Consider the following 60,661-nt stretch of genomic DNA (forward strand, 5'->3'; position numbering starts at 1 on the left):
ACGTGGTAGATAAATCCACAGTAACTGAATTTAAACATGCCTGGGATAAACATATATCCATCCTAAGATAAAATACAGAAAATAGTATAAGGGCAGACTAGATGGACCATGGGGTCTTTTTCTGCCGTCAGACTTCTATGTTTCTATGTTTCTAAAAAGAATAGAACAGAACAGAACAGAATAGAATAGAAATTCATAATAGAATAGAATAGGAATTCAGAATAGCATAGAAAATAGAGAGGAGAGAGGAGAGGAGAATGGAATGGAATGGAATAGAAGAATAGGATAGGATAGGATAGGATAGGATAGAATAGAATAGGAATTCAGAATAGCCGTAGAGAATGGAGAGCAGAGGAGAATGGAATGGAATGGTATAGAATGGAATAGAATAGAATAGAATAGAAATTCAGAATAGGATAGAATAGAGAACAGGGAATAGGGAATAGAATAAGGAATAGAATATAATTCTTTATTGGCCACCCAAGGAATTTGTCTTTGGTGCATAGGCTCTCAGTGTACATAAAAGAAAATAGACATTTGTCAAAAATCATGAGGTACAAACACTTGATGATTGTCATAAGGTACAAGTAAGAGATTAGAATTGCCCCCACCCTCCTCGCCTTTCGTAAGCTCCTTAAAACCCACCTCTGCCGTCAGGCATGGGGGAACTGAGATATTTTTTCCCCCTAGGCCTTTACAATTTGTGCATGCTATGTTTGTTTGTATGTATGTTTGGTTTTATAAATAAGGGTTTTTTAATTGTTTTAGTTTTAGTATTGGATTTACATGATGTTTTGTACTAGTGTTGTTAGCCGCCCCGAGTCTACGGAGAGGGGTGGCATACAAATCCAATGAATGAATGAATGAATGAATGAATGAATGAATGAATGAATGAATGAATGAATGAATGAATGAATAAATAAATAAATAAATAAATAAGCAATCGAAAAACTTACTAAGGTCGTACAATAAGCCATTTCACCCCTCCACAATAAAAACCCAGCCATCTAATCTCTTGGAAACCCTGTAACAGTAATTAAAGATGAGAAAAGAACAGCAGCCTGGATTTAATAAAAATCAAGCCGTGTGGTTTTTGGCAGAGATGTGACTTCTATTCTGATCATTCTTGTGGTTTTCTCCTATTTATTTTTATTTATTTATTTGTTTTGTCCAATACACAATACATATTGAAGAGGATAGACATGAAGTATTATATATAAAGAAAAGATATAAAAGTAGAGGAGAAGATATATGAAAGGAAGAAAATATATATGATAAGGGAGAGAAAGGAAAGACAATTGGACAGGGGACGAAAGGCACACTGGTGCACTTATGTACGCCCCTTACTGACCTCTTAGGAACCTGGAGAGGTCAATCGTGGAGAGTCTAAGGGAGAAATGTTGGGGGTTAGGGGTTGACACAATTGAGTCCGGTAATGAGTTCCACGCTTCGATAACTCGATTGCTAAAGTCATATTTTTTACAGTCAAGCTTGGAGCGATTAATATTAAGTTTGAATTTGTTGCGTGCTCTTGTGTTGTTGCAGTTGAAGCTGAAGTAGTCATTGACAGGCCGGACGTTGCAGCATATGATTTTGTGGGCAATACTTAGATCGTGTTCTGGCATCGTAGTTCTAAGCTTTCTAGACCTAGACTTGATAGTCTGCTTTCGTAGGGTCTTCTGTTTCGAGTGGAGGAGTGAAGGGCTCTTCTGGTGAAGTATCTTTGGACATTTTCAAGGGTGTTGATGTCCGAGATGTAGTATGGGTTCCAGACAAATGAACTGTATTCAAGGATGGGTCTGGCAAAAGTTTTGTAGGCTCTGGTGAGTAGAAGGTAGCAGGATAATTTGTTTCTGAATCCAAATTGTTTGTTAAAGGGTAGGTTATTGGATTCTAAGTAAAGGGTGATTGATTGATTGATTTATAATTTATTCCATGAATTGATTCCATAATTAAAGATAAGAAAAGAACAGCAGCCTGGATTTCATTAAAATCAAGTTGTGTGGTTTTTGGCAGAGATGTGACTTCTATTTTGATCATTCCTTGTGGTTTTCTCCTAGATTGGGTTATTATTATTATTTATTGGATTTGTATGCCGCCCCTCTCCGCAGACTCGGGGCGGTTAACAACAGCAGTAAAACAGTACAACAAAATCCAATACTAAAAAACAGTTAAAAACCCATTATATAAAAAACCAATCATACATACAAACATACCATACATAAAATTGTAAAGGCCTAGGGGGAAAGTGTATATTAGTTCCCCCATGCCTGGCAGCAGAGGTGGGTTTTAAGCAGCTTACAAAAGGCAGGGAGGGTGGGGGCAATTCTAATCTCTGGGGGGAGTTGGTTCCAGAGGGTCGGGGCCGCCACAGAGAAGGCTCTTCCTCTGGGTCCCGCCAAGCGACATTGTTTGGTTGACGGGACCCGGAGGAGACCCACTCTGTGGGATCTAACTGGTCGCTGGGATTCGTGCAGCAGAAGACGGTCCCTGAGGGTTCCCTGTTTCCAACCCCTGTCTATTACGATAGTCATGTAGAACTTACGTGCTCCAGATGTGGGCACGCTGATCTTTTTTCAGGATGTTTAACAATCCTCAAGGGTCGAATAAATTCATCCAGTTGTAATTTACCAACAAAGAGTGGGACAGCCTGCCGAGCATCTGTAACAGCTTTATTGTTGTGTGATTTTAATGTGTACATCTCTGGAGTCATAGAAACATGAGTCATGCCTGATGTTGACTGGAATATCCCCAGTGCCCTTACATGCAAAAGTAAGAATATAGTAGAGGCCTTTACAGGAGCAGCTCTGGCACAGCTGGTTAAGACACCAACTAGAGGGGAGAATATTCTAGATTTAGTTTTTACGAATGGGAATTGGGTTTCAGATGTCAAGGTGGGAGAAAATTTAGGTTGCAGTGACCATCTATGTTTGTGGTTTGATGTAAAAACTCATTGTGAGCAATCCTATAATGCAACCAAAGTATTGGATTTCAGAAAAACAAATTTTAATGCAATGGGAGAATATTTAGATAATGAATTAAAGGGGAGGGATAAAATGGCAAGAGCGAGCATCCAGTGGACTGTATTAAAAAAGGCCATCTTAAAAGCCACTGGACTGTATGTAAGACAAATAACTAAAGGTAAAAGGAAGAAGAAACCGCTATGGTTTAGCAATGATGTAAGGGCTATAGTCAATGAAAAAAAGGCTGCCTATAGGAGGTATAAAGAGTCTGGAAGTATAGCTGATAGGGAGGTATATAAAATGAGACAGAAGGAGGCGAAACAGATAATATATGCTGCTAAAGCCTCAAAAGAGGAAGAAATTGCCAAATCTGTAAAGAAGGGGGATAAAACCTTCTTCAGATATATTAATGATAAGAAGAAGAAAAACTGCGGCATCACGAAGCTTAGTACCGGGAATAATACATGCATTAATGGGAATAAGGAGATCGCTGACCATTTCAATAGCTACTTCTGTTCAGTTTTCTCAAAAGACACCTTACAAAATAATACTATAGAGGGATATAGCATTGCTACCAGCTGTACGGATTCAGCTCCAGTGATCTTAGAAGCCGATGTCTTAGAAGAACTTGAACGATTAAAGATAAATAAGGCAATGGGTCCAGATGGCATCCACCCCAGAGTTCTTAAAGAACTCAGATCTGTCATTGCTACCCCCCTGACTGATTTGTTTAACCAATCCTTGTTAACAGGAGAAGTTCCTGAGGATTGGAGAATGGCCAGTGTTGTGCCTATTCACAAGAAGGGCAGTAGAGAAGAAGCTGGTAACTACAGGCCAGTTAGCTTGACATCAGTTGTAGTTAAAATGATGGAGACTCTACTCAAAAAGAGGATAAATCAGCACCTAAAAAACAATAACTTATTAGACCCAAATCAGCATGGCTTTACTGAAGGCAAATCATGTCAGACTAATCTCATTGATTTCTTTGACTATGTCACAAAGGTGTTGGATGAAGGTGGTGCCGTGGATATTGCCTACCTGGACTTCAGCAAAGCCTTTGATACGGTTCCACATAAAGAGCTGATAGATAAATTAGTGAAGATTGGACTTAATCCCTGGATAGTTCAATGGATTTGCAGCTGGCTGAAGCGTAGACATCAGAGAGTTATTGTTAATGGCGAGTATTCTGAGCAGAGTCAGGTTACAAGCGGTGTGCCACAAGGATCTGTTCTGGGTCCTATTCTTTTTAATATATTTGTGAGTGACATAGGGGAAGGTTTGGTAGGGAAGGTTTGCCTATTTGCCGATGACTCTAAAGTGTGCAATAGGGTTGATATTCCTGGAGGCGTCTGTAATATGGTAAATGATTTAGCTTTACTAGATAAATGGTCTAAGCAATGGAAACTGCAGTTTAATGTTTCCAAATGTAAAATAATGCACTTGGGGAAAAGGAATCCTCAATCTGAGTATTGTATTGGCAGTTCAGTGTTGGCAAATACTTCAAAAGAAAAGGATTTAGGGGTAGTGATTTCTGACAGTCTCAAAATGGGTGAACAGTGCAGTCAGGCGGTAGGGAAAGCAAGTAGGATGCTTGGCTGCATAGCTAGAGGTATAACAAGCAGGAAGAGGGAGATTATGATCCCACTATATAGAATGATGGTGAGACCACATTTGGAATACTGTGTTCAGTTCTGGAGACCTCACCTACAAAAAGATATTGACAAAATTGAACGGGTCCAAAGACGGGCTACAAGAATGGTGGAAGGTCTTAAGCATAAAACGTATCAGGAAAGACTTAATGAACTCAATCTGTATAGTCTGGAGGACAGAAGGAAAAGGGGGGACATGATCGAAACATTTAAATATATTAAAGGGTTAAATAAGGTCCAGGAGGGAAGTGTTTTTAATAGGAAAGTGAACACAAGAACAAGGGGACACAATCTGAAGTTAGTTGGGGGAAAGATCAAAAGCAACATGAGAAAATATTATTTTACTGAAAGAGTAGTAGATCCTTGGAACAAACTTCCAGCAGATGTGGTAGATAAATCCACAGTAACTGAATTTAAACATGCCTGGGATAAACATATATCCATCCTAAGATAAAATACAGAAAATAGTATAAGGGCAGACTAGATGGACCATGAGGTCTTTTTCTGCCGTCAGACTTCTATGTTTCTATGTTTAGGTTGGGCCACTGCTAGGCTTTGTGGTTACAATCCCTTGTAGTTGCCAACCTGTGGGCTGCGGATCCCTAAGCAACTATGAACAGATTATTAAATAGTGTTTTGTGTATGGGAGTCCAAGAGGGGCCATGGAGCATGGCAGGTAGTATGTCAGCTGCAACCTTAGGCTGGCCTGGTGCTTTGCCATCCTGTAGGAACTCTGGGCAGAGTGGATGGGAGGCAGGTTGCTTGGGGGAAAGAAAAAGTAACTTCTGTATCTCCCCGAGATGCTGCTTCAAGGTCAGACAGCTGGAGGGGGGGGAAAGCAGCTGCATTATCAATTTAGGCTTTAATTGACCAATGTGAATACAAATAGGAATAGGAATAGAATAGAATAAATAGAATAGAATAAATAGAATATATTGCAATAGAAAATAGAATAGAAAATAGAATAGAATAGAATAGAATAGAATAGAAATTGTATTGGCCGAGTGTGATTGGACACACAAGGAATTGGTCTTGGTGTATGCGCTCAGTGTACATAAAACAAAATATAGATATAAAAAGCATCACGCTTGAAGTTGATTGGTCATGGGAGGGTTGCAATGCCAAAAGACCTCAGTGGACATTTGAAAACCATCAGAAGTAACAAAATCTCCACCTGTCAATTGCAAAAGGCCGCTTTACTGGGATCAGCACACATAATTTGTCTCTACATCACACAGTCCTAGGTGCTTGGGAAGCGCCCAACTGGTGATGAAATACGAAATCCAGCATAGTGATCTCGTTTGCTGTGTTGTACTGACATAATAATAATAATAATAATAATAATAATAATAATAATAATAATAATAATAATAAGAAGAAGAAGAACAAGAAGAAGAAGAAGAAGAAGAAGAAGAAGAAGAAGAAGAAGAAGAAGAAGAAGAAGAAGAACAACAACAACAACAACAACAACAACAACAACAATTATTTGGAAAAGAAAAAAGTGTGGATCGTTGATGTTGCCGTACCAGGTTGACAGTCGAACGGATGAGAAACAAGAAAAATGTAGTCGATATCAGGATCTTAAAATTGAACTACAACGACTCTGGCATAAACTAGTACAGGTGGTCCCAGTAGTAATTAATAATACTATTCATAATAATAGTAACACTGGGTGCTGTGCCAAAAGACCTCAGCTGGCATTTGAAAACAATAAATGTTGACAAAATCATGATCTGTCAGTTACAAAAGGCCACCATAGTTGGATCTGCGTGCATCATACGAAAATACATCACAAGTCCAAGATGCTTGGGAAGTGTTCGACTTGTGATATTGTGATACAAAATCCAGCATATAAATCTTGTCTGCTGTGTATTACTGTTTTGTTTTAATAATAATAATAACAGCAACAGCATCAACAGTAACAGCAACAACAACAGAGTTGGAAGGGACCTTGGTGGTCTTCTAGTCCAACCCCCTGCTTAGGCAAGAAACCCTACACTACTTCAGACAGATGGTTATCCAACATCTTCTAAAACACTTTCAGTGTTGGGGCATTCACAACTTCACGAGTCTGCGGAGAGGGGCAGCATACAAATCCAATAAAATCAATCAATCAAATCAATGAATCACCCATTCTGACAGTCAGAAAATTTCTCCTTAGTTCTAAGTTACTTCTTTCCTTGTTTAGTTTCCACCCATTGCTTCTTGTTCTACCCTCAGGTGCTTTGGAGAATAGCTTGACTCCCTTGTCTTTGTGGCAACCCCTGAGATATTAGAAGGCTGCTATCATGTCTCCCTTAATGCTTCATTTCATCAAACTAGCCATGCCCAGTTCCTGCAACCGTTCTTCTTATGTTTTAGCCTCCAGACCCTAATCCTCTTTGTCGCTCTTCTCTGCACTTTTTTTAGAGTCTCAACGTCCTTTTTTCATCGTGGCGACCAAAACTGAATGTAGGCGTGGCCTTAACAAGGCCTTATAAAGTGGTATTAACACTTTGATCTTGATTCTGTTCCTCTGTTAATGCAGCCTAGAACTGTGTTGGCTTTTGGGGCAGCTGCTGCACTATTTAAATGGTTGTCCACTTAAGTAATACAGTGATACCTTGTCTTACGAACTTAATTGGTTCCAGAACGAGGTTCTTAAGGTGAAAAGTTTGTAAGATGAAACAATGTTTCCCATAGGAATCAATGGAAAAGCGATTAATGCTTGCAAGCCCAAAATTCACCCCTTTTGCCAGCCGAATCGCCCGTTTTTGTGCTGCTGGGATTTCCCTGAGGCTCCCCTCCATGGGAAACCCCACCTCCGGACTTCTGTGTTTTTGCTATGCTGCAGGGGAATCCCAGCATCGCAAAAACGAGCACTTCACTGGCAATGGAACTCCGGAGGTGGGGTTTCCCAGCGAAGGGAGCATCAGTGAAGTCGCAGCATCGCAAAAACACCGAAGTCCTCAAAACCCCACCTCCAGAACTCTGTGTTTTTGCGATGCTGTGATTTCACTGAGGCTCCCCTCGCTGGGAAACCCCACCTCCTGACTTCCATTGCCAGCGAAGCGCCCATTATTGCGCTACTGGGATTCCCCTGCTGGGATTCCCCTGCTGGGATTCCCTTGCAGCATCACAAAAACACGGAAGTCCGGAGGTGGGGTTTCCCATGGAGGGGAGCCTCAGGGGAATTCCAGCAGCGCAAAAACAGGTGCTTCGCTGGCAACAGAAGTCCGGAGGCGGGGCATCCCAGTGGCGGCGGCAGGTTTGTAAGGTGAAAATAGTTTGTAAGAAGAGGCAAAAAAATCTTAAACCCCGGGTTTGTATCTCGAAAAGTTTGTATGACGAGGCGTTTGTAAGATGAGGTATCACTGTATAAGTAAAAGTGGCTGGTTTTAAAATTAATGACAATAAAGGGAATAGTCCACCTCCACCTATCCCAAGGGGGTTATGTAGTCCTACCCTAAAATAAATGAAAGCTTCCACGCTCTTTGCCTCCGATGGTCGCAAACCTTTCACAATTATCTTGCGTGAAAATAGATAAACGCTTAATTGCGAAATAAGCAATTACTAAATTTTGTACTGAAACACAGAGAGCCAAGATCAAAACGCGGGGGGAAACCCTCTCAGGATTAGTCAAAAAGATGTGAATAATATCCATGTTATGTTTTCAGTCAAACCACTAGTCATGGGGAAGAGTCAGAAAAGATGTAAAGTACAGTATAAAGTTTAGTCATTAAAAGTAAAGGAGTTACAGATGGCAAAACTCATACATCAAAGAGTCATCATCAATGATTTGGACGAGGGGATAGATGGGGAACTCATCAAATTTGCAGATGACACCCAACTGGTAGGAATAGCCAAACACTCCAGAAAATAGACGCAAAATACAGAAGTTAAGTTAAGTTTTATTAGATTTGTATGCTGCCCCTCTCCGAAGACTCGGGGCGGCTCACAACAACACCAATACATTATACAAAGTACAAATTCAATATAAGTTAAAAGCAATTTAAAACCCATAAATATTTAAAAAACGATCATTACTACACAATAATACCATTCTCATATATTACAGTCAGCTGTGCGCTGAGGATCCCTAAACAATTATGAACAGATTATTAAATAGTGTTTTGTGTATGGGAGTCAAAGAGGGGCCATGGAGCATGGCAGGTGGTATGTCAGCTGCCACCTTACGCTGGCCTTGTGCTTTGCCATCCTGTAGGAACTCTGGGCAGAGTGGATGGGAGGCAAGTATGTATGTATGTATGTATGTATGTATGTATGTATGTATGTATGTATGTATGGATGGATGGATGGATGGATGGATGGATTTATTTATTTATTCATTTATTTATTTATTTATTTATTTATTTATTTATTTATTTATTTATTTATTTATTTATTTTGTCCAATGCACAATAATACACAATGAAGGTTATAGAGGATATAGTAGAGAAGAAATACGAGATATAGGAGAGACTATAGGACAGGGGACGGAAGGCACTCTAGTTCGCTTATGTATGCCACTTTCTGATATCTTAGGAATCTGGAGAGGTCAACCATGGATAGTCTAAGGGTAAAGTGTTGGGGGTCAGGGGATGATACTACAGAGTTTGGTAATGAGTTCCACGCTTCGACAACCCGATTACTAAAATCGTATTTTGTACAGTCAAGTTTGGAGCGGTTAATATTAAGTTTGAATCTGTTGTGTGCTCTTGTGTTGTTGTGGTTGAAGCTTCTGTATCTCCCCGATGTTCTGCCAGCCTGTCTCAACCGCCTGTAATTACAGGGTGATTAGTCCAGGAAGACACACACCACACGATAAAAGGAAAACCCAAAATTTTTATAAACAGAAAAAAAGAAACACCTCTCTTTTTAAATGTCAAAGGGATTTTCTGGTACACACAAGGCACAGGTTAAATGCAGTCCAATTGCTCACCCAATAACTGGGAAATTGAGTCCAATTCTAAAGTCCAGAGAGTCCACACACACAATCCTGAACAGCAACAACCATGATCTTGATGAAACAATGAATCAGATAAACTGCCATGAGGCTAAAACACCAGGCTGCACTTTTATCTGTAGCACTAATTACAGCAGCCCCACCCAACCACAGGTGGCCTCATTTTCTCTTGTAATAATCCTTCAGTTGTTGTCTCCTATGCATCACTCTACGCATGTGTGGATGTGTCATTAATTCTTGTTCAGAATCCAAGGATGATACAGATGACTGTCTGACCAGTGTGGTCGGGCAGTAGGAAAAGCAAGTAGGGTGCTTGGCTGCATAGCTAGAGGTATAACAAGCAGGAAGAGGGAGATTGTGATCCCCTTATATAGAGCGCTGGTGAGACCCCATTTGGAATACTGTGTTCAGTTCTGGAGACCTCACCTACAAAAAGATATTGACAAAATTGAACGGGTCCAAAGACGGGCTACAAGAATGGTGGAAGGTCTTAAGCATAAAACATATCAGGAAAGACTTCATGAACTCACTGTATAGTCTGGAGGACAGAAGGAAAAGGGGGGACATGATCGAAACATTTAAATATGTTAAAGGGTTAAATAAGGTTCAGGAGGGAAGTGTTTTCAATAGGAAAGTGAACACAAGAACAAGGGGACACAATCTGAAGTTAGTTGGGGGAAAGATCAAAAGCAATGTGAGAAAATATTATTTCACTGAAAGAGTAGTAGATCCGTGGAACAAACTTCCAGCAGACGTGGTTGGTAAATCCACAATAACTGAATTTAAACATGCTTGGGATAAACATATATCCATTGTAAGATAAAATACAGGAAATAGTATAAGGGCAGACTAGATGGACCATGAGGTCTTTTTCTGCCGTCAGACTTCTATGTTTCTATGTTTCTATCTCCTCCTGGGCTGCCTGCCAAACTCCCCTCTTCCCTGTCACTCACGCTCCCTTGGTGAGAGGAGACTTCTTAGGCAGATTCTACTGGGAGCAAAACAGGCCTGTGGCATGTGGATTTCCCCCCCACATCCACCTCCACATTCCTTGGGGCAGGAGCTGGGCCAGAGCTAACCACAGCTTCAAGGTCAGCTGGCTGGGGGACGAAAGCAGCTGCACGGCCAGGCGGTAGGGAAAGCGAGTAGAATGCTTGGCTGCATAGCTAGAGGTATATCTCATCCAACAAATGCTCTGTCCTACACATTGGTACAAAGAATCTGAATACTAAATGCACACTTGCACTCCCATGTCCAAAATACTATTTAATAATCTGTTCATAATAGTTTAGGGATCCTGAGCGCACAGGTTGGCAACTCCAAGGGATCGTAACCACAACCACCCTGACTCATTTTCTACGACTCCAGACAGAGTTGTACACATTAAAATCCCACAACAAAGCTGCTCGGCGGGCTGTCCCACTTTTTGTTGGTAAATTACAACTGGATGAATTTATTCGACCCTTGAGGATCGTTAAACATCCTGAAAAAAGATCAGCATGTCCACATCTGGAAGACATTAGTTCTACATGACTATCGTGATAAAAAGGGATTAGAAAGAGGAAACCCAATCTAGGGGGAAACCACAAGGAATGATCAAAATAAAAGTCTCATCTCTGTCAAAAACCACATCGTCTAGTTTGATTAAATCCAGGCCATAGTTCCCTCTAAGCTGAGCAGTGAGCAATCGCTCACTTAAAAATCATCATCAACTCAGAGTTTTCCAAACCTGCCCAGAAGCCGAGAGGGAAAGAGTGAGAGGGAAGGAGAGAGAGAGGAAGAGAGGAAGAGAGAGAAACAGATAGAAAAAAGAGAAGAAGGAAAAGAGAAAGAAAAAGAATGGGAGTAAGGAAGAGAGAAAGAAAATCAAAATCTAGTTTGAAACTAGCTCAACTATTTAAGTGGCATTTTGATATTGACAGAGTTGCCCTATTATGAGCTCACTGTTATAGACAGTACAGTATTTTATTTTGAAATTCTCTGAGGCAAAACAGGGTGGGATTTTTGTTTGTTTGTTTGTTTGTTTGTTTGTTTGTTTCTTTGTTTGTTTGTTTGTTTGTTTGTTTATTTATTTATTTATTTATTTATTTATTTATTTATTTATTTATTTATTTATTTATTTATTTATTTATTTATTTATTTATTTATTTATTTATTTATTTATTTATTTATTTATTTATTTATTTATTTATTTATTTATTTATTTATTTATTTATTTATTTATTATTTCTGTGCCGCCCAGTCCCAAAGGGACTGCCGCTCAGACACTATACTTTTTCGCCCCCCCCCCCCCCCAAAAAAAAATTAGAGGGAACACTGATCCAGGCTGCTGTTTTTTCTCATCTTTAATTACTGTTACAGGCTTTCCAAGAGGTCTGGTGGCTTGGTTTTTATTGTACAGGAGTTAAATGGCTTTTTGTACTACCTTAGTAAGTTTTCTGATTGCTTATGTGTACCCTATGGCTATCATTAAGTGTTGTACCTCATGATTTTTGATAAATGTATCTTTTCTTTTATGTGCATTGAGAGCATATGCACCAATGACAAATTCCTTGGGTGTCCAACTACACTTGGCCAATAAAGAATTCTATTCTGTTCTGGGACTGCCTTCTGCTGCACGAATGCTGCGGAACAAAGCATTCCATGGCCAGTTCTTGGAGAAGATTGAAGGCAAAGTGGATAAGGAAAAGACCTGGTCATGGCTTACAAGTGGAACGCTCAAAAAGAGACAGAAGGACTAATACTGGCTGCACAAGAACAGGCCATTAGAACAAATGCTGTGAAAGCCAGAATTGAAAAATCAACAGACTATCCAAAGTGCAGACTCTGTAAAGAAACAGATGAAACAATCGATCACATACTCAGCTGCTGCAAAAAGATCGCACAGACTGACTACAAGCATAGACACGATGCTGTGGCACAGATGATGAGCAAGCAGAACTACTGTGGGACTTCCGACTTTAGACTGACCGAATTCTGAAGCATAACACACCAGACATCCTGATTGTGGAGAAAAAGAAAGTATGGATCACTGACATCGCAATCCCAGGAGACAGCAGAATTGAGGAGAAGCAGCTAGAGAAATTAGTGAAATACGAAGATCTAAAAATCGAGCTGCAATGACTCTGGCATAAGCCAGTGAAAGTGGTCCCAGTGGTACTTGGCACCCTGGGCGCAGTGCCAAAGGATCTCAGCAGACATTTGAAAACCATCGGAATTGACAAAATCTCCATCTGTCAATTGCAAAAGGCTGCTTTACTGGGATCGGCAAACATAATTCGCCCGACTGCTGATGAAATATGAAATCCAGAATAGTGATCTCGTTTGCTGTGTTGTATTGACATAATAATAATAATAATAATAATAATAATAATAATAATAATAATCATAATAATAATAATAATAACAACAACAACAACAACAACAACAACATGCCTTGGTTGCCAGGTCAATTAAAAGGGAAGAAAAGATAGATAGAATTCTTTAGTGGCCAAGTGTGATTGGACACACAAGGAATTTGTCTTTGGTGCATATGCTCTCAGTGCACATAAAAGAAAAAGAGACGTTTGTCAAGAATCATGAGGCACAACACTTAATGATTGTCATAGGGGTCAAATAAGCAATGAAGAAACTATTAATATTAATAAGAATCTTATGATACAAGCAACAAGTTACAGCCATGCAGTCCTAAGTGGGAGGAAACGGGTGATAGGAATGATGAGAAAAAACTAGTAGTAATAGAAGTGCGGACTTAGTAAAAAGTCTGACAGTGTTGAGGGAATTATTTGTTTAGCAAAGTGATGGCATTTGGGAAAAACTGTTCTTGTGTCTAGTTGTCTTGGTGTGCAGTGCTCTGTAGCGACGTTTTGAGGGTAGGAGTTGAAACAGTTTATGTCCAGGATGCGAAGGGTCAGTAAATATTTTCACCGCCCTCTTTTTGACTCCTGCAGTATTCCAGGTCCTTAATGGAAGACAGATTGGGAGCAATTGTTTTTTCTGCAATTCTGATTCTCCTCTGAAGTCCGTGTCAGTCTTGTGGATTGCAGAACAAAAGTGATGTGCTTAATTATGTAAAACAGTAAAAAAATAAAAGGTTCGAAAGGTCTTTTTTCTGTTCAATAACAACCGGACGTGGGGAATATGACAGTAGCACATGGGGGCAAAAACTCCTCCTTCCCGACATGCTGACTCACAGTGAAATGTCCTCCAGGAACTTCAAATGAAATCCCAAACAAACAAATCGTCATACAATTCCCTTCCATTCTGATTGAACTTCGTCATGGTTTGTCCTACCCATCGGAGGGTGGAGGACGTGTTACGCAACTCTGGTGTTGTTGTTGATACTACAGTTGCTATTAAGCAACCGTCAAGGAAAGAACGGGAGGAAAAGCAAAGGTGAAGATGTTAATACTGTCGATGAGGGTTTCCGTCATCCAGGTCGGGTCTGGGACATTTTGCCCCCACCTCCAGGTCATGGTTGCCCCAAAGGGGCTTTTTCAAGAGGCAACTGGATTTCCTTGTTTTTCTTGGTAGAGAAAAGGCTACAGGAAAGACTGAATGAACTCAATCTGTAGAGTCTGGAGGACAGAAGGAAAAGGGGGGACATGATCGAAACATCTAAATATGTTAAAGGGTTAAATAAGGTCCAGGAGGGAAATGTTTTTAATAGGAAAGTGAACACAAGAACAAGGGGACACAATCTGAAGTTAGTTGGGGGAAAGATCAAAAGCAACGTGAGAAAATATTATTTCACTGAAAGAGTAGTAGATCCTTGGAACAAACTTCCAGCAGACGTGGTTGGTAAATCCACAGTCACTGAATTTAAACATGCCTGGGATAAACATAGATCCATTGTAAGATAAAATACAGGAAATAGTATAAGGGCAGACTAGATGGATCATGAGGTCTTTTTCTGCCGTCAGTCTTCTATGTTTCTATGTTTCTACAGTGGTACCTCATCTTACGAACGCCTCTTCTAACGAACTTTTCGAGATACGAACCCGGTGTTTAAGATTTTTTTTGCCTCTTCTTCCGAACTATTTTCACCTTACGAACCCAAGCCGTTGCTGCTGGGATGAAGGGGTTTCTTTAGTTTTCCTTTTTTGAAGAAAGAAAAGGGAGGGGCGGCTTGGAGGGGGAAAGAGTTTGCATTTAAAAAAGGAGGAGAACAACGTGCTTGCAAAGGCACTGCAAGGGTGTCTTTTGAAGAAAGAAAAGGGGGGGGCGCCCCCCTTGCCTTTCTTCCTTTCCACTCACCCTTTAGCCTAGCCTTGCTTCTTCCACCCGCCCCCTTTAGCTGCTCCTCCCTGCCCTCTGTTCGCCTCCCTTCTAAAGTTTGGGATTTTCCTGAAGGATTTGCAGGCATTATTTGCTTTTACATTGATTCCTATGGGAAACATTGTTTCATCTTACGAACTTCCTCCTGGAACCAATTAAGTTCGTATCATGAGGTACCACTGTATTTGGTAAAGGACTGGGATCAGCTGCTAAAGTTTAGTAATGATGAGATGAAGTCCACGCCTCCTCCCAATCCAACGATAAATGTGGCCCGCCAGTTTGACACCCTCAATCTATAGGGTCAAAACATTTGCTTTTGGGAAGAAAATTAGAAGTTGGTTGGAGGCCATTTTACAGAAAGCAATTGATTCAAAGCTGGAAATTTTCTTAATGGGGATATTTTGAATGAAATATGCAAAAGTGAAAAGATATCTAATTTTACACATAACCACTATGGCCAGGATAGTATGTGCCCCAAACTGGAAATCAGATAATATACCCACATCTTCTATGGTGATAAGAAAGATATTAGAATGTTAGGAGATATTTAAAATGACGATGGAGATACATGGGAAAAAGGACATGGAATTTTATGACATATGGAACAAAATGTATAACTGGTTAAAACAGAATCCAAATTTAAAATCTGGTTATAAAGATAATGATGAATTAAGATAAACCCATAATTTTTTATGCTTTTTCTCTCTATTATGGCAATATAAGATAAGAATAATAAACACCAATAGTATGATAAGAGAATAATCAATTGACAGCTTGAAACATGTAACAAATGTCTTGACAAAGCTGTAAAAGTGATTTATTTATTTATTCATTTGTCCAATACACAAATACATAGGAAGAAAAATAGACATGTGATAATATAAAAGAGGGTGAAAGTGAACGTAGAGGAGAGGATATATGAAAGGAAGAGAATATATAAGATAGGTGAAAGAAAGGAAAGACGATTGGACAGGGGACGAAAGGCACACCAGTGCACTTATGTACGCCCCTTACTGGCCTCTTAGGAACCTGGAGAGGTCAATCGTGGAGAGTCTAAGGGAGAAGTGTTGGGGGTTAGGGGTTGAGTTCCACGCTTCGATAAAGTTTATCATTTAATGTTTCTTATTTAATGTTTTGTTTGTAATGTATGTTAGTGTATGTTTTGTTGGTTAGTAGTTGTGTAGACCGCATTACAGAAGCTGAGTGAACTGGCCATCCTTCCTTTTCGTAGCCTTTTTTCTTCAAATCAAATGCCGATTTTTCTTTTAAAAAGTTGGGGGTTTTAATAAATGATCCAAGTCCACAAATCTATGACCAACCATTTTACACCTACGACATAATAAACCCCGTACAGATTGGCCTTATCAACCCACAGAGAACCTCTTTCGGACTTCCTGTAGAATATGTTCCAACTTCATCTTCGCCAGGGCTGCCTTGATGGTATTCCACGCTTGCTCCTTCCCAGTCAGGTTCTTGAGCTGGAGCAGGTAACTATGAAGGTCTGTCTGGAGCTCCAACACGGTCCTGTTTTTCTTGTTCTTCTTTCTCCCAGGAGGAGTGACCGAATGATACAGACTCTGGAGCTGTTGTAGGGAAGCTTCATCCAGTTGGAATGGTACAAAGTCCAGGGCTGCCTCGTAACAGTCTTCCGTAACTAGAAGAGAAAGAACGGGTGGGAAACACACATTAATAATAATACTAATAATTTATTAGATTTGTATGCCGCCCCTCTCCGAAGACTCATTGAATAAGAAGTGCTGGGAGAGCCAGTTTGGTCAAATGCTTAAGGCGCCACCCAGAAAGCAGATATTTTATTTTATTTTATTTTATTTTATTTTATTTTATTTTATTTTATTTTATTTTATTTTATTTTATTTTATTTTATTTTATTTTATTTTATTTTATTTTATTTTATTTTATTTTATTTTATTTTATTTTATTTTATTTTATTTTATTTTATTTTATTTTATTTTATTTTATTTTATTTTATTTTATTTTATTTTATTTTATTTTATTGATTTGTATGCCGCCCCTCTCCGTAGACTCGGGGCGGCTAATAACAGTAATAAATAAATAAATAAATAAATAAATAAATAAACAAACAAACAAACAAATAAATAAATAAATAAATAAACAGCATGTAAATCCAATACTAAAACAACTAAAAAACCCTTATTGTAAAACCAAACATCCATACATGCAAACATACCATGCATGAATTGTAAAGGCCTAGTGGGAAAGAATATCTCAGTTCCCCCATGCCTGACGGCAGAGGTGGGTTTTAAGGAGCTTACGAAAGGCAAGGAGGGTGGGGGCAATTTTAATCTCTGGGGGGAGTTGGTTCCAGAGGGCTGGGGCAGCCACAGAGAAGGCTCTTCCCCTGGGCCCCACCAAATGACATTGTTTTGTTGACAGGACCCGGAGAAGGCCCACTCTGTGGGACCTATCCGGTCGCTGGGATTCGTGCGGCAGATGGTGAGTTCTAGTCCCGCCTTAGGCATGAAAGGCCAGCTGTGTGATTTAGAGCCAGTCCCACTTTCTCAGCATAACCTACTGCACATTGTTGTTGTGAGGATAATAGGAGGAAGAAGGCATTTTGGATAAGTTCACTGCCTTGAGTTGTTCGTAAAAATAACAATACAGTAGTCCCTCGCTATACCGCGCTTCACCTACTGCAGCTTCACTTCATTGCGGGTTTCTGAGGAAGTCGATCGGCAGATTTAAACAGCCCGCCGAACTCGATCGGCAGGTTTTTTTAAAAAAAAATATATCTAAAATTGTAAATACTGTATTTAAATACTGTATCTAAAATAAATACTGTGTGGGAAGAGTTTATAAACACTTAAAACAATGAAAACTACCAAACAATTACAATATAAATACTTAAATAAGTACTATCAGTCGATAAATTCCCCATCGCGGATTTCACCTATAGCGGCCAGGTCTGGAACATAACACCAGCGATAGGTGAGGGACTACTGGTACAATATTTTTTCTTTGCTATATATCGTTAATCCTCTCACGTAGGCTTCCATTGTGCCCCACATGTTTTGGGTCAATATTTGTTCTTTTGTATTTTCTTTAAAGAAGAAATCCAATTAGAAACATAGAAACATAGAAGTCTGACGGCAGAAAAAGACCTCATGGTCCATCTAGTCTGCCCTTATACTATTTCCTGTATTTTATCTTAGGATGGATAGATGTTTATCCCAGGCATGTTTCAATTCAGTTACTGTGGATTGACCAACCATGTCTGCTGGAAGTTTGTTCCAAGGATCTACTACTCTTTCAGTATAATAATATTTTCTCATGTTGCTTTTGATCTTTCCCCCAACTAACTTCAGATTGTGTCCCCTTGTTCTTGTGTTCACTTTCCTATTAAAAACACTTCCCTCCTGAACCTTATTTAACCCTTTGACATATTTAAATGTTTCGATCATGTCCCCCCTTTTCCTTCTGTCCTCCAGACTAGAAACATAGAAACAATTCTTTTTCCATCATTTGTATATAGTTTTTTTTTCTTTTAGAATACTTCTTTTAAGAAGGCTTTTTTCCCTTCTCATTCCCCTCCATTTTATTTTAACTGGATTACTGGCTGGGAAGGAGAAGAAAGGAGGGGAAAAGCCATTTCCAATTTATTTATTTATTTATTTATTTATTACATTTGTATGCCGCCCCTCTCTGTAGACTCGGGGCGGCTCACAACAATAACAAGAACAATGTAAAAAACAAATCTAATAATTTAAAAAACACTAAAAAACCCATTATTAAAAGCAAACACACACACAAACATTCCATGTATAAACTGTATAGGCCCGGGGGAGATGTGTCAGTTCCCCCATGCCTGATGACAGAGATGGGTGTTAAGAACTTTACGAAAGGCAAGGAGGGTGGGGGCAACTCTGATATCTGGGGGGAATTGGTTCCAAAGGGTCGGGGCCTCCACAGAGAAGGCTCTTCTCCTGGGTCCCGCCAAACGACATTGTTTAGTTGACGGGACCCAGAGAAGGCCAACTCTGTGGGACCTAACCGGTCGCTGGGATTGGTGCTGCAGAAGGCGGTCCCGGAGGTATTCTGGTCCGATGCCATGAAGGGCTTTATAGGTCATAACCAACACTTTGAATTGTGCCCGGAAATTGATCAGCAACCAATGCAGACTGCGGAGTGTTGGTGTGATATGGGCATATCTTGGAAAGCCCATGATTGCTCTCACAGCTGCATTCTGCACGATCTGAAGTTTCCGAACATTTTTCAAAGGTAGCCCCATGTAGAGAGTGTTACAGTAGTCGAGCCTCGAGGTGATGAGGGCATGAGTGACTGTGAGCAGTGAGTCCCGGTCCAGATAGGGCCGCAACTGGTGCACCAGGCGAACCTGGGCAAACGCCCCCCTCGCCACAGCTGAAAGATGGTTCTCTGATGTGAGCTGTGGATCGAGGAGGACGCCCAAGTTGCAAACCGTCTCTGCACTTTCAATTCACAGAGGCCAGAGAAACAGCTCTGAGATCTAGTGAGAGAAGGAGAGAAAGGTGGTGAAAAAGCCATTTCCTATTTCTTGAATTCAAAGAGGTTGGGAAGAAACTACTGGCTGGGAAGGAGGAGGAAGGTGGGAAAGGGACATTTTCATTTGCAGTTTGAATTCAAACACCAATCACAGATTAGGCTGGGGAGGAACTACTGGCTGGGAAGGAGAAGAAAGGAGGGGGAAAGCCATTTCCAATTGCACTTTCAATTCACAGAGGCCAGGGAAACAGCTCCTTGCTGAGACTCTGAGATCTAGTGAGAGAAGGAGAGAAAGGTAGTGAAAAAGCCATTTCCTATTTCTTGAATTCAAAGAGGTTGGGGAGAAACTACTGGCTGGGAAGGAGGAGGAAGGTGGGAAAGGGACATTTTCATTTGCAGTTTGAATTCAAACACAGACCAATCAAAGATTACACTGGGGAGGAACTACTGGCTGGGAAGGAGAAGAAAGGAGGGGAAAAGCCACTACCTTTGAGACCTTCCCTGCCACCTTCTGACAAGCAAAGTCAATTGGGAGGGCTGATTTGCTTAATGACCATGTGATTCACTTAACAACTGCAATGCTTAACCACCATGGCAAAAAAGGGTTGCAGTATTGGGCATGTCTCACTTAAGAACTGCCTACTTAGCAACGGAAACTCTGCTCCCAGTTGTGTTTCTATGTTAAGGATTACCTGTAAGTCTCAGGTGGGGAAGGAGGTCTTACCTGAGCCTTTGTTGGGCTTGCAGGAGGTGCAGTAGGTATCATGGAAAATATTGCCAGGCACGTTGAGCGAAAGGCCTTGCTTGGCACAATCCTTGTGGGTCTGGCAGGTTGCTTTGGTGGAAAAGTCGCTGGAAAAGGTCCCTTCTGGACAATCTCTGCACTCGGTATCTTTTTGTGGGGTGCCTGGAAAAATGGCAGCAGAAGGGAAGGTCTAGCTTTCTATCCTACCACGTTCCATGGCTGCTGTCTTGCGGGAGGATTTTATCAATGCATATCAAAAGAACAAAATGAAATCTTAAAGAGGGAAAAGTGGAAGGAAGGGAAGGGAGAAGAAGGAAAGGGTTGAGGAGGAGAAGGGAGGAGAGAAAAGGGAAGGAGGAGAGGAGTGGAGAAGAGAACAAAGGGAAGAAAGAGCAGAGAGGAGAGGAAAGAGGAGAGTAGAGAGGAGAAAAAAGGGAAAGAGAAGAGGAGAGGAGAGGAGGAGAGTGGGGAGGAGAGGAGAAGAGAGAAAGGGGAAGGAAGAGGGGGAGGAAAGAGGAGTGGAAAGGAGAGGAGAGAAAGGGGAAGGAAGAGAGGAGGGATGAGGAGTGGAAAGGAGAGAAAAAGGAAAGAGCAGTGGAGAGGAGTGTAGAAGAAAAGGGAAGGGGGAGAGGAGTGGAGAGGAGTGTAGAAGAAAAGAAAGGGAAGAAAGAGCAGAGAGGAGAGGAAAGAGAAGAGGAGTAGAGAGGAGAGAAAAGGGAAAGAGGAGAGGAGGGGAGAGGAGGAGAGTGGGGAGGAGAGGAGAAGAGAAAAAAGGGAAGGAAGAGGGGAGGGAAGAGGAGTGGAAAGGAGAGAAAAGGGAAGGAGGAGTGGAGAGGAGAAGAAAGGATGAGAGGAGAGGAAAGGGGGAAAGGATAGAGAAAAGGGAAGGAGGAGAGGAGGGGAGAGGAGAGGAGAAGAGTGGGGAGGGGAGGAGAAGAAAGGGAAGAGGAGTGGAAAGGAGAGAAAAGGGGGAAGAGGAAAGGAGTGGAATGGAGAAGAGAGAAATGGGAAGGAGAAGAGGAGGGGAGGGGAAAGAGGAGTGGAGTGAGTGGAGAGGAAAGGAGAGAGAGAAGAAGAAAAGGGAAGGAGAAGAGGAGGGGAGGGGAAAGAGCAGGGGAGTAAGTGGAGAGGAGAGAGATAGAAAAGAAAAGGGGAGGGAAGAAGAGGAGGGGAGGGGAAAGAGGAGTGGAGTGAGTGGAGAGGAAAGGAGAGAGAGAAGAAGAAAAGGGAAGGAGAAGAGGAGGGGAGGGGAAAGAGCAGGGGAGTAAGTGGAGAGGAGAGAGATAGAAAAGAAAAGGGGAGGGAAGAAGAGGAGGGGAGGGGAAGAGGAGTGGAGTGGAGAGGAAAGGAGAGGAGACAAAAGGGAAGGGGGGTGAGGAAAGAGGAGAAGAGAGAAGGAAGGGTGATGAGGAAGAAGGGGAGAGAGGGAGGGAGGGAAGAAAGAGAGCAAGAGAGAGGGAGAGAGGGAAGGGGAAGTCACACATCTTAAAATTGCTGAGCGTTGTTCCTTCAGACTTAACTCCCCCTCCAAACTATTACTAAGACTGTTCCAGTTCACCCCCCCAACCTCCAACCCCACCGCCCCCCGCCCAAAAGCACAGGTTGCTGTCTGTCTTCCTCCCCTGGTACATACCAGGCTTGACCACCCCGCTTCCTGGCAGGCACGGGAGGTGCTTGATGCAAAACTTGTACTCCTTGTGGTAGCCCGGCTTGCACTCACACGCCCTGTCGTGTGTCATGGTGCACGGCTGCACCTCCATCGCATTCACGTCACAGGGGGAGCTGCAGGACAAGCACCTGTCCAGGTGGTTAAAATGCTCGGTATACGTATCGTCTCCACACGGCTGGCACTCGGTGAAGGTGTCCGCGGTACAAGGTCTGACCATTTTTGTGCCTGCGAGGCACTCGTGACAAAACAGCTTCTCCTGGGTGTCGGGGTCTTCCCATTCAAATTTGGGCCAGGAAGCATGGGTCAGGGTACTCCAAAGGAAGATGCTCCAAATTGTCCACTAGTGACCATAGGGGAAAGGAAACAGGTTAACAGAGATTCCCAGACACATTGTGGTCCTATTATCGCAGCATCATTGAGAGTGTCCTGACATATAGCATTCTTGCTTGGTATGGGAGCAGCTCTGTAGCGAACAAAAAAGCTCTACAGAGAATTATTAAAACTGCCCAGAACATCATTGGGCTCCAGCTACCTGCCCTGGATGACATCTTCACATCTCGCTGTTCTAGGAAGGTGCATACCATTCACAAAGACTCTTCTCATCCTGCTTACAATCTTTTTGAACTGTTGCCTTCTGGAAGAAGATACAGAACAACTAGAACTCGGACCACACGTTTCCTGAATAGTTTTTATCCCAGAGCTATACTCGTACTTAACAACGAACTAAAGGGTCACCATCAGTGAAAAATCAACAAGCAAAGTCCAGAAACCAGCAACCCAGGATTCCTGACGAACTGCGATCAGATACTCTTTCACAACGGCCAAACCCACGTGCTGCTATTTATAGCAGCAGCCCTAATTACTGGAGCCCCACCCAACCACAGGTGGCCTCACTTTCTCTTGTAATAATCCTTTAGTTGTTGTCCCCTGCGCATCACTCTACGCTTGCGTGGATGTGTCATTAATTCTTGTTCAGAATCCAAAGATGATACAGATGATTGATCTCCTCCTGGGCTGTCTGCCAAACTCCCCTCTTCCCTGTCACTCATTCTGCCTTGGTCAGAGGAGGCTTCATCGGCAGATTCCATCGGGAGCAAAACAGGCCTGCGGCATGTGGATGTCTCCCCCACATCCACCTGCACATTCCTTGGGGCAGGAGCTGGGCCAGAGCTAACCACAACATCCCCCAAAACAACCTTGTAGGCTGTACAAGTCCCTTAATCAGTCCTTAAGTACTTAGCTAGTAGCTGTGAAGAAACGTCACAGCCCTCCTTCTTCCCACGAAGTGAAACACACACACACTTTATTCTGCTTTGGTGGCAAAGGTGTGAAAAATCCACAAACAAAGTTCAGACACAGCGAGACATGATCCTGAAGAACTGTGATCAGATAATCTTCCACAACGGCCAAACTAGCACGATGCTATTTATAGCAGCAGCTCTAATTACTGGAGCCCCACCCAAACACAGGTGGCCTCTCTTATCTCCTGTAATATGTCCTCAATTGGTCTCTTCGATGCATAAGTCTGTGCCTGCGTGGGTCTAACACTTCGTCATCCCAATCGACCAAAGATAATGGTGATTGGCCTAGGACATGTTGACGTTTCCCCTGCCTCCATCTCCACATTCCCTGGAGCAGGAGCTGGGCCAGAGCCAACCACAACACTAAGGATTTATGAAGCGCTACTGAGACACATTCTTATTTTAAGAAACATACAATGAGAAAAGCCAGGGTCCTTGAGGGTCTCTGTGCTTGGTCGTTTTCTTGCAGATATTTCGTGACCCAACTGGGAAACATCTTCAGTGCTAGAAGGGAGTGGGGTTTGCAGACAGGTGGAGAAGGATGGCCATGACTGTGCTGTCTGAGTTTCTGTTCTTGCCGACATTTCATTGTCTACCTAACTAACATCATCAGTGTTGGAAGGGAGTGATGCTTGCCGAGAAGTGGTGGTGGTAGTGGAGGAGAAGGAGGGCTATGGGATCCTTGATGCTTTTTTCTTTGTTTTCTTGTGGATGTTTCATTACCCAACTAGGTAATCTCATCAATTATTATTATTATTATTTATTGGATTTGTATGCCGCCCCTCTCCGCAGACTCGGAGAAGGGAATAAGGTTTACATAGAAGTGTCTTCATCTACCGGGGAACATACAACAACAGAATTGGAAAGGACCTTGGAGGTCTTCTAGTCCAACTCCCTGCTCAAGCAAGAAACACCACACTATCTCAGACAGGTGACTGTCTAGTCTCTTTAGTAGTCCCATTAACAGAATTGAAAGGGTCCTTGTAGGTCATCTAGTTCACCCACCCCCATTTTATTTTATTTTATTTTTTTATTTTATTTTATTTTATTTTATTTTATTTTATTTTATTTTATTTTATTTTATTTTATTTTATTTTATTTTATTTTATTTTATTTTATTTTATTTTATTTTATTTTATTTTATTTTATTTTATTTTATTTTATTTTATTTTATTTTATTTTATTTTATTTTATTTTATTTTATTTTATTTTATTTTATTTTATTTTATTTTATTTTATTTTATTTTATTTTATTTTATTTTATTTTTTTATTAGATTTGTATGCCGCCCCTCTCCAAAGACTCGGGGCGGCTAACAACAATAAAGAAAACAATGTAACAAATCTAATATTAAAAAGTAATCTAAAAAAACCCCCAATTTAAGAGACCAATCATACAAACAAGCATACCATGTATAAATTCTATAAGCCTAGGGGGAAGGGGGAAAAAATTCAGCTCCCCCATGCCTGACGACAGAGGTGGGTTTTAAGGAGCTTGCGAAAGGCAACTCTGATATCTGGGGGGAGCTGGTTCCAGAGGGTCGGGGCCGTTGGTGTAACATGGGCATATTTAGGAAAGCCCATGACTGCTCGCGCAGCTGCATTCTGCACGATCTGAAGTTTCCGAACACTTTTCAAAGGTAGCCCCATGTAGAAAGTGTTACAGTAGTCGAGCCTCGAGGTGATGAGGGCATGAGTGACTGTGAGCAGTGACTCCCGATCCAGATAGGGCCGCAACTGTTGCACCAGGCGAACCTGGGCAAATGCCCCCCTCGCCACAGCTGAAAGATGTTTCTCTAATGTGAGCTGTGGATCGAGGAGGACGCCCAAGTTGCGGACCCTCTCCGAGGGGGTTAGTAATTCCCCCCCAGGGTAATGGATGGACAGATGGAATTGTCCTTGGGAGGCAAAACCCACAGCCACTCCGTCTTATCAGGGTTGAGTTTGAGTTTGTTGACACCCATCCAGGCCCCAACAGCCTCCAGGCACCAGCACATCACTTCCACTGCTTCGCTGACTGGACCCCATCCCCAAAGCAGGAGTCCCTACACCATTTCTGATAGAAGACAGTCCAGTCTCTTCCTGAAAGCCTCCAGTGATGAAGCTCCCACAATTTCCAAAGACAACTTCCGTCCCTTTGATTGATTGTTCTCACTGTCAAAATTTCTCATTATTTCTAGATTGAATCTCTCCTTGTTCTGTTTCCATCCATTATTCCTTGTCTGGCTTTGGAAAACAGCTGGACCCCTTCTTCTCTGTTTCTGGGAGTTTTCTTGCTGGTTCCTTTGTTTGAGTTAATAATTCTTTGCTTGGGATCTAGTTTCCTATTTACCTTAAGTATCTAATCACATAATGAAACATCTGCAAAAGCCCCCCGCAAGCTCAAAGAACACCAGGGACCTCACAGCTCAACTATAAATATTGTCTTCTATTCCAATAACGCTGCGTGTTGCCCTCACTCCCACGATTTCAACCGCAGATGGAACCCTAGACACTAAACATCTGCTCATTCATTCTGCATTGGAAATTTTTTTTTTTTACATTTATTACCTGGCACAGATTTGGCATTTTCTTGAAAAGGTGGTCAAATCGATTCACTCCCCAGAATTTCTAGGAGGTTTGTAGGTTGTGCAAACTCTTCCCAGAATGGAAAGTTTCTCTTCTTCCAATTCTAGAGCAGAAAAGCAAGACAAAAAAAGCACAATGATTACTAGGAGACTTTTTTTCTCCAAGCAGGAAAAGATTTGCAAAGGAGGTTTCTGGCTGCATCACCTGCTTACAGGCAAAGGTCCGTAGAAAAATCGACACAACCCACAGAACACAAAACGTCTCGTCCTCTTACCTCCGAGAACGATTGTGGTTGCAACTAAGTTCAGTCTTCCTTTTTGGGAATTCATAAGGAAACTTCACTTACTTACTTACTTACTTACTTACTTACTTACTTACTTACTTACTTACTTACTTATTTATTTATTTATTTAATTGTTAGAGTTGAAAGGGACCATGAAGACCATCAAGTTCAACCCCCTGCCCAAGCAGGAACCCTATAGTACACCAGTCAAGTGGCAGTTCAATCTTCTCTTAAAAATGTCCAGAGTGTTGGAGTTCACAACGTCCGCTGGTAGGTTGTTCCATTGGTTGATCGCTCTGATCGTCAGGAAGTTCCTCCTTATCTCCATGTTGAATCTCTCCTTGGTCAGCTTCCAGCCGTTGTTCCTCGTCTGGCCCTCTGGTGCCCTGAAGAATAAAGTGATCCCCTCCTCTCTGTGACATCCCCTCGTATACTTGTAGACTGCTATCATGTCCGCTCTGGCCCTCCTTTTCTCTAGGCTGTCCATGCCCAGTTCCCTCGGTCTCTCTTCGTAAGTCTTGGTTTCCAATCCCTTAATCATCTTGGTTGCTCTTTTTTGCACCTTCTCCAGAGTTTCAATGTCTCTTTTGAAGTGTGGCAACCAGAACTGAATACAGTACTCCAGGTGTGGTTGGACCAGGGCGTAGTACAGTGGTATTAAGACTTCCCTGGTCTTGGAGTGTATTCCCCTCTTGATGCATCTTAGGATTGTGTTGACTTTTTTAGCTGCTGCTGCACATTGTTGGCTCATGTTTAGTTGATTGTCCACCAAGACTCTGAGATCTCTTTCGCAGTCGCTACTGCTAAGAGGGGTTTCTCCCAGGTTGTATGTGTGTCCAGGGTTTTTTCTGCCTAGGTGAAGGACTTTGCTCTTGTCGATGTTAAACATCATTTTGTTGGTGTGGGCCCACTGTGTTAGTCTGTCCAGGTCTTTCTATAATTTGAGCCTGTCTTCTAGGGTATTGGATACCCCCGCCAGCTTCAATTTGTACATACATTCAATTTGTATGCCACCCAACTCCCCAGGGACTCTCAGCTTCTCTCTCTCACCCCTCCTCCCGGCTCACATAGGGACACTGGCAGTCCTTGACATCATCATCATCATCATTATTATTATTATTATTATTATTATTATTATTATTATTATTATTATGTCAGTACAACATAGCAAACGAGATCACTATACTGGATTTCGTATTTCATCACCACTCGGGCGCTTCCCAAGCACCTAGGACTGCGTGATGTAGCGGCGAATTATGTTTGCCGATCCCAGTAAAGTGGCCTTTTGCAATTGGCAGATGGAGATTTTGTCAATTCCAATGGTTTTCAAATGTCTGCTGAGATCATAAGCCCGAAAAAGTGGTTGAAAATGAGCAAGCAAAACTACTGTGGGACTTCCGACTTCCGACTGACCGAATTCTGAAGCATAACACACCAGACATCCTGATTGTGGAGAAAAAGAAAGTATGGATCACTGACATCGCAATCCCAGGAGACAGCAGAATTGAGGAGAAGCAGCTAGAGAAATTAGTGAAATACGAAGATCTAAAAATCGAGCTGCAACGACTCTGGCATAAGCCCGTGAAAGTGGTCCCAGTGGTACTTGGCATGCTGGGCGCAGGGCCAAAGGATCTCAGCGGACATTTGAAAACCATCGGAATTGACAAAATCTCCATCTGTCAATTGCAAAAGGCCGCTTTACTGGCATCGGCAAACATAATTCGCCGCTGCATCACGCTGTCCTAAGTGCTTGGGAAGCGCCCGACTGGTGATGAAATACGAAATCCAGCATAGTGATCTTGTTTGCTGTCTTGTATTGACATAATAATAATAATAATAATAATAATAATAATAATAATAATAATAATAATAATAATTCCCCAGGAATTTAGAGGCATTTCCCCCCATCTACAGGTCGTCCTTGACTTACCACCCAGAATTGACAGCCCCCAAATTTTATGTTGTTAAGCAAGATTGTTGTTCAATAGGTTTTGCCCCCTTTCACCACCTGTCTTGCCACTGTGGTTAAGTGAATGCAGCAGCTCTTAAGTTAGTAGCCACGGTTGTTAAGTGAATCTGACTTCCCTCACTGCCCCTGCTGGTTGCAAAAGGGGAGGACTTGGGCCCTGGGAGATTGCAATGGTCATAAATATGAGGCAGTTGCCAAGCGTCTGAATTCTGATCACAGGGCCGGGGGATGCTGCAACGTTCATCAGTGTGGAAAACGGTCCCAAGTTGCTTTTTTCCAGTGTCGTTAAGATTTCGAACTGTCACTAAATGAACAGTTGTAAGTGGAGGATTACCTGCGATGCAAAGTCCAAAGGTTTTATGAGCTGCATCTGCAAAATGGCTCAGCCAATGGAGGATTTAAATAAGGTGGAACGGAGCAGAAAGAAAGAAGAGGCTATTCTTTCCACGGATCAACCACTTGGGACTTTTACAGCCCCGTTGAGTGATTAATTGTTGCATTTGCATGCCTGAAAAGGTTTTAGTCTGTCTCAGAAGAACAGCCTGTTTGGAACATAGGAAAGAAGCAAAACCACTCCGTGTTTCCCTCTCCTCCCCCTTTACATCAGTTTAGCTACTCTGTGCACCTGGAGAAATGAACAGAGTGGAGTGGATTGGAAGGGGAGGCCAGGGGAGGAAGGAAGAGAAGAGAACAGAATAGAATAGAATAAGAGGAGGGGAGAGGAGGGAATAAGAAAGAAGGAAGAGGAGAGGAGAAGAGAGGAGAGGAGAAGAGAAGAGAAGAGAGGAGAAGAGAGGAGAAGAGAAGAGAGGAGAGGAGACGAGAGGAGAGGAGAGGAAAAGAGAGGGGAGGAGAAGAGAGGAGAGGAGAAGAGAGGAGAGGAGAAGAGAGGAGAGGAGAAGAGAGGAGAGGAGAAGAGAGGAGTGGAGAAGAGAGGAGAGGAGAAGAGAGGAGAGGAGAAGAGAGGAGAAGAGAGGAGAGGAGAGGAGAAGAGAGGAGAGGAGAGGAGAAGAGAGGAGAAGAGAGGAGAGGAGAAGAGAGGAGAGGAGAAGAGAGGAGAGGAGAGGAGAAGAGAGGAGTGGAGAAGAGAGGAGAGGAGAGGAGAAGAGAGGAGAGGAGAAGAGAGGAGAGGAGAAGAGAGGAGAGGAGAAGAGAGGAGAGGAGAGGAGAAGAGAGGAGAGGAGAGGAGAGGAGAAGAGAGGAGAGGAGAAGAGAGGAGAGGACAGGAGTAGGGAATAGAAGGGGGGGAGTGTCACCAGCAGCCCCCCTCCCAGGCCTGGGAGCAACGAAACTGTGGAAAGCCCCAACCAGCTACCTATCTGTCTGCTAGCGGTCCCCGTATTCATCAATATAGGGGTACACGTGATGGAGGAAATAGGACAGCTATTTATTTATTTATTCGATTTTTATGCCGCCCTTCTCCTTAGACTCAGGGCGGCTTACAACATGTTAGCAATAGCACTTTTCAACAGAGTCGGGGTGGCGCAGCAGGTGGAGTGCGGTACTGCAGGCCACTGAAGCTGACTGTAGACAATGGCCTCATCAACCCACAGAGAACTTCCTTCGGACATTTTCCAGAATGTGTTTCAACTTCATCACCGTCAGGGCTTCCTCAACCATATTCCATGCGTGCACTTCCCCAATATGATCCTTGAGCTGCAACAGGTATTCATGAAGGTCCCTCTGGAGCTCAAACATGGGCATGTTCGTCTCCACCCCAGGAGGACTGAGCAAACGATACAGACAGCGGAGCCTTTTGCGGGGCTTCAGTCGGAATGCTACAAAGTCAAGGGCTGCCTCGTAACAGTCCTTCGTACCTAGAACGGGTGGGAAACACATATTGAGTAAGAGGTGCTGGGAGAGCCAGTTTGATCTAATGCTTAAGGCACCACCCAGAAAGCAGGAGACGATAAGTTCAAGTCCTGCTTTACGCATGAAAGCTGGCCGGGTGACCTTGGACCGATCATCAGGAGGCACGGAGTTCCAGTCCCGCCTTAGGCGTGAAAGGCCAGCTGGGTGATTTAGAGCCAGTCCCACTTTCTCAGCCCAACCTACCACACAGAGTGGTTGTTGTGGGGATAATAGGAGGAGGAAGGTGTATTGGAGAAGTTCACTACATCAAGTCATTTGTAAAAATAACAATACAGTGGTCCCTCTACTTATGAACTTAATTCGTTCCATGACCAGGTTCTTAAGTAGAAAAGTTTGTAAGAAGAAGCAATTTTTCCCATAGGAATCAATGTAAAAGAAAATAATGTGGGCGATTGGGGAAACCACAGGGAGGGTGGAGGCCCCGTTTCCTCCCAGGAGATTCCTAGAGAGGCCCCACGGAGGCTTCTCCCCACCTTTTCCGGCCCTGTTTCCTCCCAGGAGATTCCCAGAGAGGCCCCACAGAGGCGTCTCCCCACCTTTTCCGGCCCTGTTTCCTCCCAGGAGATTCCCAGAGAGGCCCCACAGAGGCGTCTCCCCACCTTTTCTGGCCCTGTTTCCTCCCAGGAGATTCCCAGAGAGGCCCCACAGAGGCGTCTCCCCACCTTTTCTGGCCCTGTTTCCTCCCAGGAGATTCCCAGAGAGGCCCCACGGAGGCTTCTCCCCACCTTTTCTGGTCCTGTTTCCTCCCAGGAGATTCCCAGAGAGGCCCCACAGAGGCGTCTCCCCACCTTTTCTGGCCCTGTTTCCTCCCAGGAGATTCCCAGAGAGGCCCCACGGAGGCTTCTCCCCACCTTTTCTGGTCCTGTTTCCTCCCAGGAGATTCCCAGAGAGGCCCCACAGAGGCGTCTCCCCACCTTTTCTGGCCCTGTTTCCTCCCAGGAGATTCCCAGAGAGGCCCCACAGAGGCGTCTCCCCACCTTTTCTGGCCCTGTTTCCTCCCAGGAGATTCCCAGAGAGGCCCCACGGAGGCTTCTCCCCACCTTTTCTGGTCCTGTTTCCTCCCAGGAGATTCCCAGAGAGGCCCCACAGAGGCGTCTCCCCACCTTTTCTGGCCCTGTTTCCTCCCAGGAGATTCCCAGAGAGGCCCCACGGAGGCTTCTCCCCACCTTTTCTGGTCCTGTTTCCTCCCAGGAGATTCCCAGAGAGGCCCCACAGAGGCGTCTCCCCACCTTTTCTGGCCCTGTTTCCTCCCAGGAGATTCCCAGAGAGGCCCCACAGAGGCGTCTCCCCACCTTTTCTGGCCCTGTTTCCTCCCAGGAGATTCCCAGAGAGGCCCCACAGAGGCGTCTCCCCACCTTTTCTGGCCCTGTTTCCTCCCAGGAGATTCCCAGAGAGGCCCCACAGAGGCTTCCCCCCACCTTTTCTGGCCCTGTTTCCTCCCAGGAGATTCCCAGAGAGGCCCCACAGAGGCTTCCCCCCACCTTTTCTGGCCCTGTTTCTTCCCAGGAGCTTCCCAGAGAGGCCCCACAGAGGCTTCCCCCCACCTTTTCTGGCCCTGTTTCCTCCCAGGAGATTCCCAGAGAGGCCCCACAGAGGCGTCTCCCCACCTTTTCTGGCCCTGTTTCCTCCCAGGAGCTTCCCAGAGAGGCCCGACAGAGAGTTCTCCCCACTTTTTCCGGCCCTGTTTCCTTCCGGGAGATTCCTAGAGAGGCTCCACAGAGGCTTCTCCCTGCCTTTTCCGGTTACAGTTTTGGAAGCTCAGGTGGGAAGTGGTTCTTGAGAAGAGGCAAAAATTCTTGAACACCCGGTTCTTATCTAGAAAAGTTTGTAAGTAGAGGCGTTCTTAGGTAGAGGCACCACTGCCATTTGCTATATATGCAAATGTTAATTCTCCCACATAGGCTTTCATCGTGTCCCACATGTCTTGGGTCAATTCTTTTGTATTTTCTTTAAAGAAGAAAACCAATTCTTTTTCCATCATTTCTATGTAGGTTTTTTTCTTTTAGAATATTTTTTCCTTCTGATTCCCCTCCCTTTTATTTTAACTGGGTTATGGTCGGCCCATGCATTTGGCAAAATCTCTATTTCTTCTAATTCAGTTATTAAATCTTGACCATGATCTATGAGGGTTCGGAAAAAATGTATATTGCCTTCCTTTGGGATTTAATTTTCCTCAAGCATCACATATATCCAATTCTCTTATCATTTCTGAAAAAGTGCTTGGCAATTGTCGTCCAGTGAAGGGCTACGAAAATCTTTACTACCACACTGTGGGCGTGGCTTATGCAGGACACCCTGCATTGTCTTTCAACATCTTTCAGTGCAAATTGGGTGGGAAGGGAAAATCCATTTTGTGTAAAATAATTTAAGTTTTATTTTAAGAAGATCAGTTGTTCTTAAAACTCTCGCTGTTTTTAGCTTCTGTCTTTAACAAGATAAGAATTTCCTATTTTTCCTTTAAGGAAATAGGTGACTGCCACTTTAGGTTCTGTTTTTAATAAAATAAATTTTTACTGTTTAAGTTTTGTGATAAGGAGATAACCATCTGTTGTTCTTCTGGTAGGGACTGTTTACCCAATTCGTATCTGTTTAGGGCATGTTATAAACCATATAGGGTACCATTCATCTCTAGGAGAAAGGAAACAGGATGTAGACCATATCTAGGCAAGGAATTCTCTGTACCTCTGTAATAGGCTGATACTCACCATGCTAGATTAGCTAGCAAGAATTGGGAAGTCTTGTAATAGTGTATAACCTGCTCTTTAGCTTCTGTGCAAGTATCTCTTCTTATGAAGAGAACCACGCTTTGCAAATCATTTTTGGTATACCCAGAGAGAATAAACATTTCTGTTCTCTTTGTCCAAATGTCTCGTGTGAACTTTTAATTAAAAGTTCAGCGCATAGGTGCTCTGGACTGGAGCTCCATTTTCACTACCCCACTACCTGTTGTGGTTAGCTCTGGCCCAGCTCCTGCCCCAAGGACTGTGGATGTGGGGGAGACATCCACATGCTGCAGGCCTGTTTTGCCCCCAGTGGAATCTGCTGATGAAGGCTCCTCTGACCAAGAAGACATGTGGGGCAGACAGCTCAGAAGGAGATCAATTATCTAGCTCCTCCTTGCATTCGGAACAAGAGTTAATGATACAGCCACGCATGCGGAGAGCGATGCATAGGCAACAACAATTGAGAGATTATTATCAAAGAAAATGAGGCCACCTGTGGTTGGGTGGGGCTGTGGTCATTAGTGAGGCTGCTATAAAGAGCAGCCTGTGGGTTTGGCCATTGTGGAGGATTATCTGATCGTTGTGATTTTTCCCCGCTTTGAAACTAAACCAGAGCAAAGTGTGTTTCACTTTGTGGAAGAAGAAGGACTGTGAATTGCCTCACAGCTGCAAGCTATGTATCACAGAACTGATAAGGGACTTGTACCAATTACCAGTTTGTTTGGAGATGAGTGCTCTTTGCTATACCAAAAGAGGGCTTAGTTTAATTGAATTTTCATTATAAAGAACATTGTTTTGAATTTTCAAACGTGTGTGTGTCTGAAATTTGTACCTGTGAATTTTTGGGAGGAGTCTGCCAGAGAGCCCGACAGAACACTACCCCTCCCCCGGTCTGGGCAGTATCTCACTCCTGCAGGTATCTATATCTATTGTATTATTCTTCATCCACTTTATCATTGTTTCTTTAATTTGCTCAAATTCCAGCTCAATGGACAGCAAATAATTATAAAATTTCTTTATCAAATTCTCATCTGAACCAAATAAAATTTTGTCCATTCAGAATGGCCCCTGACCTCTGAAATATCTCACCAATGGACGTGAGATCCACCCCTATCCTTTTCACCTTCCATTCGAGACCTTCCCTGACAACTTCTGACCACCCAAGTCAACGGGGAGGGGGCAGCCAGATTCACTTGATGACCATGTGATTCACTTAACAACTGCAAGGATGTGCTTAGCCACCATGGCAAATAGGGTTGCACTATTGGGCATGTCTCACTTAAGAACTGCCTACTTAGCAACGAAAACTCTGCTCCCAGTTGTGTTTCTACTTTAAGGACTACCTGTATGTCCCAGGTGTGGGAGGGGGTCTTACCTGAGCCTTTCTTAGGCCTGCAGGAGGTGCAATAGGCATCGTGGAATCTGTTGCCATGCACATTGATCCGAAAGCCTCGTCTGGCGCAATTCCGGTGGGTCTTGCAGGTCTCTTCACTGGAAAAGTTGCTTGAAAAGGTCCCTTCTGGACACCTTTCGCACTCGGTATCTCTTTGTGGGGTGCCTGGAAAAACGGCAGCAGAAGGGAAGGTCTAGCTTTCTTTCCTACCAATCTCTATGGCTGCTGTCTTGCGGGAGTGGGAGGAATTTATCAATCCATGTCAAAACAATAAAATAAAACTTTAAAAGGGGAGAAGCGAAAGGAAGGGAAGGGATGATGAGGGGAAGCGGGGAGAGAAAAGGGAAGGAGAGAGGAGAGGAGTGGGGAGGAAAGGGAAGGAAGAGGAAAGAGGGGAGGAGAGGAGAGAAAAGGGAAGGAAGAGAGGAGAGGAGAAAAAGGGAAGGAAGAGAGGAGAGGAGAAAAAAGGGAAGGAAGAGAAGAGAGGAGAGAAAAGGGAAGGAAGAGAAGAGAGGAGAGAAAAGGGAAGGAAGAGAGGAGAGGAGAAAAAAGGGAAGGAAGAGAGGAGGGTAGAGGAAAGGAGAGAAAAGAGCAGAGGAGAGGAGAGAAAAGGGAAGGAAGAGAGGAGAGGAGAGAAAAGGGAAGGAAGAGAGGAGAGGAGAGAAAAGGGAAGGAAGAGAGGAGAGGAGAGAAAAGGGAAGGAAGAGAAGAGAGGAGAGGAGAGAAAAGGGAAGGAAGAGAGGAGGGTAGAGGAAAGGAAAGGAAAGAGCAGAGGAGTGGAGAGAAAAGGGAAGGAAGAGAAGAGAGGAGAAAAAACAGAAGGAAGAGAGAAGAGGAGAGAAAAGGGAAGGAAGAGAGGAGAGGAGAGAAAAGGGAAGGAAGAGAGGAGAGGAGAGAAAAGGGAAGGAAGAGAGGAGAGGAGAGAAAAGGGAAGGAAGAGAGGAGAGGAGAGAAAAGGGAAGGAAGAGAAGAGAAGAGAGGAGAGAAAAGGGAAGGACGAGAGGAGGGTAGAGGAAAGGAGAGGAAAGAGCAGTGGAGTGGAGAGAAAAGGGAAGGAAGAGAAGAGAGGAGAGAAAAGGGAAGGAAGAGAGGAGGGTAGAGGAAAGGAGAGGAAAGAGCAGAGGAGTGGAGAGAAAAGGGAAGGAAGAGAAGATAGGAGAAAAAACAGAAGGAGGAGAGGAGAGAAAAGGGAAGGAAGAGAGGAGAGGAGAGAAAAGGGAAGGAAGAGAAGAGAGGAGAGAAAAGGGAAGGAAGAGAGGAGGGTAGAGGAAAGGAGAGGAAAGAGCAGAGGAGTGGAGAGAAAGGGGAAGGAAGAGAGGAGGGTAGAGGAAAGGAGAGGAAAGAGCAGAGGAGTGGAGAGAAAAGGGAAGGAAGAGAAGAGAGGAGAGAAAAGGGAAGGAAGAGAGGAGAGAAAAGGGAAGGAAGAGAGGAGGGTAGAGGATACAAGAGGAAGGAGCAGAGGAGTGGAGAGAAAATGGAAGGAAGAGAGGAGGGTAGAGGAAAGGAGAGGAAAGAGCAGAGGAGTGGAGAGAAAGGGGAAGGAAGAGAGGAGAGAAAAGGAAAGGAAGAGAGGAGAGGAGAGAAAAGGGAAGGAAGAGAAGAGAGGAGAGAAAAGGGGAGGAAGAGAAGAGAGGAGAGAAAAGGGAAGGAAGAGAGGAGGGTAGAGGAGAGGAGAGGAAAGAGCAGAGGAGTGGAGGGAAAAGGGAAGGAAGAGAGGAGAGGAGAAAAAATGGAAGGAAGAGAGGAGAGGAGAGAAAAGGGAAGGAAGAGAAGAGAGGAGAGAAAAGGGAAGGAAGAGAGGAGGGTAGAGGAAAGGAGAGGAAAGAGCAGAGGAGTGGAGAGAAAAGGGAAGGAAGAGAGGAGAGGAGAGAAAAGGGAAGGAAGAGAAGAGAGGAGAGAAAAGGGAAGGAAGAGAGGAGGGTATAGGAGAGGAGAGGAAAGAGCAGAGGAGTGGAGGGAAAAGAGAAGGAAGAGAAGAGAGGAGAGAAAAGGGAAGGAAGAGAGGAGGGTAGAGGATACGAGAGGAAAGAGCAGAGGAGTGGAGGGAAAAGGGAAGGAAGAGAATAGAGGAGAGAAAGGGGAAGGAAGAGAGGAGAGAAAAGGGAAGGAAGAGAGGAGGGTAAAGGATACGAGAGGAAAGAGCAGAAGAGTGGAGAGAAAAGGGAAGGAAGAGAAGAAGGGAGGGAGAAAAGGGAAGGAAGAGAGGAGAGAAAAGGGAAGGAAGAGAGGAGGGTAGAGGATACGAGAGGAAGGAGCAGAGGAGTGGAGAGAAAAGGGAAGGAAGAGAAGAAGGGAGGGAGAAAAGGGAAGGAAGAGAGGAGAGAAAAGGGAAGGAAGAGAGGAGGGTAGAGGATACGAGAGGAAGGAGCAGAGGAGTGGAGAGAAAAGGGAAGGAAGAGAGGAGGGTATAGGAAAGGAGAGGAAAGAGCAGATGAGTGGAGAGAAAGGGGAAGGAAGAGAGGAGAGAAAAGGGAAGGAAGAGAGGAGAGGAGAGAAAAGGGAAGGAAGAGAAGAGAGTAGAGAAAAGCGAAGGAAAAGAGGAGGGTAGAGGAGAGGAGAGGAAAGAGCAGAGGAGTGGAGGGAAAAGAGAAGGAAGAGAAGAGAGGAGAGAAAAGGGAAGGAAGAGAGGAGGGTAGAGGATACGAGAAGAAAGAGCAGAAGAGTGGAGAGAAAAGGGAAGGAAGAGAAGAAGGGAGGGAGAAAAGGGAAGGAAGAGAGGAGAGAAAATGGAAGGAAGAGAGGAGGGTAGAGGATACGAGAGGAAGGAGCAGAGGAGTGGAGAGAAAAGGGAAGGAAGAGAGGAGGGTAGAGGAAAGGAGAGGAAAGAGCAGAGGAGTGGAGAGAAAGGGGAAGGAAGAGAGGAGAGAAAAGGGAAGGAAGAGAGGAGGGTGGAGGATACGAGAGGAAAGAGCAGAAGAGTGGAGAGAAAAGGGAAGGAAGAGAAGAAATGAGGGAGAAAAGGGAAGGAAGAGAGGAGAGAAAAAGGAAGGAAGAGAGGAGGGTAGAGGATACGAGAGGAAGGAGCAGAGGAGTGGAGAGAAAAGGGAAGGAAGAGAAGAAGGGAGGGAGAAAAGGGAAGGAAGAGAGGAGAGAAAAGGGAAGGAAGAGAGGAGGGTAGAGGATACGAGAGGAAGGAGCAGAGGAGTGGAGAGAAAAGGGAAGGAAGAGAGGAGGGTAGAAGAGAGGAGAGGAAAGAGCAGAGGAGTGGAGAGAAAAGGGAAGGAAGAGAGGAGAGGGGGGAAAGGGAAGGAAGAGAGGAGGGTAGAAGAGAGGAGAGGAAAGAGCAGAGGAGTGGAGAGAAAAGGAAAGGAAGAGAGGAGGGGAGAGGAAGGGAGAGGAAAGAGCAGAGGAGTTGAGAGAAAAGGGAAGGAAGAGAGGAGGGTAAAACCTTAAAAGGGAAGGAGAAGTGGAAGGAAGGGAAGGGAGAGGAAGGGAAGGGATAAGGAGGGGAAGGGAGGGGAGTGGAGAAAAGGGGAAGGGTGGGGAAAGAGTAGATGGGTGGGGTGGGGTGGAGAAAAAAAGGAAGGTGGAGAGAAGGGGACAGGAGAGGGGAGGAAAGAGGAGATGAGTGGAGTGGAGAAGAGAGTGATAGAAAAAGGAAGGAGGAGTGGGCAGGAAAGAAAAGTGGAGGTGAGAGGGGAAGAAAGGAGACAATAGTGAAGGGGAAGGAAAGAGGAGAGGAGCAGAGAGCAGAGTGAGAGAAAAAGGGAAGGAGGAGTGGAGAGGAAAGAAAAGAGGAGAGGGAAGGGAAGGGGAAAGAAGAGGAGAAAATAGTGAAGGGGAGGGAAAGCGGAGAGGAGTGGAGAGGAAAAAAGGGAAGGAGGGGGGAGAGGGGAGGGGGGAGGGGAGAGGAAAGAGGAGAGGGGAGGAGGAAGGTTGATCAGGAAGAAAGGGAAGGAGGGAGGGAGGAAAGAAAGAAAGAGAGAAAGAAAGACGGGAAGGGAGAAATCATAGATTTTATAATTGTTGTGTTTGAGAAACACCAATTTGAAGGGTCGATCCTTCAGGCTTCCCACCCCTCCAAACTACTCTCAAGAGATGTGTCTGTTCCAGTTCACCCAACCCCCCCCCCACCCCTCACCCCCAAAGAAACCAGTTGCTGTCCGTCTTCCTGGTAGATACCTGGCTCCACCACTCCGCTTCCTGGAGGGCACGTGGAGTCCTTGATGCAAAAGAGCGACTCAGAATGGTAGCCTGGCTTGCACCCGCACACCCTGTTGTGTGTCCCGTTGCACGGCACCACCTCCACTTCCAGCATGTTACAACGGGCGCTGCAGTACAAGCACCTGTCCAGGTAGTTCCAATACTGGGTGAACCGATCCTTTGCACACGGCTCGCACACTGTCTGTTTGTCCTGGGTGCAAGGCATGGTCATGCTTTCCCCTGGGGGGCACTTATAGCACAACAGCGTCTCGTGGATGTCGGGGTCATATCGTTTAAAGGTGGGCCGGGAAACATGGGTCAGGGTACTCCCGAGCAAGACGCTCCAAACCATCCACTAGTGAAGGGGGAGAGGAGGGGAAGGAAGACAAGTTAGCAGAGATTCCCAAACACAGCTAGTCACCAACACAGCTAGAGCCCAAAATTCTCACAGTAAAAACAAAGAGAGTTATTAAATCACTCAAAAACTTCAGAAGAGAAGGATTTAGGGGTAGAGATTTCTGGTCACAAGTACAAAAAATGGATGTAAGTAATATGGCAAATGATTTATGTTGTATCCTTGTAAATAGTTTGGTTCCGTGTGGAAACGCTGTCTGAGCTGGAATCAGGAAGTCGCTCCTGATTGGCTCAGACGCGGCTGCTGTCTCTCTGGCGGGAACCGCAAATGTATAAAAGGAGCGGTTTCTCCCAGGTAGAGCAGACGGTATCCGCTGAATGTCACTTACCTCTGAGCTGAATAAAAGGAACCGTCTTATACCTAGCCCTGTCTCTGGGTTTATTTCACTGGCGACGACGGACGGAAGAACCACGCGTGCAAGATGAACAACCTTCAAATCGGCCGGGCTCCTGAGTTCTTCGATCCGGAGAAATCTTCCTGGGACGCCTACATAGCCAAGTTCGAGATTTTCCTCGAGGCCGCGGGAATAAGGGACGCCGATGCCGAACGAAAACGGGCCATCTTCCTGAACTACTGCGGTCCAGAAATCTTCGATCTCGCCCAGACTCTCACCAAGCCGCTTCCAGCCAAATCCGTCGCTTGGGACGTCCTGCAAACCAAGCTCGTGAGCCATTTCAAGCCAACGAAACCAGCCGTCGTTTTCCGGCATCAATTTTCCAGAATGGCTCAGCTCGAATCGGAATCCATCAATCAATTCACAACGCGACTTCGAACGGTGCTTGCAAAATGCAAGTTTGATAACCCGGAAGCTCGCCTCACCGATGCCTTAATCTTCGGCATGAGAAATACCACGGTCAGGAACAAACTCCTCACCGAAGACGAGCCGTCTCTACAGGCAGTAATCAAGCTGGCACAAACCGCGGAGGTCGCCGACGCTGCTGCCAAAGAGCTGAAGGAACATGACAAACGAGAAGTCATCGCCAAGATCGACTCCACGTTTTCCCGCGCCGAGGCCCCAGACGACCTCAGCCCACCAGCTCTCAACGAGGACAGCTGTTTCCTGCTACAACAGGACCAGCCAAGACAACCCAGATACCCTCGCCCCGTCGCCCCCTGCGCCGGCTACCGAGGAAACCATCCACGCCAACGATGCCCCTTCCGGGACGCCATTTGCCGCCGCTGCAACCGACGTGGCCACATCGCCGAAGCCTGCAGAGCATCTGTGCCTGAGGAAACCTTCTCCATTCCTCGTCCTCAGCGTTTCCAGAATCAAACACCTCAACCGCGCGAAAACCGGTCCTTCCGGTTTTCCGGCCGCAAGAACTACTCAACCGCTAACCGTGACTACTCAAGAGGTAACAATCAATTTTCCGTGAATAACACGGCAACAAAAAATGGGGGCAAGATTGTAATTTCACTACTTTTGAACAACAAGCCATGCTCTATGGAACTTGATACGGGGTCTAAATACACCATTATGCCGTGGGAAAAGCTTATAATGTACATGCCTAGCCTCTCTAAATCTGAGCTATTACAAACCTCATTGGTAATTAGAGATTTTCAAGGGGGAATAATTCCTGTTCTAGGCCAAGTGAATGTACCTATCATGTTTAAGAATGTTAAATGTACCCTGCCTATGATTGTTGTTACAGGGGCTAGACACTCTCTCCTGGGGTTGGCTTGGATGGAACCTTTGGGAATTGAAATTTCTGGTATTTGTACTGTTAACTCTGATAGCATGCCTAACTTTTTACAAGAATTCCCAGAAGTGTTTAGCCCCACCTTGGGATCATATAAAGGGCCCCCTATCTCGTTCTCTATTGACCCCAAGGTCCCGCCTGTCCGGCTCAAACCTCGCAGGATACCCCTTCCGCTCCTCCCCAAACTTGACCTACAGCTGGATAAGCTCATAAGCCAAGGCATTTTAGTTCCTGTAGAGCAGCGGCCATGGGAAACACCCATAGTCACGCCTCTGAAACCAGATGGCTCCTTAAGGGTTTGCGCTGACTATAAATCTACGCTCAACAAAGCCCTCCAACATCACCCTTACCCCATTCCTGTGGTACAACAGCTCCTTCACTCCCTGGGGGAAGGGAAAAGGTTCACAAAAATCGATTTAGCGCAAGCTTACCAGCAACTCCCTGTCGATGAACCGACAGCACGCGCACAGACAATTGTCACCCACAGGGGTGCCTTTAAATGTACCAGATTACAGTTTGGAGTAAGCATAGCCCCAGGGATTTTTCAAAGCATAATGGAACGGTTGTTATCAGGGATTAAAGGGGCCATTCCCTACTTTGATGACATCTTAATTGCAGGGGAAAACCAAGAGCAGCTCAACAAAAGAATAAGGGAAGTACTTCAGAGGCTGCAGGACAAAGGGCTAATAATCAAACCTGACAAATGTGTGTGGGGAACCAACAGTGTAGAATTCCTAGGATATAAAATCGATGGGGAAGGTATCCACCCCACCACTGAAAAATTGAGAGCCATTAGGGAAGCCCCAGAACCACAAAATAAGACAGAATTGCAAGCTTTTTTAGGCCTTCTTAACTTTTACTCCGTCTTTTTAAAACAGAAGGCAACAGCAGCAGAGCCTCTACACCGTTTGCTCCAGAAAGAAACCCCTTGGACATGGGGGAGAACTGAACACGAAGCCTTTGTACAAATAAAACAGTTGCTAACTTCTAAAAGTGTGGTAGTCCAGTATAGTACTTCACTACCCATCAGGCTTACGTGCGATGCTTCCCCATATGGCGTGGGAGGGGTCTTGGCACACGTTTTGCCTAATAATACAGAGGTCCCAATTGCCTTCTTTTCCAGAACTATGACCAATACTGAGAGAAATTACAGCCAACTAGATAAGGAGGTTCTAGCATTAGTGGCTGGGGTGAAGAAATTTCATAATTACCTTTTTGGCAGGAGTTTTGAATTGGTTACCGACCACAAGCCTTTACTAGGCCTCTTAGCCCCCAACAAACCGACTCCCCCATTTATGTCTCCAAGGTTAATCAGATGGGCCCTTTTCCTCTCAGGATATCAGTACGAACTCATTCATAAAGGGGGTAAAAACATCAACCACGCAGATGGTCTCAGTAGGTGCCCCATGGCAGAGTTAGTAGAGGACCCTGCCCCGTCTGCTGATGTCCTAATGATAGAACTCGAAGACAACCCACTAACTACTGCAAGGGAGGTGGCTGCACACACGCAGCAAGACCCAATCCTAAAAAAGGTGGTAAACTGTGTACTTAAGGGGTGGCAGAATGACTCTGTGGAACCTGAATTGTGTGATTTCAAAACCAAAAGACTGGAATTGTCATATGTGAGAGGTTGCCTGTTGTGGGGTGATAGAGTAATCATTCCTGAAAGTCTAAAGATCAAAGTACTCAAAATGTTACATGTGGGCCATCCTGGGATTGTCAGGATGAAGGGCCTAGCTAGGGGGCACTTATGGTGGCCAGGTTTGGATACTGATATTGAAAACTGGGTAGCCAAATGTGACCCATGCCTAACCCCCCCAAAACAACTCCAGCAGAGTGGGAACAACCTGCAGGGCCTTGGTCCAGGGTCCATATTGATTTTGCAGGGCCAGTGGGGTCACAATACTTCTTGATAGTAGTTGATGCATTTTCCAAGTGGGTGGAAATCATAGCAATGAACAATATAACTACGAGTGCCACCATTAAAGTTCTGCGCCGTTTGTTTGCCACCCATGGTTGCCCTGATATATTAGTGTCTGACAATGGACCCCAATTGACAGCCAGGCAATTTGAATTGTTCTTAGATAACTTAGGAATCAGACATGCACTCATCTCACCTTACTCGCCCTGGGCTAATGGTTTGGCAGAACGTTACGTTCGGGTGGCAAAGGAGGCATTGCGCAGGTCAGGCCCTGGAGATGTACAACAGAATTTGGACCAATTTTTGTTAACCCAGCATATTACCCCAAACTCTCACACGCACATAAGCCCTGCTGAGATACTAATGGGGAGGAAACTGAGGTCCCCACTGGATAGGTTACACCCAAGGTTTTGTACCCATAATCCTATGTATGTGAACCCTGAGAGACAAATGTATTTGGGTCAAAGTGTTTTTGTAAAGAATTTTGATGGGGGTGTAAATTGGATGAAAGGGACAATTGTACAACAGACTGCTCCAAAAACATACATTGTAAAATTGGAAGATGGTCGAATGTGGAAGCGGCACATTGACCATATAAGAAAGCGCATGGGAAACTCATCAGAGCGAACCGCTGAAACAGACTCTCCCACTTTAACAGACTGTAACGCGCAACCCAATTTAATGGACACGCAAATGGACTTATCGGGTCAGGAAGGATCCTCCAGCGACGCCGAACCATCGTCATCCTCCGAGGTCGGTGTTGTGCCGGCCAGATCAACCCAGCAGGCCGGAGCCCAAACCAGGCCCCAGCCGCACCGGGGAAGCACAAGCGAACCGAACTCCACCGTCGGCAGCGAGGACTCAATTGAACTGCGCAGGTCGGAGCGAGCCTCACGAAGACCCAGCAGATTGAAGGACTTCATCACGTGGCTGTCGTGATTGATGTATCCTGACTAAGGAGGGAGGGGTGTTGTATCCTTGTAAATAGTTTGGTTCCGTGTGGAAACGCTGTCTGAGCTGGAATCAGGAAGTCGCTCCTGATTGGCTCAGACGCGGCTGCTCTCTCTCTGGCGGGAACCGCAAATGTATAAAAGGAGCGGTTTCTCCCAGGTAGAGCAGACGGTATCCGCTGAATGTCACTTACCTCTGAGCTGAATAAAAGGAACCATCTTACACCTAGCCCTGTCTCTGGGTTTATTTCAATTTAGCTTTACTAGATAAGTGGTCAAAGTAATGGAAACTGCAGTTTAATGTTTCCAAATGTAAAATAATGCACTTGGGGAAAAGGAATCATCACTCTGAATATTGTATTGGTAGTTCTGTGTTAGCAAAAACTTCAGAAGAGAAGGATTTAGGGGTCATGATTTCTGACAGTCTCCAAATGGGTGAACAGTGCGGTCAGGCAGTAGGGAAAGCAAGTAGAATGCTTGGCTGCATAGCTAGAGGTATAACAAGCAGGAAGAGGGAGATTGTGATCCCGCTGTATAGAGCACTGGTGAGACCACGTTTGGAATACTGTGCTCAGTTCTGGAGACCTCACCTACAAAAAGGATATTGATAAAGTTAAACGGGTCCAAAGATGGGCTACAAAAATGGTGGAATGTCTTAAGCATTAAACTTATCAGGAAAGACTTCATGAACTCATGTATAGTCTGGAGGACAGAAGGGAAAGGGGGGATATGATCAAAACATTGAGCCGCCCCGAGCCCTCGGAGAGGAGCGGCATACAAATCCAATAAATTATTGTTGTTGCTGTTGTTATTGTTGTTGTTTGTTGTTGTTCTGTTGTTGTTGCTGCTGTTATTGCTATTGTTGTTTGTTGTTATTATTGTTGTTATTGTTATATATGTTAAAGGATTAAATAAGGTTCAGGAGGGAAATGTTTTTAATACGAAAGTTAACACAAGAACAAGGGGGCACAATCTGAGGTTAGTTGGTGGAAAGATCAGAAGCAACATGGGAAAATACTATTTTACTGAAAGAATAGTAGATCCTTGGAACAAACTTCCAGCTGACGTGGTTGGTAAATCCACAGTAACTGAATTTAAACATGCCTGGGATAAACATATCCAACCTAAGGAAATAGTATAACTAGATGGCAGACTAGATGGACCATGAGGTCTTTTGTATAACAGGAAGTGCCCGAATGTTTGGCGTTTCAAGAGGTCATGTCTCAAAAGTAATGACTGCTTTTGAAAGAGTAGGGAAAACGTCCTCAGCCAAGCACAGGTCTGGTCGAAAGTCGAAGTTGTCTGAAAGAGACCGTTGGACTCTAAAGCAAATTGTTAGAGCAAACCACAACTCCTAAAATCACTGCAGAGCTCAATAGACACGTACAGAACCCAGTTTCCACAAAAACTGTTCGAAGGGAGCTTCACAAATCTGGATTCCATGGAAGAGCTGCAATGAGAAAACCTCTACTCTCAAAGACAAATGTTTCAAAGTGTTTAGAGTGGTGTAGAAACCACAATAAATGGTCCCTCGGGCAGTGGCAAAATGTGATTTTCTCTGACAAATCATCGTTTACCCTTTTTCCGACCTCTGGCGGTGTTTATGTCTGGAGACAGCCAAAAGAATCATTTCATCCAGACTGCCTTCTCCCAACCATCAAACATGACGGGGGTTCAGTGATGATTTGGGGTGCTATTTCTTGGAAATCCGCCGGGCCAATGATTTCCCTTCATGGAAGAATTAAGAGCCATCACTATTTAGGAATTTTGGCTGACCAAATTCATCCTATGGTTCAAGAACTGTTTCCAGAGGGGGATGCCATCTTTCAAGATGATAATGCACCAATCCATAGAGCAAGAATTGTTAAAGAACGGCACGAGGAACATTCTAATGAAGTTCAGCATCTCATCTGGCCACCACAGTCACCAGACCTCAACATTATTGAGCATTTATGGTCGATTTTAGAGATTCAGGTAAGAAGTCGATTTCCACCACCGTTGTCTCTAAAAGGACTGGAGGGTGCTTTAACTGAAGAATGGGCTAAAATTCCTTTGGAAACAATTCACAATTTGTATGAATCAATACCTCGGAGAATTGAGGCTGTATTTGCCGCAAAAGGTGGACCTTTTGTCCTGGTATCCTTCTGCGCTGGCTGGATTGGTTGGGAGTGGGGGGCACTGCCCTTCAGTGGTTCTCCTCCTACCTCTCTGGTCGGTCACAGTCTGTGTTAGTGCGGGGTCAGAGGTCAACCTCTAGGTCTCTCCCCTGTGGGGTGCCTCAGGAGTGGGTCCTCTCCCCACTGCTATTTAATATCTACATGAAACCGCTGGGTGAGATCATCCAGAGGCATGGGGTGAGGTATCATCAGTACACCGGTGATACCGAGCTGTACGTCTCCATCCCATGTCCAATCAACGAAGCAGTGGAAGTGATGTGCTGGTGCCTGGAGGCTGTTAGGGTCCGGATGGGTGTCAACAGACTGAGACTCAACCCTGTTAAGATGGAGTGGCTGTGGGTTTTGCCTCCAAAGGACAATTCCATCTGTCCGTCCGTCACCCTGGGTGGGGAAATTACTGACCCCCTCAGAGAGGGTCCGCAACTTGGGCGTCCTCCTCGATCCACAGCTGACATTAGAGAACCATCTTTCAGCTGTGGCGAGGGGCGCTTTTGCCTAGGTTCGCCTGGTGCACCAGTTGCGGTCCTATTTGGACTAGAAGTCACTGCTCACAGTCACTCATGCCCTCATCACCTCGAGATTCGACTACTGTAATGCTCTCTACATGAGGCTACCCCTGAAGAGTGTTCGGAAACTTCAGATCATGCAAAATGCAGCTGCGAGAGCAATCATGGGCTTCCCTAGGTATGCCCATGTTACACTAACTCTCCACAGTCTGCATTGGTTGCTGATCAGTTTCCAATCACAATTCAAAGTGTTGGTTATGACCTATAAAGCCCTTCATGGCACAAATCCCAGTCACCGGTTAGGTCCCACAGAGTTGGCCTTCTCCGGGTCCCGTCAACTAAACAATTTCATCTGGTGGGACCCAGGGGAAGAGCCTTCTCTGTGGCGGCCCCGACCCTCTGGAACCAACTCCCCCCAGAGATTAGAATTGCCCCCACCTTCCTTGTAAACTTCTTAAAACTCACCTTTACCGCCAGGCATGGGGGAATTGAGACATCTCCCCCGGGCCTATACAGTTTATGCATGGTATGGTTGTGTGTATGTTTTGCTTTTTAATAAGGGTTTTTTTTAGTGACTTTTAATTATTAGATTTGTTTTACATTGTTTTTATTATTGTTGTGAGCCACCCCGAGTCTACAGAGAGGGGCGACATACAAATATAAATATAAATATAAATATAAATATAAATATAAATATAAATATAAATATAAATATAAATATAAATATAAATATAAATATAAATATAAATATAAATATAAATATAAATATAAATATAAATATAAATATAAATATAAATATAAATATAAATATAAATATAAATATAAATATAAATATAAATATAAATATAAAAATAAAAAATATAAATATAAATATAAATATAAATATAAATATAAATATAAATATAAATATAAATATAAATATAAATATAAATATAAATATAAATATAAATATAAATATAAATATAAATATAAATATAAATATAAATATAAATATAAATATAAATATAAATATAAATATAAATATAAATATAAATATTAATAATAATAATAATAATAATAATAATAATAGGTATTTTGATGATTTTTCAAGGTGTTTCCGTTTTTATGTCCACCCCCTGTATTTTGCTCTTTACCTTCAGTATCTAGTAATAAAGATTCTGCAAAAAAAACCCAAAACCACTCAGCTCAAAGAGCACCAGGGACCTCACAGCTCAAGTATAAATATTGCCTTCTATTCCTACAAGGTTGCACGTTGCCCTCACTTCCACGATTTCAAGATAAACTTCCACTGAACATGCCTGCTCAAAATAAAGGACTTGATGGACCATGAGGTCTTTTTCTGCCGTCAATCTTCTATGTTTCTCTTTTTCAATGCCATGTAGGGCTTTATAGGTCAAAATCAACACTTTGAATTGCGTTCGGAAACCGATCAGCAACCAATGCCGCTCGCGGAGTGTTGGAGAGACGTGGGTATACCTCAGAAGGCTGCTTCTCTCCTTGATTAGTTTCCACCTATTGCTTCTTGGCCTGTCTTCATAGAATGACAGAGTTGGAAGGGACCTTGGAGGTCTTCTAGTCCAACCCCTGCTTAGGCAGGGAACCCTACACCACTTCAGACAGAGGGTTATTCAACATCTTCCATTGTTGGAGCATTCACAACTTCTGCAGAATAAAAGCTTTGGAGAGTAGCTTGACCTTAGACTGTCCACGGCTGACCTCTCCAGATTCCTAAGAGGTCAGTAAGGGGCATGCATAAGTGCATTAGAGTGCCTTCCGACCCCTGTCCTATTGTCTCTCCTACATCCCATATATCTTCTATCCCTATATCTTTCTTCTATTCTCTCATTGATTATTTTATCCTATACTCTCTCTTCTATTTTTTCTCTAATTCTATTTCCTCGAAGGTGTCCTCTATTACCTTCATTGTGTATTATTGTGTATTGGACAAAATAAATAAATAAAAATAAATCAATAGTTCTGGGTTCTAAAACCCTTTATTACCGGTTTGGTGCATGCAAAGTTTCTGAGAAGCCTCCTGCCACTGCTGCTACAGGTACTTAGAACCAGGCTGAACCAGGAGCAACTACTATTGCTTGCCCCCACTCCTCCTTGTGGCAGACCCTCAAATACTAGGAGACTGCTAGTCATGTCACACCAGGGTCCTTCTTTTCATTAGACAGGCCCTACCCAAATCCAACAACAGTTCTTCAGATGGTTTTGACTCTGGGTCTTTAATCATCATAATTGCTTCCAAAGTTTAAACATTTTTTAGGCAGCCTGGTGACCAAAACTGGATGAGCTATTTGCCCATAATAAGGATTTAAAAAGCGGTACTAAGACTTGGTGTCATTCGGTTTTCCATGACTTGAAACAATGACTTGAAACCCCCAACACTTTCCCTTAAGACTATCCATGGTTGACCTCACCAAGTTCCTAAGAGGTCAGTAAGGGGCGTACATAAGTGCACCAGAGTGCCCTCCGTCCCCTGTCCTATTGTCTCTCCTATATCTCCTATATCTTCTCTTCTATCCCTATATCTTTTTCTGCTATTCTCTCATAGTTATATTTCACTCCTTTATTTTCTCCTCTATTCCCCCTTTAATACATTCTACCTGATTATGTCCTCTATAACCCTCATTGTGTATTATTGTGTATTAGACAAAACAAGTAAACAAACAAATAGGAAGGATCAGCAATTCAGACATTTTACACCCAATTAGTTTTTTGTTGACTCCTTGGTGGGTGGAGAACAGTAGGGTGGAAATGCTACGGACTTTTAAGAAGCCCCAAGATTGGCTTTGGATGGGTCATCATGGTATTCTTTGTTATTGGGTCCTACGAGTGGTGGAATACGTCTGGAGTCATTGAGTTTCTTGTTTATTTATTTATTATTTATTTATTGTTTAGATTTGTATGCCGCCCCTCTCCGTAGACTCGGGGCGGCTCACAGCAAGATACAGCAAATCATGACAAATCCAAATAAATTTAAAATATTTAAAAATATTTAAAAAGAACCCCATTTATTAACAAACACACACACAAACATACCATGCATAAATTGTACATGCCCCGGGGAGGTGTTTCAGTTCCCCCATGCCTGACGGCAAAGGTGGGTTTTAAGGAGCTTACGGAAGGCAGGGAGAGTAGGGGCAGTTCTAATCTCTGGGGGGAGTTGGTCCCAGAGAGTCGGGGCCGCCACAGAGAAGGCTCTTCCCCTGGGGCCCGCCAACCGACATTGTTTAGTCGATGGGACCCGGAGAAGGCCAACTCTGTGGGACCTAATCGGTCGCTGGGATTCGTGCGGCAGAAGGCGGTCTCGGAGATATTCTGGTCCAGTGCCATGAAGGGCTTTAAAGGTCATAACCAACACTTTGAATTGTGACCGGAAATTGATCGGCAGCCAATGCAGACTGTGGAGTGATGGCGAAACATGGGCATACCTAGATAAGCCCATGACTGCTCTCGCAGCTGCATTCTGCACGATCTGAAGTTTCCGAACACTTTTCAAAGGTAGCCCCATGTAGAGAGCATTACAGTAGTCAAACCTCGAGGTGATGAGGGCATGAGTGACTGTGAGCAATGAGCCCCGGTCCAGATAGGGCCGCAACTGGTGCACCAGGCGAACCTGGGCAAACGCCCCCCTCGCCACAGCTGAAAGATGGTTCTCTAATGTAAGCTGTGGATCGAGGAGGACGCCCAAGTTGCAGACCCTCTCCGACGGGGTCAATAATTCCCCCCCCCCAGGGTAATGGACGGACAGATGGAGTTGTCCTTGGGAGGCAAAACCCACAGCCACTCCGTCTTATCCGGGTTGAGTTTGAGTCTGTTGACACCCATCCATGTTGACGAAGTTATAGAACGCTCGGTTAGACTTGGTGCGAAGGAGGCTTTCCTCTTGTTTGCTGTGATAGTTGAGGCATTCTGCTTTTATTCGTTGGCATAAGCTTTTGTAGCGGACTTTAAAGTTGGTTACTGGGCTTTTTTTGTTTCTACGCCAGAGGGATCTTTTTTTGGTTTGTAGTTTCTTTATCGAGACAGGTATGTTATTTTTTCGTTTACCTCTGGAAGAAGTGAGTGGCACATGTAGTTCTATAAGCCTTTTGATTTGGAGTAAGAACATATTGTAGAGATCATCAGTGGTGATGCAGTTAGAGAACAAGGATTGCCAATTAAGGATTGAGAGATTGGCATCTATGAGATCATAGTTGGCTTTCCTAAAATTGTACTTAGGAGCCACGTTATTCTAGTGTTTAGATGATGTAGGTTGAGGTTGAAGTTGATCGTACTGTGGTCGCTGTTGGAGAAGGGTTCTTTTGTGTGCAGTCCATAGATAGCACTTTTGCTGTTGCAAAATATGAGGTCGAGACAGTTGTTGAGTCTGGTGTTGTTTGATACTAATTGTTCCAGTCCTAGGCTGGTAACGGCGTTATAGATGGTGGTATGTATAGGTTCAGTGGAGCATTCATTTAGTGACCAGTTGATGTGTGGTAGGTTGAGGTCACCAAGGAAGATAATGGGATGGGGGCAGGAGGTTGCCCAAGTTAGGAGGGAGGTTAGTTTAGTTGCATGGGTAATGTCGTAGTTTGGAGCTCTGTAGCACAGTAGGAAATGGAGTGTAGTGTTGAGGGAAATGTCACAAACTAGGCTTTCAGGGAGGATAAGATCATGTGCAACTTGAATGTTTTTTAGTTTGAATGAGCTTTTGTAGAATATGGCTACACCGCCCCCTCTGCGGGATTCACGGTCAGACCGGAAGACCAGGTAGTTACTTTCTGTGATGCAGGAGTCAGGATAGGAAGGATTCAGCCATGTTTCACAAACAAAGATTAAGTCAAATAAGTTGGTGTCAAGTAGGATGAGGAATTCAGACAACTTGTTGATAATACTTCTTGCATGGATTAGTTTACATTTGAGATTGAGTTTGTGCTCAGGGGTGAGATTGGATTGAGTTGAGTTGAAATTGGATTGAAATGAGGTAGTAAGAGGCGCGCTATCCTATTCGTTGCTTGAAGTGCTGGAGGGGGGTCTGTTTGTAGATGAGGGATGGTGGGTGGAAAAGTGTGGGATGGTTGAGGAGGGACAGTGGGTTTGGAGATGAAGGGAGGGTTATGAGTTTTGGTCCTGATGCAATCAGAGCGGTAGTCAATGTAGAGGTTAGTTTTACCTTGGTCACAACGTCTCCGGAGTTCGGCTTGTAGTTCCCGAGAGCGGATGTGTTGGAGTAGTGTTAGATCTGGTCTGGATCTGAGTTTGTTGTATTTTGCGTTATTTCTGGCGATGGAATTCATAGTCTTAATGAACTGTTGTTTGGTCGTTTCATTTTTGCAGACTATTCTGCACAACCGGGGAGCCATTGATCCATCACTGTACTTTAGTTGGAAGGGACTTTGGAGGTCTTCTAGTCCAACCCCCTGCTCAAGCAAGAAACACCATATTATCTCAGATGGGTGGCTCTCTAGGCCATTAACAGAATTGACTGGGGACCTATTACCATATTTGGTGGACTTGCCCAATAATCAAAAACCTTTGGATTAAAATACAAAAATGGATAATAGAAATGCTACAAATTAAGGTAAACAGAAGACCCGAAACGTTCCTCCTTGGGATTATAGACCAAAAAATAGATAAAAATAAATATTATTTATTAATACATATATTGACTGCAACTAGGATGGCAATAGCCCAATATTGGAAACAACCAAAACCTCCTGACTATGCTTCGATATTAAAAAAAAATATTAGATTGTGCAGAATCGGATGCATTAACTCTCAAATTAAAAAACAAGGAAGACTCCGACTACTATAAAACTTGGAAGTACTTTTATGATTGGTTTAAGAGAAGAAACGAAAACTCAAATTAAAATACAACAATAGCAATACCTTTTTTCCCTTTTTTGATACAACAAATTACAAAGGATTTATATACAGTAACTTTTAGGAAAAATTTGTATGAAATTAAATTAATTAAATAAGAATATATGAAGGCGGCTAAGAAAATAAAATTAATAAAAAATATGTGGATAACCAAAAGGAAAAAATAGTGGATACCGATTGTATACTTCACTAGAAGATAATTTGAAATTAGAAGATGACTTATAACTTTCCTCCTCATAAAAGAATTTAAATTTAAAAGAATTTAAAGAATTTAAACCAAACCATCAAGTACAGTTAGTAGAAATAAAAAGAGGACACATTTTCTTGTGGGTGATTCGACCGTTAGAGGTGTTGATTTGGGACAGAGCAAGGATGTGGTTAAGGTGCTGAGGTGTCTCCCAGGGGCCACTGCCAGCAGGGACAGGAGGCGGATTACAAACATTGTTAAGACTGTGAGTAAAGGTAATAATGTTGATGTGGTGGTGCATCTTGGCACAAATGATTTGTCCCAGAGAAATGTTAATGTAGTAAAAAGAGATTTTCAATGTCTAAGTGTGGAGCTGGGTAAAATAACTGATTCAGTGACTTTCTCAGAGGTGTTACCGGTTTGTGGCCAAGAGGATAAAACAACGTGTATCAGAGAGTTTAATGTGTGGTTAAGGCAGTGGTGTAAAGCTGAAGGTTTTGGCTATGTAAGTCATGATGTCAGTAGGTGGTCTAATAGGGAGTTGTTTAAGAGGGATGGTTTGCATCCATCATACAGAGGTACCCAGGTGCTCGGTGAGGAATTCAGAACTTTTTTGGACAGGCATTTAAACTAGGTAAAGGGGACAGAGATGTAACTGATGTGGGTGATTTCTGTCCCCGACCAATGAGGATAAAGCAGTTTTTGGAAGCTTATGAAAAGGGAGCTGCAAATAATATAGATGTAGTTGTTGATGATAAGGGGCAAACTAATAACGAAAATAATGTTCTTCGGGTAATGTGCACAAATGCTCGAAGCTTGAGCAACAAGCTCTGTGAATTAATGGCCATAATATCTAGAGATAATTTGGACCTGGTTGCCATAACTGAGACATGGTTTAAGGATTCTAATGAATGGGAAATATCCATACCAGGATATACACTGTATAGGAAGGATAGAATAGAGAGAAGGGGAGGTGGAGTAGCCATTTATATTAAAGAAAGTCTAAAAACAACACTAATTCAAAATACGTGTCAAGATCTAGAGACTCTCTGGATTTGCATGCAAAATAAAGAAGGTTCTGTCATTAGAATTGGGGTGATCTATAGGCCTCCAGGGCAATCCGAGGAATATGACAACAAGATGGTGGATGAAATTACCCAAATGGCAGTAAAGGGAGATATTGTGGTTATGGGTGATTTCAACATGCCTGATGTTGACTGGAATATCCCCAGTGCCCTTACATGCAAAAGTAAGAATATAGTAGAGGCCTTTACAGGAGCAGCTCTGGCACAGCTGGTTAAGACACCAACTAGAGGGGAGAATATTCTAGATTTAGTTTTTACGAATGGGAATTGGGTTTCAGATGTCAGGGTGGGAGAAAATTTAGGTTGCAGTGACCATCTATGTTTGTGGTTTGATGTAAAAACTCATTGTGAGCAATCCTATAATGCAACAAAAAGTATTGGATTTCAGAAAAACAAATTTTAATGCAATGGGAGAATATTTAGATAATGAATTAAAGGGGAGGGATAAAATGGCAGGAGCGAGCATCCAGTGGACTGTATTAAAAAAGGCCATCTTAAAAGCCACTGGACTGTATGTAAGACAAATAACTAAAGGTAAAAGGAAGAAGAAACCGCTATGGTTTAGCAATGATGTAAGGGCTATAGTCAATGAAAAAAAGGCTGCCTATAGGAGGTATAAAGAGTCTGGAAGTATAGCTGATAGGGAGGTATATAAAATGAGACAGAAGGAGGCGAAACAGATAATATATGCTGCTAAAGCCTCAAAAGAGGAAGAAATTGCCAAATCTGTAAAGAAGGGGGATAAAACCTTCTTCAGATATATTAATGATAAGAAGAAGAAAAACTGCGGCATCACGAAGCTTAGTACCGGGAATAATACATGCATTAATGGGAATAAGGAGATCGCTGACCATTTCAATAGCTACTTCTGTTCAGTTTTCTCAAAAGACACCTTACAAAATAATACTATAGAGGGATATAGCATTGCTTCCAGCTGTACGGATTCAGCTCCAGTGATCTTAGAAGCCGATGTCTTAGAAGAACTTGAACGATTAAAGATAAATAAGGCAATGGGTCCAGATGGCATCCACCCCAGAGTTCTTAAAGAACTCAGATCTGTCATTGCTACCCCCCTGACTGATTTGTTTAACCAATCCTTGTTAACAGGAGAAGTTCCTGAGGATTGGAGAATGGCCAGTGTTGTGCCTATTCACAAGAAGGGCAGTAGAGAAGAAGCTGGTAACTACAGGCCAGTTAGCTTGACATCAGTTGTAGTTAAAATGATGGAGACTCTACTCAAAAAGAGGATAAATCAGCACCTAAAAAACAATAACTTATTAGACCCAAATCAGCATGGCTTTACTGAAGGCAAATCATGTCAGACTAATCTCATTGATTTCTTTGACTATGTCACAAAGGTGTTGGATGAAGGTGGTGCCGTGGATATTGCCTACCTGGACTTCAGCAAAGCCTTTGATACGGTTCCACATAAAGAGCTGATAGATAAATTAGTGAAGATTGGACTTAATCCCTGGATAGTTCAATGGATTTGCAGCTGGCTGAAGCGTAGACATCAGAGAGTTATTGTTAATGGCGAGTATTCTGAGCAGAGTCAGGTTACAAGCGGTGTGCCACAAGGATCTGTTCTGGGTCCTATTCTTTTTAATATATTTGTGAGTGACATAGGGGAAGGTTTGGTAGGGAAGGTTTGCCTATTTGCCGATGACTCTAAAGTGTGCAATAGGGTTGATATTCCTGGAGGCGTCTGTAATATGGTAAATGATTTAGCTTTACTAGATAAATGGTCTAAGCAATGGAAACTACAGTTTAATGTTTCCAAATGTAAAATAATGCACTTGGGGAAAAGGAATCCTCAATCTGAGTATTGTATTGGCAGTTCAGTGTTGGCAAATACTTCAAAAGAAAAGGATTTAGGGGTAGTGATTTCTGACAGTCTCAAAATGGGTGAACAGTGCAGTCAGGCGGTAGGGAAAGCAAGTAGGATGCTTGGCTGCATAGCTAGAGGTATAACAAGCAGGAAGAGGGAGATTATGATCCCACTATATAGAATGATGGTGAGACCACATTTGGAATACTGTGTTCAGTTCTGGAGACCTCACCTACAAAAAGATATAGACAAAATTGAACGGGTCCAAAGACGGGCTACAAGAATGGTGGAAGGTCTTAAGCATAAAACGTATCAGGAAAGACTTAATGAACTCAATCTGTATAGTCTGGAGGACAGAAGGAAAAGGGGGGACATGATCGAAACATTTAAATATATTAAAGGGTTAAATAAGGTCCAGGAGGGAAGTGTTTTTAATAGGAAAGTGAACACAAGAACAAGGGGACACAATCTGAAGTTAGTTGGGGGAAAGATCAAAAGCAACATGAGAAAATATTATTTTACTGAAAGAGTAGTAGATCCTTGGAACAAACTTCCAGCAGATGTGGTAGATAAATCCACAGTAACTGAATTTAAACATGCCTGGGATAAACATATATCCATCCTAAGATAAAATACAGAAAATAGTATAAGGGCAGACTAGATGGACCATGAGGTCTTTTTCTGCCGTCAGACTTCTATGTTTCTATGTTTCTATGTTTCTATATATTATGTTGTTTCTTGATTGTTATAGTTATTATTGTTTAGTGTACTTAAATAAGTAATTAACTATATTACTATGATTATTTTTGTTTGTATGTGTCAGTTTTGTCTTGTTTTGATTTATGGATTTGATTATCTATCTTATATTTTTGTAAATGTGTATATATGTATTTTAAACCAATAAAATTTATTTTAAAAAAGAAAGAAAGGGTCCTTGTAGGTCATCTAGTCCAACCCCCCCATCCCCAAAGCCGGAGTCCCTACACCATTTCTGATAGAAGACAGTCCAGTCTCTTCTTGAAAGCCTCCAGTAATGAAACTCCCACAATTTCCAAAGGCAACTTCTGTTCCATTGATTGATTGTTCTCACTGTCAGAAAATTTCTCTTTATTTCCAGGTTGAATCTCTCCTTGTTCCATATCCCTCCATTATTCCTTGTCTGGCTTTGGAAAACAGCTGGACCCCCTCTTCTCTGTTTGTGGGAGTTTTCTTGCTGGTTCCTTAATTCCTTACTTGGGATCTAGTTTCCTATTTACCTTAAGTATCTAATCAAATAATGAAACATCTGCAAAGAAAAATCCCACTCAGCTCAAAGAACAACAGGGACCTCACAGTTCAACTGTAAACATTGTCTTCTATTCCTATAACGCTGCGTGTTGCCCTCACTCCCACGATTTCAAGATAAGTTTCCACGGAATATGCCTGCTCAATTTAGCTACAACCGCACATGGTATACCAGATGTCACATTACACTAAACATCTGCTCATTCGTTCTGCATTGGAAATATTTTGTTACATTTATTACCTGGCACAGATTTAGCATTTTCTTGAAAAGTTAGTCAAATCGATTCACTTTCCAGAAATTCTAGGTGCTTTGTAGTTGTGCAACCTCTTCCCCAGAATGGAAACTTCCTCTTCTTCCAATTCTAGAGCAAGACAAAGAAAGTGCAACAATTGTAGAAGACTTTTTCTCTAAGCAGGAAAATATTTGCAAAGGAGGTTTCCTGCTGCATCACCTGTTTAAAGGCAAAGGTCCGTAGAAAAATCGACACAACCCACAGAACACAAAACGTCTCGTCCTCTTACCTCCGAGAACGATTGCAACTAAGTTCCGTTTCCCTTTTTTGAAATTTATAAGGAAACTTTATTTATTTATTTATTTAAGTTTATCTTGTTATAGATTCACGGTCATTCGTATCAGCGTAATTATACACATATATTAATTATAATAATAATACAAGTAAAAAGAATCTATCGGCAAATAAGTAAAGTGTTGTTCATCTATATTTGGATTATATTTATATTTTCTTTTGCTTTTTATTTTAACATTATGTACAGCTATTCTTTTTTCGGTTTTGGACCCAGTTATAAAAATTTTTCCATGTGTCTTTATCTCATAATTGTGTATTGTTTTTAAGTTTTTGTGTTAGTGTATCATATTCTGCACAATTGAGTATTTTTTTAATCATGTCTCTTTCCGTTGGTAAATCTTCTTTCTTCCAATTTTATGCTATAGTAATCCTGATTGCCATAATTAAGTGTTGTATTAAATGATACTCTTCTTTTTTAACTCTCATATCTATGATACCTTGTAGTAGGAAGATGTCTGGTTTGTGTTCTGCCTGACTGGGCTCAGGCAATGCGTAACAGTCCAAGGAAAAGAAATCAAACACATACGTGCTCTGCTAATCAGCAAACTTGTATTAGATAAACAAAAAAGGGTTACTCAAAAACAGTTCTTAGTGTCCGAAAACAATGAGAGTGCAAGGCTTACTTCAGCCGCATAGAAAAACACAGGAAAAACAAACAAAGACAACCTGGAATGAGCAAAGACGTTTCAGGAGTCCTTTTGAATCTTTGGAGCAAACAGCAAGTCCCAGAGTTTTCACCTCCCACTTGTCTGAAAAAGCTGGGTTGAAAACTCCAACGGCACGGAACAGAAACTTCAGAGTAGGAACCACAAAATAACACAGATAAACAGCCACAGTTTGCCTTGGCCTTTGTTCCCTTTTATCCCTTTAGCCCTCATAAAGGGAACCACACCGAGCCCTCAGTATAAGAACCACACCCAGCTCAGGTGCTCCTAAAACGACTTGTAATACTCCTTAAAGCGATCCCTTCTTTGCATAGCTCTTCGGCTACTCAGATCAATATACTGATGTGCAGAAGAACCCAGGGACGAAAGACTGTCCGAGGGACTGCAGGCCAAATCCCCTGGGCTGTCTGCTGAATCCTGCGTACCAGTGGCCTCTTCCTCCTGGCTGTCTGCCACATCTTCCTGGCTGTCAGCCAGGCTTTCGCATTCACTTTGTGCCGTGTCTCTCCCATCTGTGGGAGCAACGGCTCGCCCAGGCCCAAACACAACAGTTTGAGTTGCAGTTTAACTTTGGTAATTTCATGTATCCATTTTCTGATTTTATTCCACATTATTTTAATTTTTGGACAAGTCCACCACATGTGGAAAAACGTTCCATTGGTGTTGGAGCATCTCCAACAATTTGGTTTTAATTTAGGATGTTAAGATGTTGAAATTTATATGTACACTGAGACGGGGCGCATTGCAATTAGAGTCCGCTACCGGTAGGCTGCGCACGCATCTTCACCCCCAACATGTTTTCGCTTTCACGCATGCACAGGAAACAGAAGCATGGGAACACTCCTGTGTGTGAGATTTCGGTGATTTTTTTGCCTCCACACATGCTCTTTGTGAAATATTGCTTCTGCACAAAACTTTATCCTTAGGCAGGGGTGGGTTGCTGCCCGGATGTGGGGGTGGGACGCAGTGTGGTAGCAAAAATGTAGCTCCACCCCAGAGCACCCAATTTCCACTGAAAGATATTTATTTACTTACTTACTTACTTACTTACTTACTTACTTACTTACTTACTTACTTACTTACTTACTTACTTACTTACTTACTTATTTGATTTGTATGCCGCCCCTCTCCGCAGACTCGGGGCGGCTAACAACAGCAACAAAACAGTACATAACAAAATCCAATACTATAAACAGTTAAAAACCCATTATATAAAAACCAATCATACATACAGACATACAATGCATAAAATTGTAAAGGCCTAGGGGGAAGTGTATCTCAGTTCCCCCATGCCTGGCGGCAGAGGTGGGTTTTAAGCAGCTTTTGAAAGGCAAGGAGGGTGGGGGCAATTCTAATCTCTGGGGGGAGTTGGTTCCAGAGGGCTGGGGCCGCCACAGAGAAGGCTCTTCCTCTGGGTCCCGCCAAGCAACATTGTTTGGTTGACGGGACCCGGAGAAGACCCACTCTGTGGGACCTAACTGGTCGCTGGGATTCGTGCAGCAGAAGGCGGTCCCTGAGGTAATCTGGTCCGGTGCCATGAAGGGCTTTATAGGTCATAACCAACACTTTGAATTGTGACTGGAAACTGATCAGCAACCAATGCAGATTGGTTGGTGTTATATGGGCATTTTTGGGAAAGCCCATGATTGCTCTCGCAGCTGCATTCTGCACGACCTGAAGTTTCTGAACACTTTTCAAAGGTAGCCCCATGTAGAGAGTGTTACAGTAGTCGAACCTCGAGGTGTTGAAAGAAAATGCAGGGCGTCCTGCATAAGCCACACCCACAGTGTGGCCCTTCACTGCCCTTAGGTAATATTCGTAAGTGTGGAAAACAGTCCCAAGCCACTTTTTTTTTCAGTGCTGTTAAGATTGTGAACCGTCACTAAACGAACACTTCTAAGTGGAGGATTCCCTGCGATTCAAAGCCCAAAGGTTCTATGAGCTGCGTCTGCAAAATGGCTCAGCTGATGGAGGATTTAAATAAGGTGGAACGGAGCAGAAAGAAGGAAGAGGCTATCCTTTTCACGGATCAACCGCTTTGGACTTTCATAGCCTCACTGAGCAAGAAATGTTTGCATTTGCATGCCTGAAAGGTTTTAGGTGTCTCAAAAGAACAGCCTGCTTGGAACATAGGAAAGAAGGTAATAAGGTGATCAGTCTTCCATCAGCAAAACCACTCCGTATATCCCTCTCTTCCCTCTTACATCAATTTAGCTACTCTGCGCACCTGACTAAATGAACAGAGTGGAGTAGAAGGGGAGGGGAGGAAGGAAGAAAAGAGAACAGAATAGAATGAGGGAGAGGAGAGGAGAGGAGAAGAGAGAGGAGAGATTAAGAAATAAGGGAGAGAGAGAAGAGAACTAGGGAATGGAATGGAATAGAAACATAGAAGACCGACGGCAGAAAAAGACCTCATGGTCCATCTAGTCTGCCCTTATACTATTTCCTGTATTTTATCTTACAATGGATATATGTTTATCCCAGGCATGTTTAAATTCAGTTACTGTGGATTTATCTACCACGTCTGCTGAAAGTTTGTTCCAAGGATCTACTACTCTTTCAGTAAAATAATATTTTCTCATGTTGCTTCTGATCTTTCCCCCAACTAACTTCAGATTGTGTCCCCTTGTTCTTGTGTTCACTTTCCTATTAAAAACACTTCCCTCCTGGACCTTATTTAAGCCTTTAACATATTTAAATGCTTCGATCATGTCCCCCCTTTTCCTTCTGTCCTCCAAACTATACAGATTGAGTTCATGAAGTCTTTCCTGATACGTTTTATGCTTAAGACCCTCTACCATTCTTGTAGCCCATCTTTGGACCCCTTCAATTTTGTCAATATCTTTTTGTAGGTGAGGTCTCCAAAACTGAACACAGTATTCCAAATGTGGTCTCACCAGCGCTCTATATAGTGGGATCACAATGTCCCTCTTCCTGCTTGTTATACCTCTAGCTATGCAGCCAAGCATCCTACTTGCTTTCCCTACCGCCTGACTGCACTGAATGGAAAGGAAAGGAAAGGAAAGGAAAGGAAAAGATCCATCTCAAATGCGAATACTTTTTCAGTAGTTTCAAAATAAATTGTTCTGAGGCAGCAAGATTCTCTTGGCTTACTCTGAAGAATATAAGACCCACCGGAGTATAAGACGCACCTAAGTTTTTGGGGAGGAAAATAGGGAAAAGAATCTGCTGACCAGGTATTCATCTGGATAGCGTCCTTAGCCAGCACATTATTTTATCCCCTGGTTAGGGCTTTGAATAACTTTATTCTGAGAGAGTAACAATGAAAGAGCTTGCAATCCAGTAAGAGCTGAGAACATCATCAGCACCTGGAAAGAAACATTTGGAGCAAATAGAGCAATGGAAAAAACCCTGAAAAGAGTTAGGTCTTGGAAAACATTCTTCCCAGAGAGTAACAATGAAAGAGCTTGCAAGCCGGTAAGAGCTAGGAACATTGTTAGCACCTGGTTAGGGCTTGAAAGAA

General features: G+C 43.3%; 2 protein-coding genes across 2 annotated transcripts; both read right to left on the bottom strand.

Annotated features, from left to right (window-relative positions):
- Positions 1-16,198: 16,198 nt before the first annotated feature.
- Positions 16,199-25,615, bottom strand: LOC139163478 (tumor necrosis factor receptor superfamily member 6B-like). The gene is made up of 5 exons (XM_070744278.1): positions 25,598-25,615; positions 21,713-22,088; positions 20,059-20,241; positions 17,362-17,373; positions 16,199-16,488 (listed from the first exon to the last, which is right to left on the bottom strand). The coding sequence occupies exons 1-5, from the start codon at positions 25,613-25,615 to the stop codon at positions 16,199-16,201; spliced, it is 879 nt and encodes a 292-aa protein (XP_070600379.1).
- Positions 25,616-29,409: 3,794 nt separating this feature from the next.
- Positions 29,410-56,176, bottom strand: LOC139163479 (tumor necrosis factor receptor superfamily member 6B-like). Its single transcript, XM_070744279.1, has 5 exons — positions 56,167-56,176; positions 37,978-38,353; positions 33,838-34,020; positions 31,597-31,608; positions 29,410-29,684 (listed from the first exon to the last, which is right to left on the bottom strand). Exons 2-5 carry the CDS (start codon positions 38,348-38,350, stop codon positions 29,410-29,412), a joined length of 843 nt encoding a protein of 280 aa, XP_070600380.1. The 5' UTR covers positions 38,351-38,353; positions 56,167-56,176.
- Between the last annotated feature and the right edge of the window lie 4,485 nt (positions 56,177-60,661).

The sequence above is a fragment of the Erythrolamprus reginae genome, chromosome 3 (assembly GCF_031021105.1).
Source record: "Erythrolamprus reginae isolate rEryReg1 chromosome 3, rEryReg1.hap1, whole genome shotgun sequence".
In the NCBI taxonomy this organism is placed as follows: Eukaryota; Metazoa; Chordata; class Lepidosauria; order Squamata; family Dipsadidae; genus Erythrolamprus; species Erythrolamprus reginae.

Bases quoted from the DNA above. Each gene is read 5' to 3' on its own strand.
- LOC139163478 (XM_070744278.1), bottom strand. The intron at 20,242-21,712 runs GTATGTACCAGG...CCATTTTTCCAG, and splicing joins AAGCGGGGTGGTCAAGCCTG to GCACCCCACAAAAAGATACC.
- LOC139163479 (XM_070744279.1), bottom strand. From the start codon at position 38,350: ATGGTTTGGAGCGTCTTGCTCGGGAGTACCCTGACCCATGTTTCCCGG. The intron at 34,021-37,977 runs GTATCTACCAGG...CCGTTTTTCCAG, and splicing joins AAGCGGAGTGGTGGAGCCAG to GCACCCCACAAAGAGATACC.